Source organism: Diceros bicornis, chromosome 12, assembly GCF_020826845.1.
Source record: "Diceros bicornis minor isolate mBicDic1 chromosome 12, mDicBic1.mat.cur, whole genome shotgun sequence".
Lineage (NCBI taxonomy): Eukaryota > Metazoa > Chordata > Mammalia > Perissodactyla > Rhinocerotidae > Diceros > Diceros bicornis.
In genome coordinates this window covers 61588842-61659470 of record NC_080751.1, presented here as the reverse complement: position 1 = coordinate 61659470, position 70629 = coordinate 61588842, and the positions used below count along the sequence as shown (strand labels likewise).

The 70629-nt window shown below is 53.9% G+C and overlaps 1 protein-coding gene across 1 annotated transcript; it reads right to left on the bottom strand.

Moving 5' to 3' along the window:
• Positions 1 to 46176: 46176 nt before the first annotated feature.
• Positions 46177 to 70192, bottom strand: SDC1 (syndecan 1). Its single transcript, XM_058551741.1, has 5 exons — positions 69884 to 70192; positions 50876 to 50957; positions 49443 to 49924; positions 48519 to 48645; positions 46177 to 48333 (listed from the first exon to the last, which is right to left on the bottom strand). Exons 1-5 carry the CDS (start codon positions 69947 to 69949, stop codon positions 48164 to 48166), a joined length of 927 nt encoding a protein of 308 aa, XP_058407724.1. The 5' UTR covers positions 69950 to 70192; the 3' UTR covers positions 46177 to 48163.
• Positions 70193 to 70629: the final 437 nt, after the last annotated feature.

Below are 70629 nucleotides of genomic sequence, written 5' to 3'. Positions count from 1 at the left end.
GTGCAGGGGCTGGCAGCTGATGCCCACCGTGGACCTGGTCCCTTAACCATCCAGCACAGCTACCAGCTCCTAGGGCCGGATGTCTTATTTTTCACCTCTATTTTGGTGCCGATTGGGGGAGGGAGTATCTTTGAAAACAAGGGAGACTTTTTTTAACCTGTCCTGGTAGGCTGGGCGGGTCCCACTGTACAGCAGGAAGGAAGACTAATAATAAATCCCCTCACTCTGTGCGTGTGAAGGGGTAAAATATACAGAACGTAACATTTACCATTTTAGCCCTTTTTAACTTTACAATTCAGTGGCCTTAAGTATATTCACAAGGTTGTGCAACCATCACCACTCTCCATTTCCAGAACTTTTTCATCATCCCAAACAGAAACCCTGTACCCATTAGATAATAATTCCCCAATCCTCCCTCCCCCTGGCCCCTGGTAACCTCTATTCTACTTTCTGTCTCTATGAGTTTGCTTTTTCTGGGTTCCTCATGTAAGTGGAATCATATATTTGCCCTTTTGTGTCTGGCTTATTTCACTTACCATAATGTTTTCAATGTTCATCCACACTGTAGCATGTATCAGAATTTCATTCCTTTTTAAGGCTGAATAATATTTCATTATATGGATATACCACATTTTGTTTAGCCATTTATCTGTTGGTGAACGTTTGGGTTGTTTCCATCTTCAGGCTATTGTGAATAATGCTGCTGTGAACATGGGTATGTAAATATTCCTTCAAGATCCTACTTTCAATTCCTTTGGGTCTATACTCAGAAGTAGGACTGTGGGATCATATGATAATTCTATTTTTTCTCTTTCTTTTTTTTTTTTCTGAGGAAGACCGGCCCTGAGCTAACATCTGTTGCCAGTCTTCCTCTTGTTTTTTTTGCTTGAGGAAGATTAGCCCTGAACTAACATCCATGCCAATCTTCCTCTATTTTGTATGTGGGTCACCACCACAGCGTGGCTGATGAGCTGTATAGGTCCTTGCCTGGGATCTGAACCCAAGAACCTGGGCCGCCAAAGCGGAGCATGCTGAACCTTAACCACTACGCCACAGGCTGGCCCCAGGTAATTCTATTTTTTTTTTTTTGGTTGAAGTGTTGAGCAAAGTCATCAGCTGGATGTGAAATGGGGAGGGGTTGTGGAAGTTGTGAAGAGAGAGAAGATACAAAATAATCATTTTAGAAAGAGAAAATAAACTTACTAGGGAAACATTTTAGGATTACCAGGTGCTGTTACATGATCATTTGAGGTCTGTGGTCATGAATTTAAAATGACAGTTACCTCCAGGAGTCGTGTGTGTGTGTTTACATGAATGGTATCCCTCGTTCTCTATGTATTATTTGGCAACCTGCTTTCACTACTGCCAATGTGCTGTACTCACAGTATTCTGTAGAACTGAGGCCTTGGAGTTAACGTAACCATTCCCCCGGTGACAGAGAACTAGGTCTTTCCAATTCTTCACTGTGATAAGGGAAGCTGCAGCAAAGACCCTTTACCTGCTGCCTTGGGAACACAGCACAAGACTGTTTCTCCAGGGATATACCAAGAAGCAGATTTACTAGGTCATAAGGTAAGTGCATTTTAAAGTTTCCTAGATTCTTTCAATTGCCCTCCAAAGTGATTCAACCAATTTATATTCTCACCAACAGAATATGAGAATACCCCACATCTTCACCAGCCCTCCATCCATCAAACTTTCTATTTTTCCTGTCTGATAGAGTAAAAAGTGGTCTCTCGTCATTTTAATTTACGTTTCCTTTATTATTGGAGATATTATACTTTTTCATAGATTTCTTGACCATTTGAATTTCTCATTTTGTGAACTGTCCTTTCATATCCTTTGCTGTTTCCTTGTGTATTGCTTACTTTTTCATATTGATTTCTAACAGACGCATATATTTTGAATATTAATTATGTGTATATCGTAACTGTTGCAAATATTTTCCTTAGTTGGTTACTAGTTTTCAGTTTTGTTTATAGCATCTTTTGAGGTGGTTGAATTTATTGATAACTTCCTTAATGGTTTTTGTGTTGAGTGTCTTATTTCACAAGCTTTCCCTGTCACAAATCCATACAAATATCTTATATTTTCTTCTAATTTTTTATAGTTATTTTAATTAAACTTTTCATTTTGAGATAACTGTAGACTCACATGCAGTTGAAAGAAATAGTACAGAAAGATCTCACGTACCCTTTACCCGCTTTCCCCCAACGGTAACATCTTGCAAAACTATAGTACAACACGACAACAACCAGGACATTGACACGGAGGTAGTCAAGAGACAGAACAATTCTCTCACCACGGAGAGCCCCCATGTTGCCCCTTTATAGCCACGTCCACTTCTCTTTCCCCCAGTCCCCACCTCACTGCTACCCTACCCTTAACTCTGGCAACCACTAATCTGTTCTCCATTTCTATAATCTTGACATTTCAAGAATGTTCTAGAAATGGAATCATCTAGTATGTAACCTTTGGGGATTGACTTTCTTAACTCAGCATAATTCCCTGGAGATTCATTCGAGTTGTTTTGTGTATCATTAGTTTGTTCCTTTTTATTGCTGAGAGGTATCATCTGTCAAAGAGTGTCTGGATTATTTCCAGTTTGGGGCTATAATGAACAAAGTTGTTATGAGCATTTGTGTACAGATTGTTCAAAAGTGCAATTGTTAGGTCGAATGATAGTTGGATGTTTCGTTTTTCAAGAGACCGCCAAACTACTTTCCAATGGCTCTTCCATTTTGCATTGCCTCCTGCAAAGTGTAAGTGATCCGGTTTCTTCACGTCCTGGTCAGCATTCGATGTTGTCACTATTTTTCATTTTAGCTGTTTTGATAGATATGTAGTGATATTTCAAGTGGTTTTAGTTGACATTTTCCTAATGGCTAAGGATGTTGAATATCTTTTCATGTGCTTTTTGACCAGGAGTATATTCTCTTCAGTGAAATGTCTATTCATGTTTTTTGTCCATTTTCTAATTCAGTTGTTTGGTTTTTTTACTGTTCAGTTTTGAGAGGTCTTTATATACGCTAAACTCTAGATTTTGGTGAGATAAGTGTTTTACAAATGTTTTCTCCCAGTCTCTAGCTTTTCATCCTCTTCACTAGGTCTTTCACAAAGCAAAAGTTCTTAATTTTGATGAAGTCCAATTTATCAGTTTTTCCTTTTATGGATAGTGCTTTAGGTGTCAAAGCTGAGAACTCTGCTTAGCCCCAGAGCCCAAAGACTCTTCTCCTATTTTTTTCCTCAAAGTTTTCCATTTCACATTTAGTTTTGTGATCCATTTTGAGTTAATTTTTGTATAAAGTGTGTGGTCTAGGCTGAAGTTCTTGCCTACGGATGTCCAATTGTTCCAGCACCATTTGCTTCAAAGACTATCCTCACTCCATTAGGTTGCTTCTGCACCTTTGTCAAAAATCAGTTGGCATATTATGTGGGTCTATTTCTGGGCTCTCTGTTCTGTCCCGTTGATCTATGTATCTATCCCTCCAGCAACATCACACAGCCTTAATTACTATAGCTGTACAATCTCTGGGAGACTGGGTAGACTAATTCTCATGTAATGTTTATTTCACAAAATTGTTTTAACTATTCTGGTTCCGTCATGTTTCCATATAAATTTTAGAATAATTTGTCTACATCTACAAAAAATCTTATTTCACGAACTTTCTCTATCACAAAACCGTAAAAATAATCTCCTATATTTTTTTCTAATTCTTTTGTAGTTTTAAAAAAATTTGCTCTTTAAGTAATATGGAGTTTTTTATTATAAATGGTGCAAAGTAAGTCTCAAACTTGATCTTCATTTTCTGCAGTCTTTCTTTCCTTTTTTTTTTTTTTTGGTGAAGATGACTAGCCCTGAACTAACATCTGTTGCCAATACTCCTCTTTTTTGCTGAGGAAGACTGGCGCTGGGCTAACGTCCGTGCCCATCCTCCTCCACTTTATGGGGGACACTGCCACAGCATGGCCCAGTAAGCAGTGCCTAGGTCTGCGCCCGGGATCTGAACCCGAGAACCCTGGGCTACCAAAGCAGAGTGTGTGAACTCAACCACTACACCACCAGGCCAGCCCTATTCTAACATTTTTAATTGAATGTTTTTTCATTCTTGAAATACCAACTGTATCGTACACTAAATTCCTATATATTCAAGGGTCTGTTTCTGCACTCACTGCTCTATTCTAACAGTCTACTTGTCTACTTATTCCTATATTGTTTTTAATTCTATAACTTCATAATATGTTTTGATATCTGGCAAGGCAGTTTCCCTTCACTGTTCTTCCTTTTCAAAATAGTCTTTTCTTATGCATTTTTTTCTTCCATGTGAATAATAATAATAAGACTGTCGATTTTAATTAGAAACTCCAGTGAGATGGTTATTGAGATTGCACTGAATTTATAGATAATTTCTACAACGGATGTCTTCATAATATTGAGATTTCCCAATATAGTATATACCTCTCTTTATTTGGGTTTTCTTTCATGTCTCTTATTAAGTTTTATGGTTTTCTTCACATAAGTATTTCACACTTCTTTTTAGGACTGGTCCTAAATATTTTGTGAGTCTTAGTTGTGTTGTGAAGGGGATCTTTTTTCACATGTATTTTCAAATCAGTGACTACGATATAGGAACAAAGTCTTTTCACATGGACGTTCCCCCAGGACACTCAAGGGAACCTTTCCATGGGAGCAGAGACTGGACCTCAGAGAGGGAAGCCTGGGGCCACATGCAGGTGTGTACCACCTCCCACCCCGCTGCCAGGCACGGACCGAAGGCTCTGGAGTAGAGGTGGGGAACAGACAGCTGCAGGGGTCTCCTTTACACTTGCTGAGTGGGGACCCAGCAGACAGCTCATGGCTTTGTTTAACATGGCCTCCCTCTCGGTGAGGCTCCAAGAAGACTTAACTACAGCACCCCACCACCGTCACCCACGCCTCCTCATGTTCCCTATTGGCTTGTCTCTCACAGGCCAGGCCTGCCCTTCTACCTGACTCTTTGACCAAGGCCTGCTGTACGTGGGTCCAAGGGTCCAATCTGGTAAGTGGATGCCATGATCATTAACTGGTTAAAGGGTAATTACACCACGGGACTGGTAATGGGGGCCAGGCTGCTGACTGTTCCCTGAGGACAAGGTGAGAGGTGAATATAGAGGAACCTGATGGGCAGAGTCAGAACCAAATTCCTGGCTTGGGCAGCAAAGGGGTCCGGGAATGAAGAAGACCAGGCCTCAAGTACCAGGAGGCAGGATGACACGCTCCATGGGGAGGCAGGCCAGGCAGCAGGAATTGAGGCACCTGGCCAGCGGCTTGTGAAGTAGCCACCATACGAGGTGGGGCATGGAGTGGGATGGTCTGGGAACCTGGGGAGAAGGATGCTGTGGGTCCACTTCAGTGGATCAGAAGCGGGCTGTGGGAGCTTAATTGTGTGCATGACCCTTGGCTTCTCTGTTTCCCTGTTTGACTGACTCAGGATTCATCATGGTGTTGGTAAGAGTCTCAGCCTATTTTGGCCGCGACAGGAGGCCAGGGGAAGGAGTATCAGAGGGGTTACAGGATCAGTATCTCCGGGCCACTGCAGAGGTGTCAGTGGGAAGAAGAAAGAGAGAAGCCCTCAGAGAGAAGGAAGTCTCGGGGATGGAATCCCACCTGCTCATCCTCACCTGAAATACTCATGTCGGCTGCACCATGCAAATTCAGGGTTTCATCAGTAAATGAAGAAGGTTATCCAGCTTCTTAGCTTTGTGATCATAGCTATTTTTGCGTCTGAAAAATAGGGATGATAATTCTACAAATGTTCCCAAATTGTAGACTGCTTATCACTGGAAATTTTGGGTGGTGTAATAGATTATTTTACGTAGTGTGTTCACATACTGTTAAATAATGATGAATCACATGGTGAGAAATGTATTCCTTTTTCCTTTTTTTCCTCAATTTCTTCTGATTATATAAGGAGATAGTCTCTGGGACCTCCATAAGTTGGGATGCTTTTAGTGCAATAACAGAACACTCAAATTAAAAGTGAATAAAACAATGAGGAAAATGTATTACGTCGCACAACTTTTCAGGAGAAGGCAGTTCCAGGGAAGTTCAACAGCTCCATGAAGTCATCAAAGACCCAGGTTCTCTCCACCTTTCCTAGTCATCTTCTTCTTGTTGGCTTGATCCTTAGGCGTATTCCCTAATAGCTACAAAATGGCTGCCCCTGTACCAGGATTCGTATACATCTATGACCTTATTAAAGATATTAAGAGTAGCTTAAATCAGGATTTGTTTGTTTGTTTATTTTAAGACACACACATACAAAATTTTATGGAAATGAAATTCACATAAAATAATCATTCTAAAGTGAACCATTCAGTGGTTCACAATATTGTGGAAGCATCACCACTAATTCCAAAACTTTTTTTCATTGTGGTAAAAAACACATAATGTAAAATTTACCATCTTAACCATTTTTAGGTGTACAGTGCAATAGTAACTGCGCACATTGTTGTGCAACAAATATCTAGAACTTTGTTTTTGCAAAACTGAAACACCATCCCAATGAACAACTCCCCGTTTCCCCCTCCCCAGCCCCTGGCAACTACCACTCTACTTTCTGTTTCTAAGAGTTTGCTTTAGATACTTCATGTAAATATAAGTGGAATCATGCAGTATTTGTCTTTTTGTGACTGGCTTATTTCACTTAGCATAATGTCCTTAAGGTTCACAGGATTTCCTTCTTTTCAAAGGCTGATTAGTGTTCCATTGTATGTATATACCACATATTCTTTACCCATTCATCCTTCGATGGGCATTTAGGTTGCTTCCAGGGTTTATTTTTTAAACAGGGAAGTAAATCTTTCCTAGAAGCTTCCAGTGGACTTCACTCAGATCTCAGTGGCCACAGTTGGGCCGTAGTCCCATGCCCTGGCTGAAGGGAGGCTGGGAAAGGGAGCATAGCATTTCTAGACTCTCTAGGAGAGGGAGGGCTCTTCCAGAAAGGAAGAAGGTGTAAGACGACTGTAGACAACGGTGTCAGCCACAGTGAGAGTTTGGAACCTCTCAAACAGCAGTTAAAATACCTCGGAATACCTTAGCCTCCAACAGGCAGTACAATGATAACATTATTTTTAATTTTGCAGCTATTTTTGACAAGTGATATTGAATATAAGATTTCCTTTAAGAATAAGTGGATTTAAGGTTTTTTTTCTAAAAGGAAATGGATGTAAAGAAAAGAATTAAATAAAAATATAGTATAGGTGGTGTGCAAAAGATATGGCAAACGTCATAAAGATAATAAGTAAATCACCCAAGTTTACGATGCAGGGTAATGGTGAGGTTTAAATGAAATAACACATTCAAAGGCCCAGCCCAGTGCCTGGAACACAGAAAGGGTTCTCTCCATGGCTTGCGACAATAATTGTGGTTCCCTTTAAGTTAAGCTTGCCAGATTCAACAAATAAAATCACAGGATGCCCAGGGAAGTTTGAATTTCAGATAAGCAGTGGATAACTTTTTGTCCCATGCAATATTTGGGACATACTTGTACTAAGAAAATTACTCATTGTTTAACTGAAATTTAGATTTAACTGAGCAACCTGTGTTTTATCTGCCAACCCTACTTCCCATCCTTCCCCTGGAATGAAGAAGAGCCAGGACAGAGCTTGGGGACACTGGGATGTCGCCAGGGCTGCCAGCCCTCCACCAGGGAGTTGTGCAGAAGCTAATCAGGGAAGGTGGAAGCTCCCTGGGAGGCTGGAGAAATTGTGCTTGGGAGCAATCTCCACTGTGCCCCCAACCCTGGGGCAGCCCCCTGGACTCTCCAGCCCCCTGTCTCCCCATCTCCCAGTGGCCGTGACATGGGAGGGAACCACAGTGGCCTGGGAGAGAGTGTTGCTGGGGTAGCATGTTACAGACAGAAAGGATCTTATGAACATACAGGAGTCTGCTGTGTGACTTTAAAGGCTTACCGCAGGGACCTGGGCCCATAAACACTCAGAGGTTTTATGAGTGTTGGGGCTGGACCTGCCCTCCCTCCCCTCCTCCCCTCCTCCCCTCCTCCCCTCTCCCTGTCTGCCGTGAGCCAGGCCAGGGAAGCTCTTCTGTCCATAGAAGGGCACAAGCAGGGCCCATGTGCTCCTGAGGCACAGGGGACTCTGGATGTGACACTTTTCCTTTCAATACCATCTCTGGCCATGCTAAGCAGGATCCCTACACACACACACACACACACACACACACACACACACAGTGTCAACCACAGCAAAGGATGCCTCATCACTTCATTTGCTGACTCAGTAATTTTTTGGAGTGGGGGGGATCTTCAAACCAAGATTTTCAAGCAATGATCCACGTCTCTGAGATGACAGGCTAGCTGATGGGTCATTCCCAGGACTATACCCAGCAGCGCCAGGCAGGACAACGTTGTCCTAACTATATAGGCCTGGAGTCTTGATCCACGCCCTCCTGCAGGGCCCCTGTACTTTACAGCAGACCCCACTTAGACGCTCCAGGTCTCCTGGGGGCTGGTGCTGCCTGCTAGTTACATTTCGGGAGAGCTGGGTTTAAATGGGATTCACTCCAGACAGCAGGAGAATATCACAATCTCTGGGGAGAAAGGCTTCAAAAATCTATGGATGCTCAGGTCTGGGAAATGGTGGCTGTGATTCACACCAAGCCAAGAAGAAAGAGATTCATGAGCCCAGAGTGTCTTCTGTTTGTCCCATGGCACTGTTTAGCCCCATTACTCACACCACAGACCGGGCTGACACAGCCACAGTCTAGTGCTTGCTCATCACTGCTGATCCTCTCTGTGTCTGGTGTGTGGGTGGGGCTGTGGGAGGTGTGTCCTTCCTGGACAGGCTGAAGCCCCTCTATGGCAGAGGGAACCTCTTCTTCCTCTGTGGCTCCGTGCAGACACAGTGAGTGCATAATGGTAACTGCCCACCCTGCTCGGAGCTTCTGTCTCCAGCATATCTCATTCCACTGGGGTGTGGGTGTGGGTGTGTGTGCACCGGCACAGACATGCACACACACCCCTGTTTAGCCCCCATATCTGCTGTTAGTCGTGTCATTATTATTGCACACCTTACGGTCTATCCATCGGACACATACAGAGAGCCCTGAAGCACACCCAAACAGTCCTTATTTCCGGGTAACGGCTACCAGCCTGTGCAGCGGCCTTAGTGGGAAGGGGTTTTGCTGTGACACCTTCACTTCATTCCACTCACCTCCTTGTTCTAGGTGGCTGTCACAGGACCCTACTCTTGCAGGTCACAGGGAGCAAACCCCTCCCGCTGGAGCCTCTCTCTGCTATTTCCTCACGTGGCCACTCAGGACGCTGGCTCTTTGTCCTCCGACCACTGGCTTGTGTTGTCAGCTATTCCACTCCATCTCTTCTCACTCTACATGTGCCTAGAGGAGGAAGGCTGACTTCAGATCCCACAGATATGGATCTCCAAGATAAATGGTTCACTCACATTGTCACGAGGGGCCACCAATCAGCATATAGCCAATGTGGAATTACGCTCAGAGTCTCTCTCTGGGTCTTGAGTTCAATGCCCCATTTATTATCCTAGCATTGGCGTGGGCCAGGGATACAGGTGTTTGCCAGGCCACAGAAAGGAGGATGTGGGCAGCATGGGAAGAAGGAAAAAACCCACCCCACAATAAGGGGACACATGGGCACAGTGAGCACCACCAGCCTGCCCAGCTCATGTTGCCTGGTCTCCCGGGTCTGAGCATGAGTTACCCGTCCCAGCAGAGGAGGTATGCTCGGAGAGCACTTGTCCACGAGCACTGCCAAGGAAGGAGGAAGGCAGGAGCATTGGGGCTTGTGACCAGCCTTGGACTGAGATAAAACCCTCTCCAGCCTATAAAGTACCCCCACACCTTTCTTCTCTCTGAAACCTCTAGGGCAATTCCAGGCAGCAGATAGGCAAGGAGCAGGGGATGGAGAGGAACCAGGAGAGTCCCCTTGGGAGCTGTTCCCCTGAGGCACTCCTCCTTCCCACCTTTGAGTCCATGGCCCAGGGAGAGCCAGAGCCTGGGAGGGTTTTCCGCCCCACAACCAGGGAATGTCATCTTCCTTGCTCCCTTGCTTCCTTTGTGACTAAGATGCCCCAGAGAGAACACCAATTTCTGGCAATCACTATCCACTTCTGCTGCACCAGCTAAGGACCACACCTCATTCCCATGAAGATGAGTCCCTGTCTCAGGAGCATGTGGCTTCAGGGCCCTTCCAGCATGGGAGTGGACATTGAGGCATGGCCGTGACACACAGCACAAGGCTGACCTGTTTTTCCATCAGGGTAGCTCCGTGATATCAGGGCCAAGACATCTTCTTGTGATGAGGGTTGGGGTGTGAGAAAGAGAGATGTGTGGGTGTTAGAGTCATGGCCTCCGTGGCGGGGACTGACCCAGCTGCCCGGCCCTGGCTCTGACAGACTGCTTTTATGTTGATAGTTGGCATTTATAGATATTTCTCCTGCAGCAAGTTAAATGGCATCTGCTCGGGCAGACACCCAGGCCCAGGGCAGGCAGGCGGCTGGAGCGCCAGGTCCGGGGCTCTGGCTGGCTGGCCTTCCCGCAGTAAAGTTCTGGGTCTAATAGGAAACACAGGCTGGGGGTGGGGCATGGGGCAGCCTCTGTTGCTTCCTCTAAGGTCTAAGAGCCTTGGACGACTCAGCCTTTTCTTTCATGGCCTCTACACAGGGATTCTGAATTCTGGGTCTGAGCAAACCATCTTCTGGGAAAAGAGCATTCAGAGCTGGTAACAGACTGGCTTGTAGGACCAGACAGGCAGGAAGACAAGAACCTCACCCGCAAGCTGTGCCGGGCAGGGGATGAAGGAGGCTGACCAAGCAGGCAGTGAAGTTCTCGGCAGTGAGTGGGGAGCTGGCAGGGAGCCCAGCCCTGCGACCCCATCCTACAGGACTAGTGGTGCTGGGCAGGTTACTTCCAGGGGATTTGGTCATGGAATACGGGGCACAAAGCAGGACAGGGACCTCAAAACTAGGCCTGAGGTGAGGGTGCTGCCCCTCTAGGTCTCCTCTTCCCACGGGGAGCGGGGAAAGGGCTCCCACTCTGGCCCTTCTGCCACAAGCACAGTAAGCTTTGTTGGGGCCACTTCACCTCACAGCCACCCCCTGCCTTGGTCCTGGGCTACTGGGGGAGATGCTCTGAGACCTTCAACACATTTATTGGACACCTAACTCTTGCCAGCCTGTGTATTAAGTTCTAGGGTTACAAAGTAAATAAAATTCAGTGCCTTCCCTGAAGGGCTTCCTGGTTGTGAGGGAGCAGAAATAGACAGAGAGATCATGCAAGGATAACGGAATAAACAGCCAGTCTTGGGGGCACAGAGGGGAGGCCCCCAGCCTCCAGGTGAAGGCACAGACCCCCAACAGTGGAAGGGCAGGCTGCAGATCCGGCAGGGACCACCATCACCCAGCCCAGCCTCAGCCCACCACCCCCAGGCCCTCCTCACTTTCCTCACTCCAAGAGCCAACAGGCAAAAGAACACCCTCCTTCTCAGGGCTTCCCTCTCAGGGCCTGTTTCTGGTCTGGGGACACACTCTCTCTCCGAGGAACCGGTCGATTGGCTAGGCTGGGGTGACTAACCCTTTGCATGTCCAGAAAGCCCAGAGGGACTTAGCTTAGCTAAACAGAACTCCCATCAAGTAGTAGCCAGGTTACCCTGTCACGTGACCAGTAATCACTCCCACTGGCCCAATTTTCAGGTCATACGTATTCAGTTTTATTGAGCGCCTACCATGTGGAAGGTATCGTGCTAGGTGACGCGTACAAGTTCCCTTGAAAGTAGCAGGGTGTTGGGTTATGATCTAAAGCTACATAACTAACCACCCCAAAACTTGGCAGCTTAAAACAACAGCAACTTTTATTTTGCTCGTGAACGTGCGAAGTGAGCAGGGCTCAGCAGGGCTCTTGTCTCTGCTCCCCTTGGCATCAGCTGGGACAGCTCGAAGGCTGCGGGCAATTGTCATCTGAAGCCGCTCACTCACGTGCCTGGCTCCCAGCCTGGGAAGACCCAATAGCTGGGGGCAGGAACAGCTGGGGCTCCTCGCGCACCTCTCCGTCCTGTAGTCATACCTCCTGTCTCTCTTGCATGGCGGCTTCTGGGCAGCCAGACTTCTTACATGTGGGCTCAGGGCTGATGGGGTGTGTGTCCTGGGCAAGAGAAAGCTGGGCAGATGCTATATCCCCTTTTCTAATCTAGAATCTGGGGTCACTCAGCATCATTCCTGCCTCTGTTAATTAGAAGCATCTCATCAAAGCCAGCCCCTATTGAAGGGGAGGACAATTAGATTCTGCCTTTTGATGGGAAGCGTGTCGCAGAATGTATGAACATGACCGTGAACATGTTTTTAACTCACCATACAAGGCAAGTCCCATTTTAGAGGGAGGCCTAGGATTAAGTGGCTTGTCCAGTTCACACAGTAATTCAGAATCAGGTGAGAGCTCTAAGCCATGTCTCCTGGCTCCCAGCCCAAGCCCCCCTTCTATCCACCACCTGGTTCAGTGACAAAGGGCCCAGAGGCCTTTGGAGCATCAGGTGAAATCTATAGAAAATTTTCCCAGAAAAAAAATGTACATAAAAACGTGTGTCTATAAATTTGTAGGGGCACTTCGTGTTTCCCCATTCTGCCTGTAAGAAGCTATAAGTCACCACTTCATCCTAACAACAAGTCAAAAGCTGGACAAACTAAAAAATCAACAACTATTCTTGGGTCCTTCAGAGAGGTGAGGTCACCGAGCAAACCACTGCCCCCCTCAACTGGAGAGACTAACAAGTCAATGCAGGGAATTGTGGCTTGCCTGAGCAGAAACCTCCATGGGGACCAGTGCTGGGTTGACGAATTGGTGGAGGCACAATGAGAGCAAGGCGGAGAGAGAAAAACTGTAGGAGGACCCAGTCCTCAGGAAAGCCCTACACTGTTATTGAGTGTTATCTCCCAGAGCTCCCAGGTTCCCACAGTAAATAGCAGAGAAAAATCCGCTTGTGCTTCCGGCAGGGAGAGGGGAAAGGAACCATTTTGAAAGTTCTTCTTAACAAGCCCTGCCCTCAAGGGGAACTAGTTAACCAGAGCCTAACTGGGGTTTTATCAGAGCCAAACTGCCCCGGGGAAAGGGAAATACCCATCTCCAGCCAGCGCTAGCCACCCTGTCCCACCTAACAGAGGAGAAAAACACTGAGAAACACTTGTGAAGTTCACAGTCCAGAGGCCTGTGCTCTAAAGACTGAGACTACCTCAGGGGTCTATCGACCACTTCCCTCCTCAACACCTCACCATTACATCACTAAAGACCTATTTACAGCAATGCCTTCTACCAGAACATCATGTCCAGCTATCAAGAAAAAATTGCAAGACATAGCAAAAGGCATAAAACACAGTTTGAAGAGACAGAGCAGGCATCAGAACCAGACATGGCTGGGATGTTGGACTTATCAGATCAGGAATTTAAAACAACTGTGATTAAGATGCTAAGAACTCTAAGGGATACAGTAGACAGCATGCAAGAACAGATGGGCAATGTAAGCAGAGAGATGAAAATTCTAAGAAGGAACCAAAAGAAATGCTAGAGATCAAAAACTAACAGAAGTGAAGAATGCCCTTGATGGGCTTATTAGGAGACTGGACGTGGCTGAGGAAAGAATCTCTGAGCTTGAGGACATCTCAGTGAATTTGTGGGGTGCAGAACAGTATAAGCAAAAACATAAGGCTGGACTAACCATTTCTGACCTCCACCTACCCCCAGCACAGCCACCACACCCAGGGCAGCCAGCATGCCGCCAGGAGCAGTTCCTGTCCCCACACCTGAATGGCACCCTGGGGCCTCTCCTGGGGCCCAGCCTCAGTGTCTGGAAAAGGCCTTGTGGTGGTGCCCTGGGTCTTGCTGTGCGTGTGGCACTATGGTGCTGTGTCAGCCAGGATGTCCTCCCCATACACACCACGTGGAGGAAAATGAGAAGTCCTCTCCTGCTCCTGACGTGGGTGGACTCCAGGGGCCTGGATGGAGATAACCAGTATCCAGACTCCCCTCGTATCAGCCACCAAGCCTCTCACACCTGAAGCAGCCCCAGGGCAGCCACACAGCAGAACCAATGGCCTCTAGGGGGAGGTTTCATGTCCTGCATTTGACACAGTGTGGGGGAGCGTGGTGGGTCCCGGAGCTCCTTTCCTTCTGCCCCACCTGAGGGAGGAATGCATGCATCAGACACTGCAGGAAGAAAGGGTTTGAAAAAGTCCTTTAGGTGATCGTAATAAATAACCCCCACCCATCCTTGCCATGGAGAATCACATGTGTAGTAGAAGACATAGAGGCTTTGTACATGGAAAATGGGGTACAATCCTGGCACTGCCCACGTGACCTTCAACGAGCCCCGCTCTGGCATTGTTCCCTGATTGGCACTTTAGAGCCAGAGTGAAATGGGGCCTGCCATGTGTATGGTGGGGACGGGAAGGGCCCACTTAAATAGGCCTATTGGGTGGGACTGACAAGGGGTTTCTTCAGCAGTCAGTCTTGTGGCTATCCGTTTAGGTGAGTAGATTCGCCCGTGGGTTTTCTTTTCCCTGTTAATTTATTTTTTGGGGAGTGGGGGTGGCGCTAAAAAAGAAGGGAAGCCTCAAGTGCAAGAGGCATTTGGCTAAGGGGTAGAGGGAGCATAGGACCATGGAGGGATGTGACCGCCTCCGGTCCCCTCCTATCCCCTGGGCTAGTTTTTGAGGCTGTATGGAGAGACAAAAGAGGCTGTATGGTTGTAGACAAAAACTGAAAATATTTATGTTTCATTTTATTTTCTTGAAATAAAGAGCTTTATGAGAGCCCAGACATCAGCAGCTTACTACCTTAAGGCCCTGGTGACAAAATGTGATGCAGATTGGAAGGAGAGCGGACCTCGATGTGTGGCCCTACCCAGTGGGGCCTGAGAGAAGGCTGCCCTGGGCTGGTGCCTCAAGTGTTTCACACTTTGGAATGCAAGACAGCAGACGTGGAAGGAGTGGGTGACAAGGGTGCTGGCGGGCGGGCCAAATTCCCACTGCGCCTGCTGGGAGAGAAAGCAGCAGCACCCAGCAGGTGTGGCTCGCTCTTGAAGACACCTGAGACACAGTCGGGGTAGGGGTGACTCTGCAGTGCGCTGAAGTCCCATAGTGCTGGGGAACGTGGAGCGTGGGTGGGCATGTGCACCTGGCCTCATTTGTGCCCATGGGGTGGTAGAAGCCGAGAAGCTTCATCTCCCTGGGGACACTGACAAAAGTTGTAATAGAGGAACATGCAAAGGACAAGAGAAGTGGGAAAGAGCGAGAGAGTAAAACCTCACATTCTGCTGGAAAAGTAACATTGAACTGGGCCTTGAGGGACCAGAAGGGCTGAGACACACAGAGAAAGACAGAAGTCAGGTCGTTCCAGGAGGAGGAAACACCTGATCTGGGGACGGGAACATGCTCCATGCTGAGTATAGTCATTGTAAAGTTCCCACAGGAATATTACACGTCTCTCAAAGCACATTTTCTAGGGCTTCTCTGGGGTTACTGTGGCTTCACTGTCGGGTTGAGGATTACTGCTGGCCTTCTTCTGAGGGTAGGAAATGTCCCTAAAGACTGACGAGGACATCCTCCTCCAAAGTGTGACTTTATTCCTGGTGTCAGAGATGGGGAAGTTTGTCCTAAGACCCAACAGTAGACCAGAGAGGTTCGGGTAGGCAGAATGGGAGTCAGCCTTGGTCTGGGCTGAGGGGCTATCAAAGGCCCATGGGAGATAGGCCAGGGGCCTGGGAGGGCATTGCAGCCCTCTGAGGGAGGGAGTGGGCTCTGTGTCAGACTGGGTATGTCTGGGCTGACCCGGGAGCCCTGGGAGCAGGGGTCCACCTGTGTGTACCTGTGCACCTGCCTTCAATGTGCTTGTGTCCCTGGGGTTCTCCCTTGGGGCTCAGTGAGGGCCCAGGAATCTCAGCCTGACACGGCTGCTAAGAAGAGCCAGAAAAAAGCTGACCACAACGTCCTCATGACACTGAAGAATTTGGGGGGCACTGAGGCACTGCTGCCAGACACCCCATGTCTACACAGCCTTGCCCAAAGTATCAGGACCATGGCTCTGCCTCACTTCTGCTTTCCAGATCTCTTGTGAGCTCATCTATTTGGTGGAACCAAATTTACCCCCAGAACCCTAGCTGCAAGGGAGTCTACAAACGTAGTTTTTATCTTTCTCACCTCTAGTGAATGGGAAGGCACAACAGGAGGTGGAAATGTGTGCTGACAGTCTACCAAACTGTCAGCAAACCAGACATGTTAAATCTCCATTTTACAGTTGGCGACATGGGGCTTAGAGAGGAGAATCATCTGAAACAGAGTCACCTGCCAGCGACCGGTAAAGCCAGGACTTAAACCAGTAGGGTGCTGGCAGGTGTTTAAAAACTGGTTCTCCACGTGTAGTTCCAAGATGAATGTTGGTAGATATTTTTCTTTATGTTGATAAATAAAACAAAAGTGAAATAACAGGCATACGTTGGAACTTCACTCTTTCATCAGTGACACCAGTGACTTCTTTGCTGAATCAGATAAGAGTTTTCAAATATGTAAAGAATATTTCCTTAGTTTTTTCTGCTATTCACAAAGTAATAACTTTGCACTGCAAAGCACTTAAGTTTTACCTGCATTATTAACATTTTCTCCATTGCTTCCTTACATCTAGACTATCAACAAAACAATAAATCAAGCTCATGATTTATAGTTTTTGCCACTTTCCATGGTGTAAATATTCCTGCTGTGATTTCCAGCCACCAAAGTGACGTTACCGAAAAGGAGTTGGGAAGAGCTGTGCGTTAGCGCACCACCGTATGGTATTTCCATGTACAGACACAGTGGTTGTAAATTACCTCAGAGTATAAATAATAGTCAAATAGTTAGGGAGTGGGGAGTTTTGAGTATTTATTACCTTCGTTTTTAATATGATTTATTAAATTATAAGTTTGCTTAAGTTAATTATTTAAAATGGCTGTGTTTATCAACTGGCTGGCAAAATACCTGAAAATTTGACAGTCAGTTCTTGTGAGGTATACGAGCCGGGTACAGTGCATCTCTGATTTAAACCCAGGACCTCCGACTCGGAAGCCCATGCTCTTAACCCCACTCAACACAGCCAAGTGCACCAGAGGGCCACAGGGAGCAAGTAGTGGAGTCGAGATTTGAAACTAGCCTGACTCCCAAGTCAAGTTCTTAACCACCATCATCGGGATAACAAATTGTCTCACATACTTTTCTTTGGCTCTAGAAAGCTGTTCCATTAGCCATTGGTGGGCTTGATGGAGAAGAGGAAGAGAAGCAAGGAAGACTGGCTGAGCTATACTTTCCAGACCCCAGGCCACAGGAGAGTCATGGAACTTCGAGCACCATCAAGCATTGTTCTCCTCACTGCAGAGTGGCAGATCTGCCCAGAGATATACGCAAAGTCCTGGGTTGAGTTGGGACTAGAGCCCAGTCCTCAATCTAGTCCTCAATCATCCCCTGGTCAAGGCACGTCCACAGCCCCTGTGTCCTGCGCCCGGTAGGGACTGACCAAAAGCAACCACCACTGCAGACAGATGAGAACTGGGAAGAAGTTCCATAGGATACACAGCTGCCAGAAACAGCCTGAGGCCTGCCATGCGCCCGGGCCTGCACAGGGCCCTCCGTGAACGCTGCCGTCATAAGGAGGAGCAGTGATGCACCAAACAAGGCCCCACTCACCAGCTGCACTGTCCAATTCAGTTGCAGCTAGCCACATTTGACAGTTTACATTTAAATTAATTAAAATTACATAAAACTTAAAATTCACTTCCTTAGGTGCAATAGCCACATTGCAAGTGCTCAACAGTCACATCTGGTTAGGGGTTATCATACTGGATAGTGCAGATATAGGACATTTCCATCATCACAGAAAATTCTACTGACAGCACTGGCCCTAGAAGGAAGTCAGATGAAAGGAGAAACAAGGCTTCCGCCCGCTGGAACTGAGCCAGATGCGGAGGAGTGGATCTGGGAGGGCGAAGGCCTTGAAGGACCAACCGCCTGCAGCAGGGCCCCACCCCAGGCCCAGGCCCTTCCTCCCCCCCGCTCCCAGCCCCAGCCCCGGCCCGAGCATGCTCTTCTTTCTCTCAGGCTGCCTGCCCTGACCGAGGCCTGTCTGTGGCTGTCCTCCACCCACGGGTGGAGGATGGGGCTTGTGGGGACCTGCAAGGAGCTGACCAGGAGCCAGAGTCGTGGAAGTAGCTGAGCCTCTTCAGGCCGCCAGTGACTGCGGCCCAGGCGGATGGGGCCTGCAGGAGGGGCTGCCCACCTGCCCGCCTCCCAAAGAGCTTTGACAGACAGAAACCTAACTTTCTGGGGCCGCCCCGTGGCTTAGCGGTTAAGTGCGCGGGCTCCGCTACTGGCGGCCCGGGTTCGGATCCCGGGCGCGCACCGACGCACGGCTTCTCCGGCCATGCTGAGGCCGCGTCCCACATACAGCAACTAGAAGGATGTGCAACCATGACATACAACTATCTACTGGGGCTTTGGTGGGGGCGGGGGGGAGGAAGGAGGAGGACTGGCAATAGATGTTAGCTCAGAGCCGGTCTTCCTCAGCAAGAAGAGGAGGATTAGCACGGATGTTAGCTCAGGGCTGATCTTCCTCACAAAAAAAAAAAAAAGAAAGAAACCTAACTTTCTGGAAGGAGCTGGCTGGGGGCTGGAAGTGATTATGTGTGCCTTTCGGAAGCCACTCACCTTGGTCTTAATAATGGCCCCAGGAGGGAGCATTCGACTCGAGGCATCTTTGATGCGCCTCGGAGCCTTTGATATTCCCAGCCAAGCTCCCTCGCTCTGTCGCTCGTAGCTCGTGGGCTCTTTGCTCTGGGGTTTTCCTTTTATTTATTTTCAAATTCATCTCATTAAATTGGTTCTATGCATGGCAGCAGAAGGAACTCAGCAGAAAAGAAATGCTATACAGTTATAGGGGAAGGGGAGGTGGGGGCGTTTGTGGCAGGCAGGGAGCAGCTGAAAGGCCTGCTCAGCCACCTCCCACTTCAAGGCTTCGGCGCTTGACACATTAAAATCTTAGAATCTTTATAGAGTCCCTGTATACTTCTTATGGATGGACATAAAATCATTAGGAGATCTTAAAGGAATCCATGAAGAAGCTTCAGAGAATCTTTTTAGAAGCAACATAAGATCCTCATAAAATTCACCAGACTGCTCCTAGATGCCTAAATCCCCACGGCCACACACACACACGCACGCACGCACGCAAGCACGCACGTGCATGCACACACACACACACACTGGTGTCCCCTCCAGTGGGAAGAGCAAGTCACCTTGAACTCGGCCTCTTTTCCTCAGAGAAAGGCCCCTTGACAGATCCCTGTCTTACATAAATATAGGGGCTGGAGATACCCACTTCTCAGGATAAGGGGGTAATGCAGCCTTCTGTGGCCTGACCAGGGCAAGCCTCTCTTCAGTCCCCTTGGTCTGCAAACCTGGTCCCTTGGGAAGAAGAGAAGAGAATCATTTACATAAGGATCTCAGGGCTTCCGAGGAGGGAAGGGACCCCAATCCGTTATGAAAACTCGTCGTGGTGGCCTGGGTACACCGCCCATTTGAATGTGCACCCCACGAGGCAGGGGGTTTTCTTGGCGTTGCTTATGTGTGTCCTGTGTGGGCACACAGTAGGTTCAATAAATATTTGTTTTGTGAATAAATGAATGAAAGTGTGTGAGCAGGAAAGGACTCCAAGGGCCCAGAAGGGTACCCGCCAAGAGGATAGGACAAACATGAGGCCTACACGAGGCCTGGGCCAGGCACTAGGCACTACAGTGCACTGGGTGGGGATCTGGACAATGAGGTAGACAGAGGGAGGAGAAGCCAAGGAACAGGGTTCTGGAAGCACCAGGGAAAGAGGTGTCTTGAAGGCATCCTGGTGGTGGGGGGCCGGGAACTGCGGGGGCCAGTCTCCAGCCTGTCCTGAGCATGTGGGAGAGACACAGCTGATGAAGACATTCTTGCAGGATCGGGAAGAATTTTCTGGTTATTTTCCAGTTTCATCTCAAGCAGTATGGCTTTCTTTCATTCTTCAGAGCTGTGCTCTGCCAGAGGCCACCACACTCAACCTTCAGGAGCTTTGAGGAGATGTGCAGAGATGGGGTCTCACCCAGCAGGCCTGGCCATGCAGCTCAGGTTGCCAGAGAAGAAAGAGATTCCACTTCTCCCAGGCAGAGCGCGCAAGTCTCCTTTACTGGGAGCCCTGGGCTCTGAGCAGCCCCTCCAGGGAAGCAGCTGAACTCTGTGTCTGTCTGTCCATCTGTGTGGGGGTGATGTTGTCTCCACTCTTAGCAAGTCCCTCCACACACCTCAGCAGAGCCCCAGCTCTGCCCCTGGGCATGGCTGAGAGTGGAAAGGAGCCCCTCGCATTGGGGAGTAAGTTATTTTAGCCCCACAAGAGCAAAGTAGGCCCTGGATATATGTTTGACAAAATAAAGGAGGTTGGAAAGAAACAACAACAACAAAATTGAGGGCAGGCTGAGCCACCTCTAGCCCAGAACTTCTTCGCAGCAAACACCAAACATCCCACTTCTGCCAACATTCAAATTCGGGTGCCTGGAGGGGACAGCTAGAACTTGAGTAAACAAAGAACCCACATCCAGGCAGCCCCCAGTGCCTCCCTGCATGCTTGGCCCCCTGCCCCACGTGCCAGCATGGCCTCTGGACAGCAGGGAGCAGGGGGTTGGCCTTCTTGGGAGATTACACCAGATGTACCCTCAGCAGCAGCAGAAGAGGAGTCATTAGAGGATAAGGCAGAAACAATGGGGCCTTGGGGGTCAGCTTGAGTCAGGACTGTGTGTGTTTCGGCACTGGGGAGCCTTCAGAGGTTTTTGAGCAGGGGAGTGACTTTCCAGACACATGTACTAGAAGAGTTCTGTTTAAGGAAACCAAATGCTCCTGTGCGCATGGCTCAGTCCTGGTTTTCCTGGACAGCCCTGATTTATACTGCTATCCCCGTTTACTCCCCGTTACAATCTCAAAAGTATCCTGGTTTTACTTACTGGATATTTTATGATATCAAGGAATTATTTTTAATTTTTTAAGATATGATAAAAGCATAGAGTGGTTATGTTAAAAAAAAAGAATTCTTATCTTTTAGAGATATATACTTCAGTATTTACAGATGAATGTTGTCTGAGATTTGTTTCCAAATAATCCCAGGGGCAGGACAGCAGCAGGGAGTGGGAGGGAGTAGAGGTGTAATAAGATTGGCTGAGTTCATAACTGCTGTGCTTTGGTGTGGATACACGGGTGTTCGTTATACTGGTCTCTCTATTTTTATATTTGTTGGAAATTTTCTGACACAAAAAGTTTAAAAAGAAAATGTTCCATATTGGACAATAAGTATGGTCACTCTAGTTCAATCCCCAGGAGAGATTTTGCCCCCAGGGGACAGTTGGCAGTGTCTGGAGACGTTTGGGGTTGTCACAACTGGAGGTAGGGGTGTGTGCTACTGTCATCTCGTGGATACAGGCCAAGGATGCTGCTAAATGCCAAAATACACATGGCAGCCCCCACAACAAAGCAGTATCTGGCTCGAAGTGTCAGTAGTGCTGAGGTTGAGGAACCTGGGGTAGTGGAATTGTCTGCAATTTACTTTAAAGCACCGCTGTATGAACAGGAGCGATGGTGTGTCTGTGTGTGAGTTCACAGTAATTTATGCTCTAAAGGTGATTAGTTAACACTTAAAGGAATTCACACTCTAGGAGAGGCTAGCAAGGGTTTCAAATACAGTTATCTAAATCTGCTCCCCAAAATTAAGTAGTTACCATAAAATGTGTTCTGGATAATTTGTCATTGGTGAAGTAAGTCATGTTCAAGAAATGTGTTTGGCTGGAAAGACGGTACAGGCATCTATATCTTTGCTTGAACAAGACAGAAGACTCCAGCAAACCTGGATGCCTACCACCCATGGACTAGTGCTCTGGGTCTATTCCCATTTGGTTCTGCGTCCCACCCCCCCCGGGCCCTAACCACCCCCCAACTCTAATAGAAACCTCTGTCTCCTGGTCCAAAGTAGGCTTATCTTTGGGGCACTGTACCTTTCATACAAGTGCTGGTTGGCAAACCTAGGGACAAAGAAAGAGGATACCCCCAAGCTTAGTGGAGGGGGTCAAATGACTGTTTTTCTGCCTACTCGATATTAAAAATATGTCTTTGTGGCAGAATCTGGTCTGAAATTTGCTTTCATTGTAACATACCTCCTTGTAACAAGGGCGTCACCTGAAGACTCATAGCCCCCACCTAATCCTTGGGGACACCAGTGTTTATCTAAGATCCTGATAATCATTGAACGGCCACGTTGGCTGAGATCAGGAGGATAATGCTGGTGGTGTGTGTGGAGGATAGATTAGAGAGGAGATTAGACCTTCCCACTTCCTTCAGGATCTTTCTAACATCTTCCACGTACCTCCCTGGCACCAACACCGTATATCACGCCTCTTCCCACCCAGCCCCGGTCTCACACGTGTCTCCCAACACCTACATCTGTGGCTTCAACTAGGCCAAGAACGGTCTCTTTGTGCCCAGGGCCTCCAAGGCATAACAGTAAACATGCAGGAGAGCTCCGTGGCCTGAGTCTGGCCTCTGGGGCTGGAATTCGTCATGGTGGCCAAGATAGATTGGTTTTCAGCTTCCTTTCATCTGCCTCCAGCTGCAGCCAGGCAGGAACAGGCTGCCTCAGTGTCCTAGAAAGCAGGGGGCCTGGCTGCTCAGTGCCACGCTTCCTGCCCAGAGGTGGGCTCCCTGGTTGCAGGCAGTGGCCATGTATTCAGGGGCGTGGGGACAGTCCGTGAATGACGAGATTGGCCGGGGGGGGCCACTCAGGAAGCCTTATTTTTAGTTGTCAACAACTCAGGGGAAATGAGCTTATCAGAGCATATTCTGAGAGCTCATTTGTCTGCAGGAGGCGGAGAGGGCAGGCGCCCTGAGCATTTGAGTGGGAAAGGGGTGGGCATCGCAGGAGAGGAATGCCAGCACACCGAGGGAGGCAGGAGGATCCAGACAGAGCTTTCTAGAGCTGTCATGAGATGAACTCAATTCACTTCACCATTCTGAGGAGGAACATTGCTGCCCTAGCCATCTCTCAACACATATGCAACATGGGCCTGCGCGCACACGTACACACGTGCACACACACACACACACACACACACACCCACCCAGAGGTCCCTGGGCTGCATTAGTTGGCCTCATGGCCCTTTCCTTCCCAAGGTCTCAGATTACATGTCTGACATGGATTTTTCCTAGCTGCTAATGCCATGGCGTGCTGGCTCCCAAGGGGCCCCAAAAACGCTTCCACTCGCCCGGGGGCAAGCTACGTGACTCCCAGGACTCTCCCTCAAGGCGGGTCTCTGCAATAGACAGAAGAGCCCCTGCAGGGCTCCACAGAGCCCTGTGCTCCTCTGCCAGGGTTACTTAGCTGTCCCGCACAATCCGTTGCAGCTGTCTTTGCCTCCATCACAGCCAGCAGCTGCGCCGTGGGGGAGGCTTGGGGTGGGAGGGAGAAGGGGTCTAGGCCCCCACGACTTTGACGGTTACCCTTCCCCAAACCATCACAAATAAACATACACTGCAAAAAACCCCCCAAAGCCAATATGCTGCTTCAAGGCCCTTCTCCCACCAACTACTACCCAGGCCCTGCCTGTCTAGGGGTCCTGGGGCCCCCTGGATCCCAGCCCACAGTGGTGCTGGGGTTCTGCAGGGCTTGTGCATGGCTCTTCCTGTCTCCTCATCTGTGTGGGGTTCTCTGAGCACATGGACTGGGCTGGGTATTCTTGATCTTTGTCTTTCTCAGAGCAGAGCTCAGCCCAGAATCCCCTCGACCCGTCCCTACGCCCGGCCCATGCTCAGAGGATGTCAATGCATGTGGGCAGAATTTAATTGCCTGACAAGTTCAGATTCGCATCTTTGATCTGCAAACGGGGCAGTGATGGGTAATGGAGACAACCAGGCATTAGGGCTGGAATCCCGGCTTTGTCACTTACACTGTGTGACCTTGGGCAGTCTGTCTACTCCCCTGAGCCTGGGCGTCCTCGTCTGGGAATTGGGGACAGTTGTACCCAACTCACAAGGGACCACATGAAGGATGATTACACAACATGCACAAACAGCCCAGCCCAGGGCCTGGTGGCCACTCAGCTTCCTCTCGGGGATTAGCTGAGCCCAGTGATAGCGTTTTAGTCTTGGTTCCGGGCACTGGGGTTTCTGTGTTCTTGGCATAGTAAGCACTTTATATATTCTAATCCTCACGACAGTCCTTTGAGGAAAGCATCATCATCAACAACGACAATCCCTTTTTATAGCCCAGTAAACTGAGCACAGAGAGATTATGATGCTTGGCCAAGGTCATACAGCTGGTAAGTGGCAGAGCTGTGGTTTGAACCAAGGCATCTGGGCGTTGGTGCCCTCCCTCCTAGCTCTGCCGCTGAACTGCTCTGAGTTCACCCTGTCTAAGAGTGAACAAAAGAAATCAACAAAAGAATGTTCTTTGATGTGATCAAAATGTTTTCTGAGCTCCTACTAAAGAATGGAGAGAGGTGGTCTCAGCAGCACTGCAGGATGCTCACTGTGGGGTCCTGGGGAACAGCTCTGGCCCCAGGCCTGCTTGGGGAGATTTGCTGAAACCTGGCAGAAGAGGCTCTGCCTGTCACGCCTTCCTCCACAGCCCACTCGCCTGCCAGGGCGTTTGAACAATGATTAACTACAGCAGGCAGGCCGGTGCAGGCCAGAACGGGCACAGCAGGTGAGCTCACCCCTTGCACAATGGCTGCTGCTGCCTGCCCGGCTCAGGGGCAACCCAGTGGGGCAGGGCCAGGCAGGCTCCCAGAAGCTGGGGAAACAGCCCTGGGAAGGATGTGGCACAGACTGGCTGGACGTGAAGACATGATCACCACCACATTCTGCCCTCCTTCAGTCCCCCAGCTCATAGAGCCTCTTCTAGGGGCTCCTGTGCACCCCAGGAGCAGACTCCAGCCCCAGTGCTCGGTGGGATCAGCCTTGCTGGAGATGTTCCTCAAACAGTGTCACCCGAGCCTGCCCCCTCTGCTCCAGCCACAGAACACCACACCCCAGATTGGACTAGAGGAGACAGGTGCTCTCCCTGGGGCCCCCATCCCTGCTCCAGGCCTGTGGCAGACAGGGAGCCACACAGCTCACTCCTCTGCACCTCCCTCCCCTGGTTCTGGCTACTCCAGGAAGCACAGGCACATGCATGTTCCAGGCTCAGGTGCCCCCCCACAAACACCAGCCCCCAGGCCCCTTCCCCGGGAGTACCCTGGTTCCCAGAGGGGTGGTGGTAGAGAATTCACATTCAGACTGAGCCAAATCTGCCTCTAGATTCACCGCCATCCCCACACCCTCGCACTCCAGCCTGGCCAGAGGCTGGGCCTCTCTTTGTTGAATGGAGCATTGAAGTCCTTTTCCTAAATAAACTCATTTCAGGTCTGGCTTCACTGTTCCATAAGTCTGGAGAAGGCTGGGATGAGGGGGTAGGAGGTGAGATAGGGGAGTGAAAGATAAATTTTCTTTGAAGGTGGGAGTGGGTGAAGGGTGCCACAGACAGGGTTGACCCTCTCCCTTCCCCCACTACTGTTCCTCAATATTCCAGAAAGGCCAGGCCCTGCTGGTCTGACAAGGGGTCTTAGCTGACCTGAGGGGTCTATCAGCCTTGCTGGGAACCACCTCAGAGAACCGCTCCCCGCCTGCCTACAGTCCCCAGGAGTCTGGGCTCTAAGGAAGGCCTGGGCCTGGGCCTCCTCCCAACCTGGGGACATTGTGACTCCGAGGCTTTCCAAAGACTTTCAGCAATAAACAAAGGGTGGGATCCTCCTGACTGGGCCCTGTTTTTGTCCCAGATTCGCCAGCCCCAACCTCAAGGACCCCAAGTTCTGGGCCATGTACTATTTATTCACTCATAGGACCCCCCACCTCAACCTGAACTGAGAAGCTGGGTCTCACCCTCTCAGGGCCACGTGAGACGCCTGCCCAGACCCTCCCACCTGCCCTCTGACAGCAAATTCATTTGTTTACTGACCATGAAGAGGATAGAATGTGCTCGCTGCCCTCAGAGCATGCGACCTCGTGGGGAAACAAATGGCAGAGAAAGGGTGAGAAGTTCCATGACGGACGCCTGTGCCAGCTGCTGTGATGATGAGCTCTGACACTTAAACAGCACCTTCTGTATACCAGGTCCTGTTCTAAGCAGGCACATGAATTTACTCATTTTTATCACATGGGCTTCGCAACAAGTTGTGAAGTAGATAATTTCATGACCCCCATTGTGACCGATGAGGGAAACACCAAGGTACAGAGAAGTGGAGTAACTAGCCCAAGGATATGAGTCCAGTAGCAGGACCGGGATTTGAACCTGCTGCTTTTAGCCACCATGCTATGCTGCCCTTGAAGCAACTGAGATGAGAAAGAGAGGGCCAAGGGCAACTTCCTAGACCAGAGGGCAGCAGAGCTGGGCCTCAGGTGTGAATGGAAGTTGGTCAGAGAAGCAGCAGGGACAACCCAGACAGAGGAATCAATGTCTGCAAGGCTGGGAGATGTTGACAGTGAGCACCCCAGGGAGGAGATGAGGACAGGGGTTCACATACCCCCTGCCCCTGTGTAGTTTGAATCTGCCATAATGAGCACATATTCCTGTATTACAGGGGAAGTTTAAATGCACACACAAACACGATAAAGACTGAGTAGCATGTCAAAAAGCAAGACCCTCAAGCAGGAGTTGGCAAATTTCTCCTATAAAATGCCAGATGGTAAATATTTGAGGCTTTGCAGGCCATACGTTTTCTATCACAACTATTCAACTCTGCCATTGGGGCCCCAAAGCAGCCGCAGACAGGATGTGAACAAATGGGCGTGGCCGTGTGCCAATAAAACTTTATTTACTGACACTGAAGGGGGCTGGGCCCGGTCGAGGGCCCTGAGAGGATGTGTTGTCACAGCAGGTCAGCCCCAGGCTCGGGCTCCAGTGTCACCAGGCCCTGGGTGTGAGACCCAGGCGTTTGCTTCTCTGAGCTTCAGTGGCTTCAGCTGTAAGATGGGACACTGGCACCGACCTTGCAAGTCCTGTGACTTGCAAGGGGCCAGCTGGGGCCAGGGCATGTGGCCCTTATTAATTCTTACAATTGTTTTGGTTATTCTCAGGATTTTAGGCAAGATGCTGTTCAGATGGGGGTTTTGGAAACATCTCCCTGGTGGCCATGTGGAGAAGAGACCGGCAAATGTGTGAACACCTTCCTTTCGCCCTCCAGATTCACCCTCCACCCATCTCCCTGCTGGCCTGTGCTGGGAAGACCAACCTGTGTGGATAGCATCAATGGGCTCCTCCATCCTCCCACTGCTAGACGGACTCAGCCAACGGGGAGCCCCAGCAGGAGGTGGGGGGAGAGACCAGAGTGAGGGTCAGGGCCTTAACTCCCCGCTCCCTTCCTGAAGCTGGCTGCATCCCTTAGGAAAAGCCACAGCACTAGGCCCAGCTGACCTCACTAGTTCCAGAGGTCTTCCTACCCCTTGCTCACATCTTTACAAAGTCTTCTCAACTTATCCCAACTTGAGTGCAACCTGGCTGATTGATTCAAAGGGAATGAGACTGGAGACCATTTCTGTAATCTTGATGAAGGACGATGAAGCAGTAAACCAGGACAGTGGTAGTGAGCTAGAAGGAAGAGCTGGAACTGAGTCATATTTAGAAGCTATACAGGTCAAATGAGGAGCAGGAGGGAGAAGGAGGAATCTCCAGGATGAGTTGAATTTCTGGCTTGGGGAGCTAGAAGGATGGAGATGCTGAGAGAGGACACCAGGGGGAGAGGCAAGTATTTGGAATGGAAATGATGAGGTGGTATCTGCAAGACAGCCAGAGGACTCAATGCACAGGTGTACCCCAGCCTTCCTGTAGCTCTGATTTTCTCCCCAACCTTTAGCCATGACCCACACCATTCTCCCTTGTTAGGAATGGCCTGGGAGCCGTGGAGAGCAGTCAATGCATAAACGGTTGCTGGCCTTTTCCTTCCCCTTCAGATGCAGGAAGAAGGCTCTCAGATGCATGAACTTAGCTGGGAGGAGTGACCGGGGCATGCTGGGGCCCCCTGGAGAGGTCCGGGAGGACTCCATCCCCAGCGGAGCCATGGGTTAAATAAAGCCAGAGCAGCCAGCCAATGACATTGACAAGGGATGCTTTTGCCCATCAGCCAGGGATGCTGAGCATGATGAGGCACCTCCATTTGGGGGATATTTGGTTTAAATCTTCCTTTTAACCACCTATCTCTTGTGGCTTGCAGGAGGCAGGAGGTCATGTCCAGGCTTTCCTCCAGGGGGGTCCTGATGTTGGGGTAAAACCACATGTGGGGGGTGGGGGGAGGGAACACTCCTTCAGACCTCTCCAGGGCTTCATCTCCTTCATAACTGGACTGTCTTCTGATTACAGTGTCCTCCCAAAAACAAACACTTGATTGAATATTTCTCAATTGAGTCACTGTTCAGTTTGCCTTCTCCCAGGAAATCAAACACTTTCTGGCTTTGCCTCTTCATCATTCTGACCACAGTCATGCTCTACCCTCTCCTGGGACAGGCATTCAGGCTTCTCTGCTCTCTCTCACCCACGGAACACTCGGAACACTCGGCAATTAGAGTCTTATCTTATATTCACTGCCATTGAGGGGGCAGGAGTTCGCATAACTGCTTCTCTCCATTTGCCCACAATGAATTGCCACATCTCCTTCTCCTGAGAGGCTGGCCTGCCTTTAAGCTCCTCCCACTACCATCTCTAGCCCCAGTCCACAGGTCTGGTATTCATTAATGTCTAGTCAAGGCCTGATTCAGCCACATTGCTTCACAGGCAGCTCAACAGGCAGACAGCTACCACTTTTGGCAACTCAGGTCTGACCGACTGGTTGGTCAAGTAAGATGGTCACACAGCCGACAGGAACAGCTGGGTGGGCTTCAGCATTAGCAGGCTGAGAGAGGGCCCGTGGCACAACCCCTTACTCTGACTCACCAGGTGATGCTGAAACCTTGCAAAACTCAGGAAGACATTTTTCCCAGAGAGCCTTCCCGGCTTTGCCATCAAGCCTGAGACCTCTCCTTAGTGCTGCTCAGAAACTGCTCTTGCACTGGTCTGTGCAAAGCATAGGGTGCGTTAGTCAGCTGGGCACTGCCATCTGGATCTTTCTTCTCTGAGATACTGGAGACCGCTGAGGATTCGGGCCTTCCAGAAGACCCGTTAGGCGATCAGCTATTGAACCCACACCTTATTGGACATGAAGCAATTAAACTGTAATTCTAGGGTTCCAGTTGTGGGGGTCAGAGTGGAAGGATGGAAGGTCATGATGCTATACAAGAAGTTAGGTCATCCACGTTTCTGCCAATCCATTTTTAGCTCAGACTCCATGGAAGAAGCAGGCCTTCTGCACAAAACTCCTCATTAACACTGGGGTGCTCCCCGCAGACTGCAGCCCCTGGGCTCAGATTAGGGCTGGGGGCCCCACACTGTATAGCAGAACAGCTACGGTATTGCACAATTAGAAGGATGCAAAGTCTCCATAGAAATCGGTCGATAGAGATTTTTTTCTTAATGCAAGGCATGGACATCCCAGCTCAGACAAGATGGTGTTGAACGAGAGTATCGAGAATGAGAACCAGCCACGCTGATTAAGGCTTCTCGAAGGCTCCTTGGTGTTGAGAGGGTAGAAACTGAAATGACCTCACTGCCCATCCCTCATGGTCCAGGTCATATAAGGAAGGGTGACACAAGGGTCCCTATAGAGTGTGTGCTTGCTCAGCAATTCTCAGGGAACCCTCTGAGGCCTCCAACAAGCTCTGAGTGGGAGCCCTGGGCAGTTTCACACATGAGAGACTTTAGGGCCTGGGAGTTTAGTACTGAGGTTAGGAATCCATTCTCCTAAGTGCCCTTGGGTGGGGGTGGGGGGGCGTCAGAAACGCCATCTGATGTGAAGATCTGCTTCCTGTTGGGATTCCCCTGTTGACTCCCTGAACCTCAAGGCCACGAAGCAGCCTCTGCAGCAGCAAGTCAGACGAGCCCGTGGGAATAGAGAAGCCTGGATGCTGGTGCCCAGGGTTGGCACAGCCCGTAGGCAGCCCTTCTTAGAGGAGTGTGACTCCCAGGGCTCATTCTGACTGTGCACAGGACACTTTCGGAGGTCAGGAGCCCCAGGGGTCATTTGAACAGGAAGTTGTCAGGTCACATCAAATGTTCCATGTCACAAAGCCCCCATTTAACCCCTTTTCAGGAAGTCATCTGTCTCGCAGGCAGGGTGGGGGAGGGGCCTGGTATTGTAACTGTCACGAGCCAGTGGCATCCAGCCAGCCCTCTGGTCAGTGTACCTGGCTGACGCACAAGCTCTCTGCACTGGGGTCCCAGGGCTGGCATCCCGCAGCAGCCACCGAACAGCACAGTGCAGGGAGAAGGCCTCTTTGGGGGTGGGCACCAACGAACCATCCGAAAATCACCAGGGGCTTCAGGGAAAAGCCGAGGAGCAGGCACCTGGCGACAGAGACCCCCAAGACGCTAGGTGAGAGCCAGGAGTGCTCCTGTGTTCTGGATGGCGGAGGCAATGAGGAAAGATGGCCTCGCCCCCTTCTCTCTCTGTGCCGGTTCCTTTCTCTCTCTCTGGGTTCTAAATCCTCCTGCTGTGTCCCTAGGCAGCTGCCTGAACTGTCCCCAAGCTGTCCCTGTCTCCCTAGTGGAGATCCCACCAGGCAGACAAAATTCTTTGTCCCACAGACTGAGAACTCCTCAGTCTAGTCCTGCCTTCTTCCCACTGCTCAAACTCCTACCCCACTTCCACTTGTGCCTGAAGAGAATGTGTGGGTCAGAGTGAGGGTGGGGAATGAGGGGCCGAGCTGCTTCCACTCACATCCTCCACCCTCTTCTAACACCTAGCACTCCAGGATCCAGCTCAGTGACCACCTCCTCCTGGAAGCCTGCCCTGTGAGTTCTGAAGATCTTGGAATCAAAGGTCAGCTGCTGAGAAGATAATTAAGAAAAGCAGAGGCCAGAATAGCATGTGGGATGAGGAGAAGGGGGAGGGAGGAGAAGCCACGCAGCCCATCCGGGGTCTCTGGCTCCCCAGGAGGCTGGCACTGCTGGTGTGTGGTCCCTGCTCCTGAGGATCTCTCTTCCAGGTGGCCACCCATGGCACACAAGGAGCTATGGGGAGAGGCAGCAGTAAGAGGGAAGGCTCTCCTGGACAGGACGAAGGAAACATCTAGAAGGTCCAAGAGAAGCTGCCCCCCTGCCCGCAGCCCAGTGGGGGCACTGGGTGGATGGCGGACACACTAACTGCTGTCTGAGCTGCCTGCCTGTGGGCACCCGCAGAGCTGGCTGACTCTCACAGGAAGTCATCCTTGAGCAAGGAGGCAGTGCTGGGAATCAGGGGTCAGGGGGTGGCCCCTGACTCACTGGAGCCCACGTCATCACAGTCCCCAGAGCCATCATGTCCCTCGGGGGTGGGCTGCTCTGGCCGCTGCAGGGAACTTGCTCCTGGAGAGCCACACCCACATCAGCACTGCCCAGAGGGGCCGGGGTCCAGGCCCTGGAGCCCACCAGCCGCCAACTCACTTCCCTCACTGGACCTCCGTTTCCTGGTTTCTTATTTTTTCATATCTCTAGACTTTTCCCATGGGGATATCCTACCCATCCTTACAGGCCAGCCTGAGGGCCCCTCCCTGATGCCCTCAGCCCTCAGCAGGCTTTTCCCTCCTTCCCTCTCTCCTGCAGGCCTTAGGGTCCAGCTCGCAGTGCTGATTCCCCAGATACTGTCTTCCCAGCAGGATCATGGGGTCCCTAAGGGCAGGGTACCTATCCCAGAGGGGGACCCGGGCCCGGCATTCTGTAGGGACTCAGTGGGGCCTCAGTGGTGGACTGATTCCTCAGCCCCAGCCCCTCTGCTCCTCAGCCCTCTCTCTACTCCTCAGGCCCGCTGGCCTCAGGAAGCTGGCCCTGTAAAAGGCCCAAGAATTCCTGCCTGTGGACTCAGCCCTGACCTGGTTTCACAGGCAACAGCCCAGCTTCTTCCAGTCCTGCACAACCCTGGGGCCTGGTCTTAGCAGCTGACCCGCCCAGGAGCTCTCAACAACTTCTTTCTGCAGGCCACTGGCCGCTGCTCCTTTCCCTTCGAGGAACTAACTGCTGTTCTGTGAGTCAGTGACTGGGGACAAAGGGAGAGGGTGGCCTCATGTGATAGCTGCAGTCATGGAGGGAGGCACATCTGCTTCTGCTTCTCCAGGGGACATTCTCCCCCCATGGGCGGGAGGCCCTCAGTCACAATACGGGCTTGGAGATCGACTGTGCTGTCTAACTGGTATCTAGACAGCCGCCCTGAGCAGTAGAAAGAGCCCTGGGCTGGGAGCAAGAAGACCAGGGTGTCTTGGTTCCTCCTCTGACTGGCAAATCACTCCTCTTCTCTGAACCTCAATTTCGAGGGTGTGGCCTCAAGAACCCTAAGAATCCTGCCAGTTTTGCGACTTCCAGAAATCCATGTATGTGGAGAAGCGCTGAGGGGCCGACCATGTCCTAAAGGATCCCATGAGGGGCACGTCCCAGTCAGCACTGCCTGCCCCGACTGGCAGAGGGACCCTGTGGTGCTTCGAGAAAGCTTTGCAGCTGGGCGGTCCTGAGTTCCGATCCCAGCTCTGCCTCTCACATGCACATTATGTAACTTTCTGACCTTGTTTTACAGATGAGGAGACCTGAGGCCCAGGAGGGAAAGGATGTGCCCAAGATCTAGGGTGTGTCCCCCTGCCAGCTGGCTTGCAGCTCTGGGCTCCTCTCCCTCCTTTCCAGAGGATCCGCCCTAAAGGGTGGATGGTCGGAAGAGGGCCGGGGTGCTGGGAGGGTGTTGGACATTCAAGAGCTGAGATGAAGGCGGCCATCTCTCACAGCCCAGATGGCAAGGCCAGCTCCTCTACCCAGGAGGGTCGTGTATCTGGGGGTGAGGTGGGGGCCGGATGGGACCACATGGCACAAGAAGGAAGCCCTGGGGGGACAGCTGGGCTGCCTCCTGGGTGGTGGCTGGGGCCGCAGCAGGTCCTGTGCCTTTCATCTCCAGATGCCTGGGCCTCCTTCCCCACATGGTGCCCAGAATGAGGGTGGGCTTCCGCTCCTGGAAGTGCCTGAAGCAGAACTGTCAGCTGGGGTGGGGTGGGGGTGCGGTTAGAGTGGGGTTCAGAGTGGGCGAGGCCTCCCACAGCCCTCGAAGTGCGTGAGGATTTCTGCGTTCATAGCACCCCTCCCCATCCTCCAGGTCCCTCCTGTCCTTTTCAGGGCTGATTATTAACAAGGGCTGCAGTGGCTGGTGGACGGGGAAGGGCACAGAGAGCAGAGTCGTGCGTGCAAGTGGGGCCTTCTCCTCCAGCTGCTGGAGGCCATGCTTGGGGCCGCCGGGTGTGTCTGTGCACACTGGTCACTGCACAAGGGCTGTGTCTGCTTGAAGGAGCGTCCTCCTTTCTAATTGCAATCAAAGCCATGGCCACGCACCACGCCGTGCACCCTCAGGGTTGGATCTGCCGGGAGGACATGCTGCTTCTAATGTGCACAAATACTCTGTGTGTGCCCCTGATGCCCTGAGGCTGTGCCTAGGGGTCACCTGTACCTGGGCAGAATTTGGGTGCAGAGAAGGGCTCAGAAGGTGCACAACAGGTGGGAACTCAGTTCACAGAGCAGCATTCCCCCCAGTGCCAGAACATCCTTTTCCCAATTTCCGACACACCTGGTTGGTGACCAGGCACTACCGGCTAGGAGCCCGAGTGCTCTGCCCGTCAACAGAGGGCCTGGGAGCTCCATGGCTGCTGCTGGCCCAGCCCTGAACTGTCTTGAGAAGCCAAAGAGAAATGCTGCCTGGTTGGAAGTGCCCTCCTGTTCTGTCAGTGCCTTCCTCAAGAGAAGGGTGGGCAGAGGGCCTGGAGCCCAGCCCCCTCCCAGGGCCACCTAAAGCCCATGGGTCGGTTCTGATCTGAAGGCCAGGCTGGGCCAGGCCAAGCCCCAGTGGGCTTTGGGATCAGCCAAGTCTCCCCTCTGGGGTCTCAGACACTCCCTCCCCCTGCATCCTGGAGGGATTGGTGGGGACTCAGCCTTCATCTCTCCTGCACTGTCACCAATCAACCCCCTACTCCACACAGGATTCCATGGGGACAACGTGGGAGACCCAGGACCCAGCCTAGCTATGGATCTGACACACTGCGTTTGACCGGAAGCTTCTGTAGAATAAGCACCCACACAGTCAGCGCTTTGGCTCAGGTGATAAACAGGGGCCCGTGCTCAGAGATCCCGTGACTGTCTTGGCCTCCTTCCTCAGAGCCTCCTTCTCCTCACCCAGGCCCAGGCGCTGGGAGCGGATGAATGAACAAGTGAACAGATGGAGCGCGAGGTCCTTCTCCACCCTCACTTCCCACCCGCTCCCTCCCACCCCCAGCTCACAGCCTGGCGGGGGCAGAGCCCCAGGTGTTTTCCATTAAGAGTTTTATTGCGGATTCTCAGGCTCGGGCTGAGGGAGGCTGAGGGAGCTACGTAGTCCTCCACCCCAACCCCAGGCTGAGCGACACAAGCCAGGTCAGGTGATGGCCAGGCCTGTCCTCTCCCACCACCTAGGCCTCCTTGGGCAGCCTCTCACCCTGGCCAGGAGGTCACCCAAGGCCCAGCTCCAGGCTCCACACCTGTTCCCTTCCACCCATCCTTCACACTGCAACAGCCAGAGCGTCCTTCTGAGGAACAGACATAATTATCCCATGCCTTTATTTTAAAATCCACCAAAGGTTGCCTCTTTTTGTTTTTTAAAAAACTGGCTCTGATTTGTAACACTTGCCAATTCCCCTGGTGTAAATATTCCCGCCATGGCCAATTTCAGACTACCCACGTGAGGTCACTGACTCATGCATGATCAGCTCTCACAAGCCAGGAGGAACGGTTTCCAGCACACCACCGCCTGTACCCTTCACCCTTGACCTGGGGTACAAGCCCTCCTTTACTGACCCCGGCTGTCCCTCCAGCCTCCTCTCTCACTGCTTTCCCACATCCAGCACACTGGATGGCACCTGTGGGTTCCGGAGCGCACCTGGCGCTTACCAAAAACACTAGTCTCCCGTTTGGCCCGGCCAGCTCCTTTGATGATACCTTATTCTGATGTTTCCTCCTCCATGCCGCCTTCTCTAACTCCTCAAGCTGGATTAGGTGCCCCTCATCAGTGTCCCTAGAATACTGCCCTTGGACATCTACATTATTTAATAATGTGTGTCTGTCTCTGCCATGAAACTGTGGGCTCTGCAGAGGCCAGGGCCACGTTCGGGGCTGGGTCTCTGGGTCCCGGCCCCTGACCCAGAAGAGGCCTCAGTGATTGTGCTGAGGGAGTGAGATGCATGCAGTGGTGTGCTCGGGGCCCAGGGCTCCAGGGGAAGAGGTGCCCCCCGGGTCCCCAGTCGCTCTCTTGGACCTGTGCCCACAGAGCCTGGTGCCACTTCCTTGGCCAGCTTACTAGGAGAGCTGCAGGACAGGAACGGGAGCACGGCCATACTTGCCCTCTATTGGGGTAGGGTGCGTCCCCCAGCTCCTGGATCTGAGATATGCCTGTGTCACCCCCAGGCTGCCCTCTGGCACGAGGGGCACAGAGCCGGCTGGGGTTAGGGCAGAAGTGAGCTGCCACCCCGCTGCCAGCTGTTTGTGTCTTTGTGACCATGGTTTCCTGCAAGGCAGGTTATCATTGTTGACTTTGGCACCTCACCCAGGCCTTTCGGGGAAGCCACCCTTTCCCATGCCTGGGAATGGCCTCCGGGCTGGCTGGGGCAGCCCCCGCCTGGAAGATCCTTCCCCACGTCCTGCCGAGGTGGTCCTTTCTCACCAAAATGGCTGAAACAGGAAGCAGCAGGGACACAGGGAGTGCCGCAGGCTTCCGAGGGAAAAATACCTGGGTCTGTGTGTCAGCTCAGCCACTCAGTAGCCATATGAAGTGATGGCTCAGGGCCTCCATTTCCCCCTCTGTAAAATGGGGATAGTAAACCTGCTCCTCAGGGCTTTTGTGAACATAAGAGTAATAGCCGCTATTTACAGAGGGCGTGCAAAGTGCCCACGGCAAAATGCAGTTTTTGGGGGTGCTCTTTACTCACATTATCTTATTTCACCCCCCACAGCCCTACAAGATCAGAGCTGTCAGCCTCATTTCACAGAAGAAAAAGCAGAGGTTCTGTGTTTATAGTCACAGAGCAAGTGAAGTGGGGTCTGATTCCAAAGCTCGTGCTCCTACTGCTGTACTGTTGTGTCCCAGAAATCCGAGGGCAGGCGTGTACAGGGCCTGGCGCATTCTAGGCAGGTGGTGGATGGCAGCTATTATTAGTAATTGTCCAAAACCCTGCTGCCTGGCATGCATCAGGAGATAGAACTTTTAAAAATCTCTTGCAAAGTCTCATCTGAACCTGAAGGTAGGCACAGGCATTCCTGGTTTTCATGAGGAAACTGAGGCCTCGGGTGTTATGGGCTTCTGCGCCGTCCGGAAGCTTGTCTCAGCAGAACCTGGCTGAGCGCTGGGTCTGGGCTCCAGGCCTGCCCTCTGCAGGGTGAGGGGCTGCTCCTGGCTCCTAGGAGAAACTTGCTCTGTCTGTGGGTGCAGGCGAGGAAGGGGTTGGAAAGGCAGGGCTGAGAAGAAGGGCTGACTGTCGGGCGTGGACTGAAAGTGTCCAGGCAGAGAAGCCAGCCCTTCCCCACCAGTCCCCTCTTCTGCGCCCACCACGGGCCGTATAACTGAGTGGGGGGAGGGAGTGCCTGAAGGCCCAGCCCTGTAACCTTGAGCAAGTCTTTCTCCTCTCCAGGCCTCTGTTTCCTCATCTGTAAAATGGGAATGATGACAATACTGGCACTGCTAAGCAGCCCCAGGGGTGTGTGAGAAGGTGATGGCTGATGACTGTGACAGCCCCTTGAACACTGTAGGTGGAAGCCCTAGTTGGGGAGAGGCATTCTATGAGCCTTAGGTTGCCAGCCTCGTGCTGCTATAGCTGAAAGGCACATCTCAGGGACAGCTAAGCCCACCTTGAGAAACAGTGGTGATGTGGCCCTTTGTGTGAAGAGCATGGTCAAGTTTCCTATGCAGGAAGGAAGGAAGCCCTGCTTTGTGTCTGCATTCTCAGGCCTGAAAGCTACCTGTCTGTCACACTGGGAAACAGGACTTCTCTAATAGGTTCTAGTGGTAGCACATCTGATACTAAAAAAAGAGAAAGATATAGAAATATTTTGTATGGCTTTGAGGACCTTGTGGTAGAGAGAAAAGCAGTTGATAAAAGTCTTCCTTCTTCTGTGGACTATGGCCAGGCATCGATAAGCTGGAACTTGGACAAGCCCATGTACCACAGTTTCTGTCACGGCTCAAGAGTAGCCAGGCTGGACCCACGGGGAGGCTCAGGGAGTGCTGGGGACCCTTGGGACCTGTTGCGGACCCTCAGTCTGCAGGGACTACCTCCCAGGAGTCTGCAGCATGGAAGGCCCAGGGCCTGGTTCTCACTGGGTCTGGTCACCCTTCTCTGGCAGAATCCTGCAAGATGTGAGAGGTGATCTCAACTACGGCCACATCCTACAGATGGGGAAACCGAGATCCAGAGGGAGAGGGTCCAGCAGGTCAACGTCCACCCTAGGGCTCCTAACACCTTCGCAGCCCTTGGTACTGTCCCTGGTTTTTTTGTTTTTTTTGTGTGTGAGGAAGATCAGCCCTGAGCTAATATCCATGGCAATCCTCCTCTTTTTGCTGAGGAAGACCTGCCCTGAGCTAACACCTGTTGCCAATCCTCCTCCTTTTTTTCCCTTTTTCTCCCCAAAGCCCCAGTAGATAGTTGTATGTCATAGTTGCACATCCTTCTAGTTGCTGTGTGTGGGACGCCGTCACAGCACGGCCGGAGAAGCAGTGCGCTGGTGCACGCCTGGTATCCAAACCCGGGCCACCAGGAGCAGAGCGCGCACACTTAACCGCTAAGCAACGGGGCCGGCCTCGTGTCCCTGGTCTAACCACAGCATCTGATGCTGTCTGCATAACACTCTCTTAGTCCTCAGGACTCCCTGTGAGGGAGATCACACCGCTGGTAGATGGAACGACCAGGATTTTGAGCCCAGGCACCTGGCTCCAGTCTCTCTCTTAACTGCCATGCTGTCCTGCCTTCTCTATGAGCTCTGAAGGAGTAACCCCATCTCCTGCTCCCCCCACACCACTTGCACTTTGGAGGTTAACATGGGGACTAAGAGCCCCCATTGGGGGAAGCCCTTAGGCCTGGGGCTGCTGGAGCAGGGGTGCCGGCCAGAGGCCCGTGTGGGTCCTGGCCAGTCAGGGCTCCCGGCATAGGAAGGGCTCTGCAGATTCGGGATTGAAGATGCTCCCCCAGCAAGGTCTCTGGGGGCCAGACTGCCCATAGGGGCTCTGAGGCAGCCCAGGGCACACCACACGGGCCAGCTCTGTGGCTCACACGGCCTCACGCTTGCTCGCTCCCAGGTCTGCAGCTCTTAGCACTCTGCCGTATTTGAAGGTGGGAGACCCCAATCTGGGCTGCCCTATGTGGTTGTGCAGGCTTTGCCTGGGTCAAGGAGCAAGTGGGAACCAAAATCCTGTTGTCCCAGTGCGAGGCTCGTGAGCCTAGAGAGAAGGGTGCCTTTCCCTTACAGGGTAACGGGCCATCCACTAACTTGAGCTGGGTGCCAAACGAGGAACCCTTTTCCAGGTCACCAGAGGCACTGCGGGGGCGGGGGGTGAGTCTGCCCCAAAGGAGATGGGACAGTCATCCTGCCCTCTGGCCCCTGCCCCTCTCCTGACCAGGGACCTCTCAGCCTAGAAGGTTCTTGCAGGTAACATCTCACCTTCAGACAATAGGGACCATGCTTTCTGGATCTAAATGCAGGATTAGTACTCGGGCAAGGGAAGAGTTTTGACTTATGAATCTAGAAACAAGGAAATCTTTATAGTTGAAGAGCATTTTCTAGTTTTAGGCGATTACGAATAGCCGCCATATCCGTACCACGGAATACTCCTCAACGATGGAAAGGAGAAAACTCCTGATGCACGCAACTGCTCTGATGAAGCTCAGATGTAATCTCCTACACGAAAGCAGCCAGACTCAGAAGGCTTCCTGCTACATGATTCCATATATCGGATATCTGGAAAAGGCAAAACTTCCAGGACAGAAGGCCGAGCAGTAGTCGCCAGGGGCTGGGTGTGGGCAGCGGGGTTTCCATAGGGGAGCTTTTGGGTGCTGAAACTGCTCTATATCATAATTGTGGTGGTGGTTACACAACAGTACACATTTGTAAAAGAATTGTACAACAATAAAAATGCATTTTACTGTATGTAAAATGGATCTTAATTTTTTTAAAAATAGAAAAAAATTACATTTTCTTCTCTGCCTCTTTTTCCACTCATTTTGACCTTAACGTAAATTTGAATATTCACAAAGTTCACTTAGTGGATATTTCCAAAGCACCTCCTGTGTGCCAGGCCCTCTGCTCTACACACAGAAGGGAGTGGGACCCAGAAGCCTGTGCTCACTTAGGGATCCCCGGGCCTTCCCCCAACACGTGCTCAGGCCCAGTGCACCCCTATTTCCCTTTTGGGGGGCTCTGGATCACTTCAGCCTGACGCTGATGGATGTGGGTCAATCAGTAGCTATGTGCTGAAACACTGGAATTTCTGAGACGTTTCCATGGTTTATGGGACCATAATATTTGAAGTGGGAACCTGGGAACCATTCTTGACACCTCCCTCCTCCTTGTCACCTCCCCCCTCTCATGCCCCACATAGTCAGGGATGCAGGTGCAAAAAATACCAGGCAGGTGGCCCAAGGAGGCTCAGGCCCAACTATGCGGTTTATCGATATGAATCCTATGTCACAACTTTTGGGGAGGGCAGTTGGCAATGTTTTTTTTCACTGACTCAAAAGTGCCCTGGACTATTGCACAAAAAATCAGTCCACTGGCCAGTCGGGTTGGTCTTCCTTCCTGAATGTCATCACGGCTCCCTTCCCCAAGGCCAGGCACTTCTCGGAGGGACCCCCACACGGGCCTCCCAGTTGACCAGCCCCCTACTCCCCTCACACCGCAGCCAGAGGGATATTTTGGAGACCAAAACCACTCCCTCAAAATCATTAGCACACAAGGAACCCACGCCAATCCATGAGGAAAAGACAAAGACCATTAGAAAAATGAGCCAAAAAATGTGAAAAGCCAGTTCCCCTATGAAAAAAGAAATACAAGAGGCAAAAACATTTGAAAAGATTCTTAACCTCATTTACAATTAAATAAATGAAAATCAAAACCACCCTGTGATACTGTCTCCATCCCCCACCCCAGTGGAAAAAAGAAAGAGGTTCCTTGATGATATGTGTGGTGACAGGTGAGGGGGTGGCCTTTGGGACTCCCACACACAGTCTGGGTGTGGTGACAGGTGTGGCAAATTGGTGAAATTTTTGGAGGGTGATCCTAAATAACATCCCTTTCGATCCAGAACCCACTGCTAGAAAGGTGTCCCGGGTGTATGCAGATAACTGTCCACTGTGTCTGTCATACGATACTGTAGGATGGCTGTGTGGAGAGGTTTATTCCAGCAATGGTTCTAACAGCAAAAGCCTGGAAGTAAGATGCCCATCAAGGGGAAGAGTCGAGTCAGTAACACCTCATTGGTATATGCCTCACAGACCTGAAGAAGAATGGGGTGAGACTGACTACACGTTCTGAAACCAAACCGTCAGGAAAGGACGCTGCAGACCTCTGCGTATAGACCCATCCCTTTGTTCTAACTCTCTAAAAGCGTAGACTTATCCTCACCAATACATGCATGGAAAAAATTTCTGGAAGCACACACCGAAAACCTGTTCAATGAGATTGCCTTTGGCGAGAGAGACAGGTGGGGAGAAGGGGGCTTTCCCTTCTGTTGTGGACTTTTCTGTTCTGCCTGGATGTCTAATCCTGTGCAGAGAGTATTGTAATTTTTCAAACATCCCCGGGAAATATCTGGGTGGTGGGATTTGAGGCCAATTTCGTTTTGTTACTTATACTTTTATATGTCAACAAGAATCAAAATCAATGTGTTTAAATGTTGCAAAACAAACAAAAACTTTCGCTGCTCTGGGATAAAGTCCACGCTCCTGAACTCGCGCTGGGAGGTCTGGCTGCTTCCCTTCCGGTCTCCTGACTCCTGGGCCCCAGCTGCAGCCGACCTCACCCACCTTCATGCCCCAAAGCCTCTTGCTCTCTTTTACCTCTGGGCCTGTGGCCATGCTCTTCGGTTTACCTGGAATACTCTACCCCTCAGGTTGCCCTTAACTTTGCCTTACTCATCCTTCAGCCTGATGCCAGGTGCCTGCCCATCCTCCCCTGAGTGGCAGTCTTGCCCTGCCTGGCTGGCTCCCCAGCGCCCGGGCCAATGCTCCTGCTGGACCGTAATGGCCTTTCCACTGGTCAGCCTCCCTCACTACCTCCCAACAGCCTGGAAGGTAAGGACAGGGCCTGGTTCACCAATGGCATCCAGGGCCCAGCACCATGCCTGGCACACGGTAGTCTTCATCAACGTTTGCTGACTGAGCTGACAGATGACTCCTGAACTGTGCGAACGAACAGCTGGCACCCCGGCTCATCCCTAAAGCAGGCCTGTCTGTGGGGTGGGATTCCTGGGACCCAGACGGCAGGCCCGAGGGCCTGCTGAGGCAATCTGGACCGGCAGACAAAGCAACCCGCAGCAGCGCCGCCTGCTCGACTCCAAGGTGGCTTTTATTTCCTCTTCTGCGGGTGCCAAGTCCCTGAACAAATATTTTCCTGGAGTGGAGGAGCGGCTCAGCTCCCAGCCTTAAGTGCTGGAAACACTGCCGGGTCGGGCAGGTTCCAGGAACAGAGGAAGAGAGGGGTCTGGCTGCAGCTGGGGGAGGAGGGGTCACCAGGCTGCCCACCCTCCCGGCCGGCTTGAGGGGGCCTGCTCTCCTCGCCTGTTAGCCCCGGGAAACAGCCGGCTTGCTCCGTTCAGCACGCAGCCGTGAACAGCTTTTGCCCTGGGCCTCTCTGCCCATAAATTAGAATCCTCTGGGATCCTGAAGACAGCATAGGCCAAGCAAGCCTCCTTCATTTTTGCTGGAAAAGCTACAGTGGGGTTTAAAGAAACTAATTAGAATCTCAGAAGCCCTTTTGTAAGCTTTTTTCCACCTTTAACTTTCTTATTGCAGAATAACATACACAGCGTACACTCATCTTAAGTGTATAACTTGATGATTTATTTACATATACATACACTCTTGTAATCACCACCTACATCAAGCCAGAGAACACTCCAGAGAACCTTTCCGAGAAGGTTCCTTCATGCCCCTGCCTAGTCAATACCACACCCACAGCAGAGGCACCACTGGCTCCTATTACCATCCATTAGCTTTGTCTGTTCCTGAACTTTATATAAATGGAGTCGTGCACTATGGGTGCTTTTGTGTCTGGCTTCTTGTGTTTAATATTTTGCCTGTGATGTTCATCTGAGTTGTACGTGTAGCTATAGTTCGTCTGTGTTGTACGTGTACCAATAGTTGGTCCTTTTTTATTGCTGAGTAGTATTCCATTGTATGAATATACCACCGTTTATCCATTCTCCTCTTGATGGACATTTGGGTTGTTCTACATTTGGGCTATGACGAATGAAGCTGCTGTGAACTTTCTCACACTTGCCCTTCAGCAGACACAGGCTCTCATTCTGCCCGGGTCATGGGGCAGTCCGATGTTTAGCATTAGTAGATACCTCCATACGGTGCTCATATCAATTGGCACGCTTTCCAACAGTGCAGGAGAGTTCTGGTGGTTCCACATGCCCAGTGATTGTCTGTCTCTAATGTCAGCCTTTCTGGTGGGTGCGTGGTGGCATCTTGCACGTTAATAAGCTTCTAAAGACTGCTTGACTTTCAGTGCAGGACGGCAGCACAGGTGGCCACAGTGAGCTCCCAAAGGCAGAGACTTCCATATTGGCAGCGAGCCCCACGTGACATCGCTCATGCTGGGTCATAAGAAAGTGTCAGCCCTCAAAAGGCCCCCAGAGTAGGAGGAAGCCAGTGTGGAAACAGGCACCGGTTGGCGGTGACATAGCGAGATGTGCCGAGACGAGTGACCCAGAAGTTATGGGGGTGCAGAGGACACAGTGCCTCTCCCGAGGAGCTTTGAGCCCCGCCTTGAAGTTGAGCAGGCATGGGGTAACACTGCTGAGGGCTTGATTTGGGGGCACACCCACACACCATGAGTGGCTGCAAAGCTGGGTGGCTCAAGTATAGGCACTGGGGTGCAGTGGCGCTGGGGAGCAGGAGGAAGGGAGAAAGCCAGGTGAGGGCTGTGTCCCCGGCAGGCAGAACTGGCAGGATCCCAAGCCCCTCTAGGTTCCCAGCCTGGGGCGCTCCCCCAGCTCTGCTCCTGCAGCTCCAGTAACCTGGAGCTCACCCCTCCCGGGACTGCCTTTCTCTTCTCACCTTTCTCTTCTGCCAGGCTGGACAGAAAGGGGACGGGGTGGCCTAGCGGGGAGAGAGATGGACAGAGCACCTGAGAGGTGAGAGCATGGACCTGGAGCTCCTCTCTGCAGAGTAGATCCCTGCAGACCCATTTAAAAGAAGCCTTCTCTCCCCAATGCTGTTTTAGGGTCCACCTACCATCAGTGCCTAACCTGGGAGGGGACATGAGACCACTGCCCTCGAGGCCCAGCTCTGGGACAACTGTCTCTTCTGCTCCATTAGTTCCCACCTTTGATCCCCAGCTCAGAAGACAACTTCCTGACAGGCACCTTTCCCCTCAGGCTCCTCCTGAGAATGTGCACCAGTTTCACTTCTTAACAAGTTCTCGAATCCAGCCCCTCCTCCCCCTCCCTCAGCAAGCCAGCGTCTTTCCTCTCACTGAACCTCTGTCTCCACATCCCTCTGCAATTCCCAATCTTCCCTGCACCTGCTCCCAGGCTCCAGGCTTCCGTCGCCTCAGAGAGGTTACAAGGCAGAGCGACCACCACCTGCTCCCCACATTCCAGCCTCGTGTCTTCCCACACTTGTTTTCATTTCACATCCAGCCTGAAGCTTCTTTTTTTTGTGAGGAAGATCAGCCCTGAGCTAACATCCGTGCCAATCCTCCTCTTTTTGCTGAGGAAGGCTGGCCCTGAGCTAACATCCATGCTAATCCTCCTCTTTTTGCTGAGGAAGACCGGCCCTGAGCTAACATCCATCGCCAATCCTCCTCCTTTTTTTTTTCCCAAAGCCCCAGTAGATAGTTGTATGTCACAGCTGCACATCCTTCTAGTTGCTGTATGTGGGACGCGGCCTCAGCATGGCCGGAGAAGCGGTGTGTCAGTGCGCGCCCGGGGTCCGAACCCAGGTGGCCAGCAGCTGAGCACCCGCACTTAACCGCTAAGCCACGGGGCCAGCCCCAGCCTGAAACTTCTTGAGTCCCTATTTTTGCTGAGGCTGTGCCTTCTGCCTGGAATGCCTTCTCCCCCTTGTTTGAGAGGCCAATTTGAATTTGTCCTTCAAGACCCAGTTCAAGTGCCACCTCTTGGCACCTCCCACCACCCAGACGCCAGGTTAGGCGGCCCTTGTCTCTCCATAGCCCACACAGAGCACTCTGTCATTGGGCGGCTCTCACTGCTCTGTCTTCCCCTGGACTGCAACCTCCCTGAGAGCAGGGCTGCGCTACTGTGTTCCGATGTGAAGACAGCTGTCCAGAACAAAACCCAAGAGACAAGCAAGGCAGGAAGTGCAATTTAAAGCAGAAACCGGCTGTAAATTAAAAAGGCGACACAGTCAATCTAAGAGAAGATGGCTCACTCGTTTAGAAAGTCACTCGAAAGAAATCTTAAGCGGAAAATTCAGTGAGTCCTCCATCCCCACACAACATAGGGACACAGCCAGGCCACGTGGGCATGACCTAAAGGTGAGGGAAAAGGAAATAGTGCTCAATTGCTCTGTTCCCAGACATGGGGGGCGAGGAGGCTTGGGAAAGCCGGAAAGAGGGAGGAAGGGGGTCAGGTCGTGGGACAAGGGCAGCAAGCTGAGGCCCGAGGAGAGATGGGAAGAGATGGTGCCTGAGGAGACGATGTTTAAACCCTTTCACGTTTTAGCTCCTTCACTGTGAGTCTCAAACACTCAGTATAGCCTGTTTTACTGCCCCACCCTGTCCTGGCAGCGCCCTGGGGTGGGAGCAGAGAGCAGGAAGCAGAGTTAGCCGAGCGAGAAGAGAGAGCAGTGGGACGGGCGTGTCGAGCACTGTCTGGCCCAGAGTAAGCTCAGTAAAAGTCTTAATATCCAGGTAGCCAATTCCACAACTGTGCCCTCACTCTCCAGCCAGGGACTGGCAGAAAACAGGCACTCGGTATTTTCAGTTTGTTGAACAAATGAATGATCTGAAGATTGTCTCAGCCTCCAGACCCTTCGAGGACGTGTCTGGGAGAGTAGAATTCACTCGGCAAAGCCACTAGATCCTGCAGTCCCTGCCCCACCAGCAGGTGCAGGGCCCAGGAGGGACACACCTGGGTCTGGCGTCAGGGGCTGGCCTGCACCTAGGGCCAGAGAGTGGCTCAGGTGCCAAGGGCCCCAGGCGGGGAGACCCGCCACGAAGGGGCAGCTGAGGGGCTGGGTGGGAGTCAGCAGACTGGACAAGCAGCCTGAGTAAGAAGAGGGCAGCTAGATGCTCTTAGGACACGGGGACTCCTGCAAAGCACTGCACTTAACCCCCAAAAAGTTTCACTTTGGCTCTTCCCCAACGTATAGACTTTAGACCTTTGGCCCTTGAGACGATTTGCTAGCGAGTTTTCAGGAGTTGCATGACAATGAGCAAACAGAACAGCTAGCTCTAAGCTAGAACTTAGAGACAATAGTAGGGGGCCTCGTGTCCTTGAGGAAGGGAATGAGCGAGAAGGAGGGCCTGGGCAGGAGAAAGGCCCACCTGGGAGGAGGTGAGATGCTGAAGGCCTGACATGGGCTGCAGGAGGAGGGCAGAGGGGGCACAGCCTTCCCTTACAGCCGAGGGACCAGTGCTGACCAGGCTGTTCTTCACCAAGCCACAGCACAGCCCAGAGCCAGGATCCCCACAAGGAGGTGACAGAAAAGGACATCACCAGGCCAAGAAGAGACTCAACCACCACCACAGCCTGAAATGACAAGTACCATTTATTACAGTTACAAGAATAGGCCCAGCCACAGGCTCGGTTCCCTCCCACGGACCAGCAGACACGGGCACGGTCACGGACCCCTTCCCCACCCGCGAGTCGTGTCCAGTCATACACTCCGGGAGAAAGTCCCAGAGTCGAACACAGGGCACAGGTTCCCCTCATTTGGCGGTGCGTCTCTCTGAGTCACAGACAGCCACCCTCTCAGACGGCCCACAGAGCAGCCGGAACGTTGTCAAATTAAATAAGCAAGCGCAGGAGTTCCCAGGAATCCTGGGTGGGGCCTCTGGGCTAGCAAAGGTGCGAAAGGAGGACTGTCCAGGGGTCTGCGAGGCAGGCCTGGGCTCCAGGCCTCTGTGGGCAGGGCCCTCAGGTCAAGCTGTGCCGGGGCCCTCACAGCTTCTTTAGGCCACTTAGGAGACGGGGCTGCAAGCTTGGCAACGTGGAAACTAACATCAGGCTTTATATAACCTTGGCTGAACCTACCGACCTCCAGAAGAATTTTAGCAACGACGACAAAAAACAAACCAGGACTCTGGCCCCAGAATCCCTCCCCACGGGAAAGATGAAGGCACAGAGCTTTTAGCCAAGTTTCCCAATATCACCGGTGTTTCGAGAAAAGGCTGGTCACGTCCAAACGACCAGCAGAGAGAGAAGCAAAGGCAGTGGAGTGCACATGACTACTTTATATTAAAGTTTATTACATTTGGAAAATCTACTGTACAGGGAAAAACCCATTGGATTAAGTAGAGTTTTGCCAAAAGCAAAAGACTATCACTCTTTGGAACATTCCTGATTCGGGCCCAGGGCAGGGCCACAGGAGCTAATCACAGGTGAACCTGGTCCTTCGTGGAGCAGCTCAGTGCCAGGTGTGCCCAAAACCCCTCTCCTCACCTTCCAGGAGAAAGAGTCCACCAGCCCAGAGATGGCGCGAGCCCAAAGGAAGGGCTCGATCTGCAGGAGATTCTCTGGGCCCTGTCACCTCTCCTACCCCAGAGTCCCCTCCCCTCGACCCCCAGCCTGAGGCACCAGGACTCAGTTCTCACATGGGCTCCTCAACATTGCAGCAGCCCAGGCCATGGCCGGGGCCCCGAGTTCATGGACACGGGAATGACCGCTCCAAGAGGTGACTGCCCGTGGCAGCCGGGATTGGCCAGCCCACCAACGGGGCCACCCCACAGACATCCCATACCCTGTTGCACACGTGAGCGTCAAACTCAGAGACAACACACAAACTAAGCCTCTATGTTGGCTTCCGGATTTGGTTCTCCTAGTTAAGGAAAAAAAAAAAAAGAAAGTCTTCTTAACCCTGATGCTGTCTCCTGACTAGAGATGAGGGAAGCAGGATTGGGGATAACCAAACCAACCTCCTTAACTTACCTCAGAAGTAACAAAGTCTACTGGGCTATGAACAAAGAAACTATAGAGGAAACATGTGCAAAAACAAGTTGATATCTAAACTAGACCTCCCCACAAAACAAAGTGAATTCCGATGGAGCCCTGAACTCCTCTCCCTGCCACTCAGCGGTGGACGCCCCCAAGACTGCTGGTCTCTCCCAGTAAGTGCTACAGAGGTGTCAGCCCTCAGCCCTCAGCCCCAGCATCTCCCAGCCCCAGTGGGCCATCCAGGTCCAAAGCAGCGGGGTCCCCTTTCTCTCCAGAGCTGGGCCTGGGGAGGGGCTGCTCCAGTTTGGAGACACTGAGTCAGAATGGTGAGATGCGAGGTGCTGGCTGTGGTGGAAAGCTCATACGCGAGAAAGCCCTTGCGCCCAAGTCTCCAGGCAGAAGTCAGAGAAGCAGAGGAGAGCCCCAGCGTGCCCCAGAACTCCACGGGCAGGGAGCCGGCCAGGGGCGCAGGGAGTGCTGGGGACGTTGCATGGTGGCAGGGGAGGCAGGGCCTGCAGTTCTTCAACGAAGAGGCAAGTGGGGGCCTAGCTGAGTGGCAGGGGGAGGGGAGAACTGCTCCCCTATCAGGCATAGAACTCCTCTTGCTTGGTGGGCTTCTGGTAGGCCCCGCCGTTGGCTTGTTTCGGCTCCTCCAAGGAGTAGCTGCCCTCGTCCTTCTTCTTCATCCGGTACAGCATGAAACCCACCAGGCACACGGCGAAGATGAGCCCCACGAGGCCTCCGGCAATGACCCCTAAAACGGGCAGACAGAGACCAGCTCAGCTCGGCTGCTCCTGGGGCTGAGCAGCAGTCCCTCCCACAGTTGGCAGCCCCAGAGGTGGCCTTGGCTGTGGTCAGCCCCACACCAGGGCTAAAGACAGCGCCCCACCCGCAGAGCAGCAGTCGCCCCCCTCCCCACCCACCTGAGAGAAAACTCACCTCCCAGCACTTCCTTCCTGTCCAGGAGGCCCTGCGAGGTCCCAGTGGCCTTGTGATCCACTGGGGGCTGATTCCGCTGGTCAGCATCCCGGGCCGTGCTCTCCTCAGACACATCAAAGGTGAAGTCCTACGGGAGGGCAGAGCCAGGATGAGGCTGGGCGGGCCACTGCTGGCAGCAGCATCCAGTTCCATTTCCAAACCAGGAGCCATCCCTGTCACCACTGCCACCAGCTCAGACACACCCAAGCCCGGACCTGCTGGACCCCAGAGCCAGGCCCCTCTCACCACATCACACTGGACCCTGGCTGCACTGTGGCAGAGATAGCCCATCAAGTGATATAAATCATATGTTTTTATATGAAAATAAATAGATTAAAATGACACTATAAGATAAAAAATAAGACCTGGTAGAACTTTTACACTTGCAGGAGGAGCCTTGCTTAAGTCTCAGTTTGGCAAGCCTTCTTTTTGGTGATTTTTTTTTTTTTTGCTGAGGAAGATTCACCCTGAGCTAACGTCTACTGCCAATCTTCCTCTTTTTGTATGTGAGCTGCTGCCACGCCATGGCCACTGACAGACGAGTGGCATAGGTCTGCCCCTGGGAACTGAACCCGGGCCACTGAAGCCGAGTGCGCCAAACTTATCCACTAGGCCACCGGGGCTGGCCCTTCAGTGATCTTGAAGGACTCTTGCTCTGGTCTCATATTTAGTCTGTCCTGCCCTGGGCCAGGTCCCAGAGGCAGGGGGAAGGTGAGACCTCGTGACCCTGTCTTGACAGGGTCACAGGGGGTTGGGTGTGCCAGACGACCAGGCCAGTGCCCCCACCCTGATGCACTATGCTCTGCCAGGCACTAGGAGCCGCCCCGCCCACTGGCGCCCCAACGGCCCAGGACACGCGGGGGACTGCAGTGGGCAGACACTCACCTGCTCCCCAGAGCCCTCTCCTGCTGGGAGCTGCGTGGAGGCTCCATCCTTAGCAGCACTTTCAGTGGCAGAAGGACCTCCGTCCTCCAGTATGGGGCTGTGAGGGTCGAGCTGGTCGGGTCCTGCAGGAGCTGAGGTCCCATGGTGGTCAGGCTGTGTGGCCCTGTGGGGACGGGAGGTGGCAGGCCCCTGGGCCGTGGCAGTTCTTGCTGTTGCTCTTGATGCCCGGTGGGTGGTTGGGTGCAGGGTGGTCTCACTGGGTGGATGGGTGGTCTCCTCCTGGGCAGTAAAGCCAGGCTCCACCTTTGCCAGGAGCACTGCCTCTCCCTCCTCGGGCCCCTCTGCGGGCGGCATAATGGAGGTGGAGGCGGCAGTGGTATCCGTGCTGGCGGGCTCTGGAGCCGTGGGCATGGCTGTCAGGAGCCCCACATCCTTCCGGGTGGAGTGGGTCTGCTTTGACAAGGCGATATCTTGCAGAGCACCTACAGGGCCAGAAGCAGAGGCTGCTGGGGTGGGAGAGGCCCCAGAACATCCAGACCAGCCAAGCTCACGCTGTGAGGAAGGCCAGGGTGAGGACCTGCAGCTCTGACTCCCAGGCCCGCAGAGCAAACCCTTCCTTTCGCGAGAAGCTGTGTCCCCCGGGTAGAACTAGCTGAGGCTAAACTTGACTTTGGAAAATGGACCAGGAGAGCTGCCCTTTTCTGCTGCACGTACCTGGGGACAGCCTGGTCTCTGGAGCCATGAGACACCAAGTTTATCTGGGAAGGAACCCTTCCCGTGACTTCTGAAGCCCCCTCCCTAGGTGGGGGCGTCCTCAGTGGCCTTATACCCAGTACACACACCTCTCTGGCCCCCTCTCTGCTCCATCTGCCCTCCCCCCAGAAAAGCCTAGGTTCCCAAGAACAGAGGCCTGTGTTCTACCTCCCAGCTCCCAGGCCCCAGCCTAGGCCACTTTCCCCACGATGGCCTCGGCCCTCTTCTAAGGTCCAGCTCAAGAGCACCTCCTCTGGGAGGCCTCCCTGACCAACTCCAGCTCAGGGACTCCACTCCCCGGGGAAAGGGGACATAGGGGAGACAAAGGAACATTTATCACAGATCTATACCCCACCAGGCTCTGTGCTGCCTTACAGCTCCCAACAGCCTGATGAAGTCAAGATATTATTCCCATTTTACAGATGAGGAAATAGAGGCTTGGAGAAGTCAACCCCACTTCCAAAGGTTGCCCAGGGAGTTAAAGAGGAGAATATGAGCCCAAGTCTGTCTGCAGCAGGTGGCCCTTGGGGCCTCCTGGGACCCACAACACCCACTCCCACACCCATACACGTTTTCTCCTTGCAGAGCGGACCCCATTCTCTTCCCCAGCATTGCCCTTCAGGCCCAGCGGGGGAGCTGCCTGACTGCCGCCCCCAGCCCACGGCCTGTTGCCAGCTCACCTGCGCCAGAGCCAGAGAAGTTGTCAGAGTCATCCCCAGAGCCATCTTGATCTTCAGGGGGCACATTTGTGGCCACAATTTGCTGAAAAATGATCAGAAAAGGGTATGAGTGGAGGCTTGGGTGGGGCCCTGCTATTCCAGGGTCCCCATCCTAGACAGCTGAGTCAACTCCCCACACACACACTCAGCACAGGAAGGAAGCCCTCGTATGTGGCTCCAGAACCCTCAGCTCTGGGCAGCCCTTCGGTCTCCACACCCACTAATGCTGTGACGACACAGCCCAGTGCTAGGTGCTTGGGGTGTAGAAACACACAAGAGGGGGAGGTGCCCTCACCCCAAGAAGCTCAGATGGGTGAGGGTGCCCCAGAGCTCTCAGGAGAACAGAGAGAAGACAGAAGACAGAAGCCTGGGAACACATGCTGTGGCCCCCATGGGACCCCATCAGTCTACCCTACATTGAGAATTAGGTCTTGAGGGCCACTGGCCAGGGAGCTTCGGGATCCAAGATTGCCAACCCTGCCCCACTGAGGGGCTTTCAAGAGCCCCCAGGAACAATCCCACAATGACCTGGCTCCAGACAGGCAGCCTCCAGGCATGCTGGGTACCAGGGTGTGGACAGAAAGGGCCCCATGTGGAGGGGTCAGTGACAGGTAGGGGTGAGTTGTCTGTGCTGAGGCAGGTCTGCCCACACAGGACAGCCCCTGGCCTGGCCATGATGCTCCTTCCCACACCTGGCCTGTTTTCTCATCCACAGGAAGGACTGGGTCCAGGCCCACTTGGGGAAGGAAGAAGGGGACACCCATCAGGCTAGGGGTGGATGAGGCTGATCTAGAAGGGGCTCTGCACTAAGGAGGCATCAACAAATGGGCTGTAGGTTTGGAACAGGTCCTGTTTGCAAACAGCCACTCCAGGAATGCTGCCTGCCTGGCCCAGCTCCGAGAGGCTGCGAGTGCCACAGTGCAAAGATATTCCCGAGGCAGGGCTGCGCCAGCAGAACCGGGGAGTAGGGACAGGAGGAAGTGGGACACACCGCACACAGCTGAGCAAGCCTGAGCAGAAACCCCGGGGCAGGGGAACCACCCCTGACTCCTACACTGGCTCCAGGACAGCAGGTGAGGAAGGGAGGACCCAGCAGCCAGGTGGCAGGACGGGTAGCTGCCAGTGTCCTGTCCAGCAAGGAGACTAACCCTAACAGCCCCACGTCCCAGTCCATCTCAAGAGGGCCCCAATGTTAGGGGCCAGAACAAAGAATGAACAAAGAAGCAGAACAGCATAGTTCAGAGCACAAGGGCTTTAGAGACCTCCTGACCTCTGCCACTTACTAGTTGAATGGCCCTGGGGACATCAATAAACCTCTCAGGGCCTCAGTCTCCCCCTCTGTAAAATGGGGCAATAATAACATCTACATTCCAGGATTGTTGCAAAAACTCATTGAGGTTATGCCCATAAAGAACCTAACAGCGCCTGCCACGCAGTGAGCACCCCACCTACAGCGGCAGCTGCTCGAACTCGGGGAGTGAGAGCCGCTTAGCATGGGGAAGAGGATTCTGGGACTCGTCTGGGAAGAAGAGGGACAGAGGTGTGTAGGGTTTCAGGAGAAGAGGGGGCAGGAGGGAGCCAGTTCATGGGAGGCTCTGTGCAGACTCCTCAGAAGGCAGACCCCGCCCGAGGCTGAGCTCCAGGGAATGGGGCCTCCTCAGCTGGGCTCCAGGGAATGGGGCCTCCTCAGCCCCAGAGGCCTCGCCAGGTCCTGGCCACAGGCCACAGGGCCTCACTCATGAGTGGAAAAGAGAAGGGAGGGACATACAAGACCTTTGGCTCCTGGCAGAGCTGGACCAGGTGGGGGCTCCACATCCAGGGGTCCAGCTCAGAGGGAAGCTTCAGACACGTGTAGAAACCGTGAGGCCAGAAATACCACTGAGCTTCCTTTGAAAGTACAAAACCCAAACTGGACTTCCCTCACCCCCCAGGAAAAGGGTTTTGGCCCCAAAAGGGCCTTTCTGAGCTGTCCTGGCCCATCTACAACGAGCAGTCACAGTCCCTGACCTCCACCCGCACCCAAGCCACATCCTGTCTACACTGTCCCAGGTGGTGTTTCAAGTCCCTGGCCTGACTCCATAGAGCTCCGAAGCTGTCCCTCACCTCCCCAAGCCAGTCCCCTTTAGTTACAAAGACTACCACCCACCAGGCAGGAGTAGAGTGGGTACCCGCACCCCAACATACTCTCGTCCCAGGCCCACGGCAGAATGCTCCTGACAGGGCAGCAGGCTTGGTGGAGGACAAGCATCCCAGGGACCCCGAACCCACCCACACGGAGACCCTGCTTCACCCTCACCCAACGCCTCCGCCCGTCCTGTCCTCACCGCTCCCAAAGAGGCCCTAGGGGACGAGCATCTTTCCCGGTGCATCAACTCCCTCCCTTGGAGAGAAAGCTCATCCTGGAGCAGGGGTCAGGGCTTCAGCCAGACCAGCCTCGGCTGGCAGAATCCAGTCATCGGGGTCCAGTCCTGTTTCACTGACCGGGTAGCTGAGGCCTGCAGAGAACTCAGTGCACTGGGGACCCTGTCAACCTTGGAGGCACGGCCCAAGACCCAGGGAGGCTCAGCCTCTCACCTATACAGCAGGTTAGCAGTTTCCCAAGAGCAGGGCCTCTCTCACAACTAGATCAGACTTTGGATCTGCCCAGTCCCTAAAAACAATTTGTTCCCTGACTCTGGTCAGCTTATCCTTCTGTGATCTTGTTTATACAACAAGCTCTTAAGCAAACGCTTTCCCCACTGAAACCAGCTCAAGGGCCTCAGGGCAGCCTCTCCCCACTCAGGGCTGGGTCTCCACTGAGGGGAGGGGCTGTAGTGACCTCCTGAATCTCCTCCAGCGTGAACCTTCTGTGACAGCCTCAGCTCCCTGGGGAGGAAACTGGCAGAAACTGCTGAGTGAACTTGGATCACCAGGCACCCACTGACTCTGGGGTTTTGGGTGAGAATTCCAGTTTCAATTAGCAGGCCTGCTGTGCTCAAGGCCTGTGGCCAGCTGCCTCCAAGGCCTCACACGGGACTTTCCTCAGCATTGCCTCCGGACCTGGGTCCTCCCAAGAGGGCTTAGCCATAGCTCAGGGCTGCTTGGGGACACCACCACCTCAAGCTGCCTGGGAAGGCCAAGAGAAGCCAGCCCACACCTTTAGTGGGGGCCCTTAACCTCTGCAAGACCTAGAAAAATCAGCTTTTCATACAACAAATCAAAACACTCGCAGTTAGTCAGGTCTAAACTTTCACAGTCAGTTTGCTCAAAGCAAGGGCCAATTTGCTCCTTCCCCAACTGCAGCTCAGAGCCTTGGAAGCCCACCGGCCTGAAAGGCCCAAGCCTGGTTTGGCTATGGTGGGGGCTGGGGAACAGGGACGAGGAAGAGTCAGCCCATCTCCATCTCCACCACACTGGTCTCCTGGTCACAGCGGGGGCTGCGTGGGAAGGATGGAGAGAGGGGACCTGAGTCAGGACTCTGGCACGGAAGGAAAGAGGGAGTGAAGGGGGGAGACTTTAGAAACACTTTCCACCCCTTCTCACCCGTTAGCCTTTGATTTGACAAGGCAGGGCTGAGACAGTATCTCCCCCAGATGAGGAACCCAGCCACGGACAGGGTGAGGGGCTTCCTAAGGCCACCGGGCAGTGGCGGTGTCTGCAGACTTCCAGGCAGTGCTTGCACTCCTCACCTGCCATCTCTCCCTCCCCAGCCCCGAAGGACCACCTTCCCTGGCTGGCCCTTCTGTTTTAAGGGAAACTTGCCTAAAGCCCCTCAACATGGCTGCAGGCTCCGGGAGCCCGAGGACGAGAGCATCATCAAGTAAGAATTCCTGACCCCTGCACCAGGGGCCAAAGGGACCAAGGTGCTGGCCCACACTCAGAGGTGGAGAGGGGATGACATTGGACAAGCACAGGGTCAGGGCTCCCAGGGGCCGAAGTCTTCATCATGCTGGTGCCAGCCACTCCCAAGAGTCGGGCTGGAGTCTGTGGGCAGAGGGCTGGCAGAGAAGTTTCAAGAAGGCAGCCTCAAGCCAAGTCCTGCCAGCTCTCACCCCACACTACCCGTAAGGAGGGCCACCCTCCTTGGCAACCTCCATTCAAACAGAGCCCTTGCCCTGGCCGGCCGAGCAGGCCTGGGGCTGTGCTGAGCATTCCTCCAAGACATCTTGGGCCTGAAAGCTCCTTGGCAGGGTCAGAAGTCAGGATACCAAGTGGGCATCTCAGAGAGGTTCAAGTGAGGATGGTGGACCCAGGGGCTTCTAACCCCGGGCTGACCAGAGAGGTTGCCCGCCTGTACCCCCCCAACCCCATCAACCCACAACCACCAGGTCTGAAGCCCAGGTTCCAACCCCCCACACCCCGAATCACTAACACGTGTCACTGCTGCTTGACTTGCGTAATGGATAAAACACAGATCCTTTAAAAAGCATTACTGAGTTCAAAGGATCGTGTTGCTTTTTCAACCAACACACGCAAAAAGTACAATACTGTGTAAGGAGGTCACAGCCTTTGATATTTAACAGGGTCCTCAACTTCAAAACTTGGGGGACTATCATTCAGGGGCTTTGAGGAGAAAAGAGGGTAAGAAATGGTCTGTCCTGGCCCCGGTGAGGTCCCAGGGCACACAGCCAGGTGGCCCACTCCAGGAGGCTTCTGGAAGGAAGAGCTGCAGAGGCTGGGCCACAGAGGGTCACACTACAGGGGAACACTAGGGTCGAGCCTTGAGGCCCCCATGCAGACCCTGGAGAGGAAAAGACCATGCTCAGCCCCGAGTCACTAACTTCAGCAGCACTGAGGGCGTCAGTGGTGGGGCAGCCTTTGCAGCATCAAGGTATCGGTTGGTCGTAACCTCCCCAGTTGGTCACAGAAGCCCCAGCAGCTCAGCTGAGGCCGAGTCACAGACTCCACAACCCCACTGGTCACGCAGGAAGCCAAGGATTATCAAAGGCTGGGTCACAGCCTTTCCCAAACAGCCAGTCTTGGTGCTGGCTCTGGGGCTGATGAGGAGGGGCCTCCATTTTGTTGCAGGACCCCAGGGTATGGGGTCAAATGGCAGGTGTTCCCCACAGTCACGCCAGGACAAACACCCATTGAGAAACCACGGGACAGCAGGTGTCCTCTAGAGGCTTAAAAGAGATTCATGGTTTTTTAGAAATGTTTACCCCCCTCAGTTCCTTGGTCAGATCTGTGGATCTAAGGGCCACAGGCTGATTCCCCCACCCCCAGTCTTCACAACTCTTGGAGGTGGAGGTGTCTGAGCTACAGAACTCCAGCCTTGGCCCCCCACCCTGAGTATCAAGATGCCAAACTGGTCGAAGGTGACATCCAAACCACCCCCCGTGTCCAGGTCACGGGCTCTCTTCTTGGGGGTCCCTAAGAATCCCAGGAGCCTGAGAGAAATCAAGTCTTCTGAGCTCCATCCCCAAGGCTGATTCAGGGGGTTTGAGGCAAAGGCCCAGAACCCTGCATATCGAACAATCTCCCAGCTCCTGTAGGTGGTCCGCAGACTGCACTTGAAGAACAATAGTCTGGACAGGAAAAGGCCTCCCCAGGAGTGGCCTGGGGGCTGGAGACTGGGGGAGGGCTGGAGAGTGGAGACCCCCACTCAAGTGTTGAGTCCAGTATTCAAAGAGGCACCAAACAGCAACAGAACCCCACAAACAAACTCTAGGGGCAAAGTGATACGAGAAGGCTCTGGAACATTCTCTCTACACTTCTGATGTGTCCCCTCTCTGCCGACAGTACACCACAGTGCCTGCCCGGTCTGCGGAACAGGCCCCACCGTGGAGCTGGGGTAACCCCTGAACTTCCAGAGGCACCCGATTCCTCGATTGCCAGCAGCGCAAGAAGCGGGAAGCAAAGAAAAGCAAGAGTCGTGTTTCCCTGAAACCAGGCTGAGCCTCCGTCCTGCCTGCCCGGGGCTGAGCAGGACCTCCTGGGCGCTCCAGGCAGCGGTCTTCCCGTCCATCAGCTGGCCTGATGCAGTGACCTGCTTGAAACCAACAGAAGTGAGCAGGAGAGAGCTGCTGATGCTAAGAGGCCCGGGTGGATCCCGCTGGTGAGGCCAAGAGGCCAGGGAGGGCAGCAGAGACTGTAGAGCCTCTGTGCCATCTTCCAGGGATACCTGCCAGCCCAGGGGGCGGCAGGGGAAGAGAATGTTGCAGCTCCACTCCCGCGGCCTACCTAATGCCCGGGTGCCCTGCAGCAGCGGGGTTTATGACTCTGCCTTCCCTTGTGTGTGTGTCGGGGGGTCATCTGCCTTTAGCCCTGGCTCACATGGCCTAAGCACGGACCCGAGGGGCCAGGTGGGTCAAACTTAAAGCATCTTGGATCAAGGATCTCAAGGAAAGGACCAGAACCAGAGATGTCAGGGGAGAAAGAGCCCTGATCAGGATGGCTGCCCCAGGGTGAGGTCCAGTTCTACTGCTCCCTAGCGCGGTGACCTGGGTAGCTGTCTGCCTCTCTGCACCTGTTCCCACCTGGACAACAGAAGGGGCTTGGCTAGAAAACCCTAAACTCCCTTAGGCCTCTGACAGGCCAGACTGGGACCTGGGAGCAGTGGCACCAATTCCTTATCAGTGAGGCACGGTGGTGTGGGGGTGATGGGTTGGCCACAGACAGCCATGCCGGGGTGGGTGGGAGGAGCAGGACCAGGGCCTAGGATGTCGCGGTGGTGGCAGATAAATCACTTCCTCTCCGAAGGCTGCCTTCCTAACTTGGGAGCTGCCAGGGAGGCTTGCTTAGGCCTCTGAGGAGGCAGATCTCCTAGCTTCGGCCTCAAGACCTTGAAATCTCTCCCTCATTGCAGACACTCCCGGGAGGGAGGGGCTCCACCGGTGCCTCCGGGCATCATCAGCATTTCCGGCCTGACAGGCACAGTGATTTATCTGCTCAGTGTCTCCACCGACCAAGTCAAGCTGGGACCTGCAGAGAGGGTGATGGGATGGCTCAGGGCGGGAGGGGCCCGGAAACGGGCAGGTAGGTGAAGGGGGGCTTTTTCCTCCTCCATCCTGAACGTGCATCTCTGAGGGCCCTAACAAGGCCCCACTGCCGTCAGCACTTCCGCTGGGAGGAGCGCTATCAGGGGACCTCCTGGGCACGCACCCCTACCCCCACGTACACACACAGCCCTCCATTCAGCTGCCCCACACTGCCACCAGGAGTCAGACCTCACCACTCTGGAGGATTCCAAAGCAGATCGCACTTGGCTTTGGAGACCCCTGTGTAGTAGCCTTTCCCATGGCCCTAAATGACGGGGCTTTACAGCTAGGAAACCTGAGGTCAAGATGGCAGAGCCCTTCCCCTGCGCCAAGCTTCCCCTTGGAATACCCCAAGAGCCAGGGTGTACTGAGGGAGGAGGGAGAATCCTGGTAGCCAGCGCCAGCCCCAATCATTCCCAAGCCAGGTTAGAGCTGCCCCCAGCACCCCCAGACCCACCCTCCACAGAGCTGGCGCCCGCCTCGCAGCCCGCCTGCTGGGACTTGTCTCAGAACAGGCCCAGCTGAGAGCTGGGCGTGGGGCCGCGGGGCTGGAAGACCAGTTCCTCTGCTTTCCCCACTTGCCAGAACCCCGGCGGGGCAGGGCAGGAATCCACGGGGCGGTAAGCAAGGCCGCCCAGCCTCGCCTGGTGCTGCCCTGGGAGCCAGACAAGGGGTGGCTGGGAGAAAGTGACCAGAGCCGCTCCTGGGAAAACCAGGTTGCAGCCTGGGCTCTGTCCCCAACTTACTAGGCGATCTTGGAAAAGACTGCCGCAGGCTGCCCATCTGTATAACGGGCCTGGCCGAGTGGTGGCAAGGGGGCTCCCTGTTCCAAGTCTGTGCCTGGGGACTTGAGGCCTGCCCTCGAGGGGCAGCCAGAGGCAGCGGCCACAGCAGGCTGCCCAGCTGAGGGGTGACACACCACAAACCTGGTACTCAGCAGGGGGAGGCAAGTGGGGGGAGGGGCACCAATCACAGTGACTCCGTGTCATCGTTCTCAGCTTCCCAAGGGGGGTTATGGCCCAGTCAGGGTGTTGGAGATGTCCCAAATCCAGGTGACTCTGGGGATGGCAATTGGCAACCCACAGAGGGGGACAAATGGGGCAGCCAAGGCCTCCAGAGCCTTGTCCCTCCCAGCCCTGGCTGTCCTGAGGAGACAGCTAAGGCCAGAAGCTCAGTGCAGGATCCCCCCTCAGCCCCCAACGAGGGCTCCTTGAACTGCTCTCTAGGTGATTAATCCCCAACTCCACTGGCTTAGGGGCCTGATGCCTCTGGCATATGGGCTTCTAGAGACATCCTCCCTCTGCTCGGGCTAAATAAAGTGTCCTCAAGTTTCACAGAGGCAGAAACTTACAGCTTTTAAGACACCTGCAGCCAGCCACGGCACCAGCTGTGTGCACATGGAGGGAGTGGGGAGCACTTTATCACCCGAATCTCTCCTATCAGTGTCCCTGCAGCTGCAGAGTATCCCCTTTAAAATGAAAACACCTCTGGGAGACTAGTCACTCACACTAGAGCAAAAATCAGCTCCATATGGGGGAGGGGCTAATTCTGGAGCTGGGGCACTGGGGATGGGTAGCAGCTATGGAAGATGGGAAAGGATTACAAAAGGGAGGCTACAAGACGCCAAGAGCAGACTTTTTAACCTGTTTCAAAATGTGGTCACCAGCCCACCCTATACCCAGGAAAGAAAGACTAACTTCCCTTTGCTCCAGCTTTGAGCCACAGATGTACATGACTTCTCCTCCCACGTACAGGAGAATAAGGGGCTTGCCTGGGAACCTGCCTCTGGGATGAAGTACAATTCAGATCGACTAGGCACTGAAGCTGCTAGAAGCCCAGACAGACAGAGGAAGGGCAGAATGTCCTTGAAAGGGTCCCATGGGGGTGGGTCCCCTGGCAGAGTGGAGCTGGTACTTTCTGGCCTGAGTGACGGAGGGCAGAATTTTCTGTGAAGGCTGGGTCTGAGGAGGCTGGGCTCACTTCCTAGATTGCTGGTGGGGCCCCAGCCTAAATGGGACCAAAGTAGCCAGGCCCTTCACTGTCAGCCTGTCCTCCTCCAAGGGACCACTTGATGGCTGGGAGGTCCACACAGCCTCAAGTGCCCAGCACTGACCTCCCAGGCCTGAGCAGCATCTGCACACAGGAGGTGCCAAGATGGCTGAAAGGGGGCATGGATGCAGCCCCAGTCTTAGGAGCTCAGAGTTACCCCAGCAAGGGGAAGTAGCCACAACACCTCGCCCAGGGCTCAGGGACAGCCATGGGGTGGAAGGAAGAACCTAAGGATCCGATCTGGGCTGGGAATTACCCGAAAAATAGAAATACCTGAATTAGGCTTGGCAAAAAAATCACAGCTAATTTATGGAGTCCTAAGTGCCAGGTACTAGTCTAAGCCCTTTATCTGAATTAATTAATGTAATCTTCACAATAGTCAATGAGGAAATTGAGGCAAAGGGGACAAGCCAGTTGTCCCAGGGACACAGGCACTGAAGGGCTAGAGAGGGTTTGAGGCCAGGCAGTCGTGCTCCAGTAGGCACGACGTTAACAACTCGCCACAGCGAAGACTCGCAGTGCAGACCACGGGGCTGGCTCTTACGCCCAGGAAGAAAACAGCCATCACTTCCACTGGAGGCTGCACAGGGAAAGTGCAGAAGGAAGGAGGAACAAGGGGCAGGGTGGCCTGGCCCAGCTCCCTCTCTGGGGCAACCTGCACTCTGCAGTTCTGGGCACAGGCCACTCTCCCCCACAGCTGGGGACCTTGCTCAGCTGGCCTGAGCCCCTACATAGGTGCCCTGGTGTCTGGGTTCACTGGGCCTCCTTCCACCACCTGCCAGCCCAGCCCACACCTCCTCGGATCAGGAGCCAGCCCCTGGCAGAGGCTCAGGTGGAGGCGAGCAAAGTCTGGCCTGCCAGTGAAGGCTCATTTATTCCTAAGAACGGGCAAAAGCCATGTTTGCAGACCCCATTATGTCAGCACACTGGGGTAAGACCAGCCGGCCATTCACACAGAGTGACTACACGCCTGGGCAGGGGCAGGCTGCACCCTTCCCCCAGCCGCGGCCTCCAGGGGTCTCCCCAAGCACAGTCAGCCCCAAAGCTCCCTCAGACTTGCTACTCTGAGCTCCAGGCAAAGAGGGGGCTCCCAATCATGCCACATATGTTATTTCATTGGATCTTTTCAAAAGCCCTCTGAGGCAGGATATGAATAACCCCACTTTGCAGATGAGGAAACTGAGGCTCAGAAGTAGGTGAAGGAATGTGCCTGAGATTACAGAGGGAGGAAGTAACAGAAACTGGACTTCCTGTCCTGTGCTCTTTCTAGCCTCCTCACAATGCCTCTCTGCTCCAGCCTAAGGGGAGACTAACCAAGGCAGACTAGCCAGCCAGTTCTGGGTCCCACCTTGCCTGCCCAGCCCCAAGGCTTCAGGACCCCAGACTGGGCCCTGGAACCCACCTCAAAGGTAGGCAGACCCGGGCACTCAGGCTCGGGCTGCTGCCATTACACTGGGAGGAGAGGGGGACGGGGCACTCACCAGATGCCCAGCCCACAGATGGGCTTCTAGAAGAATGATCCTGTTCCACAAGGGGGTGGAGTGGAGGGGTGAGGTCAGGGGCTCTCTGCTCTTCCCACAATTCCCAGAGCCCAGGACGTCTCAGGGCCTGGCTTGAGCCTGCCCCAGGGAAACTTCTGCCCCTCCCCCGGCCCCATGCTGAGGAGAGGCAGTCTCCACGGACAGCAACACCACACCCCAGCGGTTCCCTCTGGGAGACGCTGAAGTGACGTCAGCCTCGACGACAGTCTCGGAGGCTCCTGAAACACCCCGCAGCCTGGGGCCCTGCGAGCCCAAACCTGACCAAATATCCACCTGGGACACTCCCCGGAGATGGGACGCCAGGGCCCCGGAGTCTCCTGGGCAGCAGGGATGCTGAGAAGCTACTGGAGAGAAGAGCCAGTGCTATGCTCCTGCCATGGGGCTGACACAGGCAAGTCCCCAGCCAGGTCGGGCTCCGGGCATCAGTGGGCACCTCGGGGCCGGAGGCATGGAAAGGGCGGTGTAAGTCCTCAAGTCCTCCTGGTGCCCAGCACGTGCTGGGTGCCGGGGGCGGACGAGCACACCTCAGCCTTCCAGAAGTTCCCTCCCACCTCCCCGTGTCCCACCCACCCCAGGTGGCCCCAGAATCCCGTCTCCTCAGCCTGCTGAGGGGGCAGAAGGCACCCAGCGAGGGCCATTGTGGCCACAGGACATGCCAGTAGCCCCAAGTGGGAGGTTAGAATCGAGCCGACGTCATTGTGGTGGGACAGTTCTCTTGACACCTTTGGAGATCAGTGGCATCCGAGAGCGGTCCCAGAGCAGGACTGGCAACCTCTGCCGCTCCTGCTGCCCCCTTCACGGAGACCCCCTTCCCTTACACTTCCCATGGCCAGAAAACATCCTGCCTTACGGCCTGAGCTCCCGACTTGAAACTGCTGTATGGTGGGACCCTGAGACAAACCTGCTCAGTCTGCACGACCTTCAGTTATCTCTCCCTCTGCCTGTCTGCGCAGACCAACCTTCCTGTGGGATGCTAGGAATGGCCACCCACCCTCTCCTCCATGTGCCCCTGGAGCAGGCGAGGACCCCTCCCCACCTGCACAGAGCTGTCACACGGCAAGCGCCCAGGCTCTGGGCTTTAGATCTGGTTGAGCTAGGGAGGGCTCATGACCCTCCCAGTGCTTGAGGCAGAACTCTCCTGGGGCAGCAGGAGCAGGGCAGGCCCTGCTCAGATGCCCAGCAGTCCTGTGACACAGCCACCAGAGGTCACAGACACCCAAATGCATGACCTCCCCTTGGCCTCTCAGCCTCCTCCCCCATTTCACAGATGGGCTCACTGAGGCCAAGAGAGGCCCATGCACAAAGTCACTCAGCAGTAAAGAGGAGGGCCAGGGCTGGAAGCCAGGCCCCTGAGCCCTAGTCTGCCTTGCTGTATTCCCCTACCCCATGCCCAGCACAAGGTGGGCTCACAGTCAAGGCTGGTTGGGTGAGTCTCAGGGGAGGATCCGTGGGCCTGGCACCATGACTCAGCTGAAGAGTGGAGTGATATACACGCCTGCCTTCCCTACTGCCCCAACCTGCCCGACATGGCTTCCGTTCCTGCGATGAGCGGACCTGGGGCAGGTGGCCAGGATGCCTGGGTGTGTGCAGAGAACATCACCAGGCCCCCACCGCAGCCTGACCTTCTTGCCCAGGGGCCTCCATCCACCTCTGTTTCCCACACTGAGCTCTATAGTCCTCCTCCTCCAGGCAGCCTGCCCTGCCCTTTACCTCCACAGATGACCCCCCAGGCAGCTGGTGCTCCCTGGAGTCCCCAGAGGAATAATGGTGGGGGACCCTGAGCCCCTGCCAAGTCCCCAGTGCCACCTTCACCCTTCCCAGGACAAGATCTCTGCCACCATGTGGCTGAGAGCTGAAGAAGGAAAGGGAGGCCCCTTGAGCAGACAGGGGAACTGAGGCACAGAGCAGCAACGACCTGCCCAACCACACAGCCGGGGGTTACACTGGGACTAGGGAGGACAGGTGTTCTGGCTGCCCTTCTCCGTAGGAATAACTTTGCCAGACTTCTAAAGCCAGGGACGGAGGAGCGTCAGAGCTGCAGTTCAAAGAGGAAGAGACGGCCAGAAAGGGAGGGAGCGAGGAAGACAGCTTCCTGGTTTCTGAGGAGGAAGCTGCAGGCAGGTGGTGACCAGGTTTCCAAAAAACTTGGACTGCAGTCTAACCAGCAGGAAAGCCCAATGGGGAAATCAAGTCAGGACCGCCCAGGCAAAGCCATAGCTGCAAGCTATGCTGTGGCCCACCACCCCACATCGGTGTGTGTGTGTACACACACACACACACGTACACACACACGCATGCACATGGCTACTCGTGGGCCTGCAACTCTCAGGTGAGTCCCTGGGCGAGGAGCTTTTCCCAGGGCTGAAGGCCGGAAGAGCACCCTCTACATATAATTAGGCCGCCCACGGAGCCGTAACCGCCAGGAGGAGCGACCCTCAAGGGGCTCCAGAGGCAGGAGGGGGCGCATCTGGAATCCTCTGAGTTCAAGTCAACAGGAAACATCACTGGGCAGATGAGTGAGTGAAGGAGCAGGTCCAGCCACCAGCCTCCCCCTCTCCTGACCAACGGCTCCAAGCCCTGAGACTGCCCACTGCACTCCCCTCCCCGGTAAGCTTGCCTCCACGCACTTGCGGGCCCCTCCCTGGCTCCCCAAACCTGCACGCGTGAGAGGCAGCAGGACACTATCCAGAGGAAGCTAGACCACCCTCCCCCGCCAGCCCGTGCCTCTCCCTCCTCTGGGCCCCCCAGCACCGAGCACAGAAGAGCTGACTAGGGGCCCCTGTCCAGGGCCTGGGAAGGCAGGGGACCTTCCAGTGCCAACTCTCCACGCAGTGGAAGCCTCCTGAGGACAGGCAGAAGCGGACAGATAAAGCCAGCCCTTCCTGGGGGCTGTGGAGGGGGCTCCCCATGTCCACCTGGAGCTGGAAGTTGCACAGTTGCTAAAGTGACCCCGAGCTCAGGGTCTTGCCTCTGTGGCCTCACCTCCATGGCCTGCACCCCCAAAATACCTCCTTGCATTGAGGGAGATATGCATGCCCTCATGGCCCACTCGGAGGGAGGTTCCAGAATGCAGCTCCCATCGAAAGCCCAACCTCTGCTGGAACAGCTGAGAGGGAAATGACACCATGCTGAACCTGTTCCAGGGTGTGGGAGCCTGGCGCCGAAAGCCCTCTTTCCACAGACTCCGTTAATCCCATTCCTCCTCTCTAGACACACTCAGGCAGGCCCTTATGGGGGGGCTTTCAACCCAGGACTCCAAAATTGGTTGTTGAAAAGGAGGAAATCAGGAAGTAGTTTGTCCTGTAAAACGACCAGGGTTCTGCAACTAGAAATCATTTAATCACCAATTCCTCATGTGGCTGCTGCTGCAGCAGGACCTGGCGTTGGAGCGGCCAGGAGGTGGGACCCAGCACTGGAGCCAGGAGTCCCGGGTTCTGGTAAACTCACCTGTGCCATGGTGCTCGCCTCCCAGGCTTAAAAAAGGATTTCCAAATCCACAAATGTTTCCCCAGTGCCCAAGATGAAAGTCAGTGCAGGCTGGCTGCTGCCCTGGGGGACCAACATGGGAACAGTATGCTCCCACCACCCCCGGGGGGGGTGGGTCAGGCCACTGTTCAGGCCAGCTCAGCCCAGCCCAACGCCCCCTCCGTCCAAAATACACACACCATGGTTCTCCTGAATGGAACAGCAAATACCTACTGGGGCCTTGCAGAGTTCAGCCAGCCCCATATGCCAGGCTTCATAGGGGAGACTGGACAGTCCATCGATTTATTCATGCCATACACATGTGCACACACATACAAAGGAATCCTGGTTCTGCCACGTCGGTCCCTTGGAGGGGCTCACTTCTACAGGCTTCATCCACAGAATGGGAACAATGATATACACTGTAAAGATTTGGGGTAAAGAGTAAATAAGAATGTAGGGAAAGCACCGACCACTCAATGTAAGTGACCCTAATTATATCGACAGCTAACTTTCCTCCGGCGCTTTCATTACCAAATACTTTCACGCATTCATTATGAAATGAACACGCAAATGACAGAAGGAGGACAGGGAGAACAGGTATGATGCCCGCTTTACACAGGACATCAAGACTCGGAAGTGCAGTGACTCACTCGAGATGACGTGGTAAATTAGTGGCAGAGTTGAGCCTCAATCCTGGGGTTCCACTTAATCCAAAGCTGTTTCTGGCCTGCCAGGCACTATGGGTGCGCTAAGACGGTGCACTGAATCCAAATACAACATGGGGAAGAGATGGAGACGGGACCCAAGCTAAGAACGAGGGCCCTTGCCAGTCAGGATTTATCGTGAGTTAGCCTCACTAGGTCCAGGCTACCCGTGACTGGCAAGTCACTTACAACTCAAGTCAGGTGGAGGAACTCGGGGTCTTCAGGAGCTTCCTCCCAGAGGTCATTCACATCTGTTTACCGAGGGAGCTCGTAAGCACCTCCCTCGACAGGCTCTCTGTTATTCTAGCAGGGGTACTGCAGGGGTCCCAGCTGCTCCGTGATGGCACGAGATCCACATACCACAGATCATGAACACGACTCACAGGCGAGACCCTAACTCAGAACTGAAAACTCTTGTCTTAGAAATAATTCTAACAAATCTGATTCGTTTCTTAGTACTGCTGGAGAGAAGTGCAAATCAGAACTGAACCGAAAAGCTGCTTGCCACCCTTAGGCACACACATGCCACTTTTGGCTGCTATTGGACAGGGATGGAAGAGGGAAAAGAGCAAATGAGATTTCAAAATGTAGCAACCTGGGGCACCAGGTACTGGGGCAAAGTGCTCTTTGGAGCTCAATAAAGCCAGCAGACATGCTGTAACCTAACACAGGGACAAAAGTGAGGACCCCAGCATCCAGAGATCATGCTTTGTATTCTCTCTTTTTTTTTTTTTGTGAGGAATATCAGCCCTGAGCTAACATCCTTTGCCAATCCTCTTTTTGCTGAGGAAGACTGGCCCTGGGCTAACATCCGTGCCCATCTTCCTCCACTTTATATGGGACACTGCCACAGCATGGCTTGACAAGCGGTGCCTCAGTGCGCGCCAGGGATGGAACCCGGGCCACCAGCAGTGTACTTAACGGCAACGCCACGGGACCGGCCCCCATATTCTTTTGTTAATAACGGAAGGGAAATAAACATTTCAGAGAATCCTGCCCAAAATAAGAATACTTTTGAGAGTAATATTGATTCATAAGTCACCAAAAAACCTGGATACCAAGGATACCTCATTCCCAAGAGAATTCAGAATTCAAAATTCTGCTGCAATAAAAAACATTCCTCTGTAAAATACTCCAAAATTCAAGCTTTTCATTAATTCTTTCTAGGCTCCTCTCCCTTCTTATCCCTCTCCCCACCAATCTGGGTTAATGAGGTTTTATTGGACTCCCCATGAGCCACAGGTAGAGACTTAAACTGGCTCCACCCTCCCACTGGAGCTGAAGCCAGGAGTGACGTCACCTCTGGGAGGCTCAGAGCCCAGGCCAGGCAGTTAGTGCCCCCCTACTCCCCCTACTCCGCCAGGCCGGCGGGAAATGTCTCTACTAGCCCCCATAATTAAGGCAAAAAGGGATTTTATGCCTTTCAAGAAAGAGAAGAGAGAAAGAGAAGAAAACAGGAAATAAATTCCCAGAACAAGCAATTTTTCTTGCATGGCAGAAACAAAAGACCACGGGAAACACACACACACACACACACACACACACACACGCACAGAAACCTCTTTAGACAAACTTGTTCTCGTCTCTTGGGAGTGGTTTTGAGCAGCCTCCTGCCCTAGCAGCCTTCCCTCACCCATTCAAAGTCAGGTGCCCAGGATCATGCCCTACCTCGCGGTCCCCAGGGGGTTCTGACCTGCTTCCCACTGGGGCCAAAGAGAACCGTGGGAGAGGGCCAGCTCTCTGCAACCTGTGGACACCCTCTTCCATTTAGGCAAATCCCACTGCCTTCTTTCTTTTAGGAAGAGGGTAGAGGAGGACTCTGGGAAGGTACTTTATGCCCCCACTTTTAATCAAACATGGACACACACTGTAAGAAAGAAAGGACAGAGCTCGGAAAGGGAAATGAAACTAAACTTTATAAAAGAAAAAAGAAAACCTAAGCTCCAAGCCAGAGTCTGATTCCAAAGCTTAGTGCTTCCAGGCTCAGCTCAACCACCCACTCCAGGAAGCCCTCCCACCACCCAGCTTTAATGAGCCACTCTCCTTCTCTCCTTTCCCCTTGAGACTCAACTGTCTCCTGGGCCCTATGTCTCCATAATGTGTCAAAGTTTCTAGGCGAGAAAAAATGCCTCATATTGCAGCATCTGCCCCTACCCAGCACACAGAAAACTCTGGGAGACGTGGTCCACAGAGAATCTCAGATCCTCTGCCTCCCCAGTATTAACGGTACTCTGGGATCCCAGCTCACAGGAATGCCAGCCTCACCCACGGCGGGGAAGGCAACCACCACCACTCCTCCCGATTCTAGCTGGAAATAGGTGGAATACTGCTGCGGCCCACCTTGGGCCTGGAGAGAGGGGAGTACCAGGTAAGGCCAGGTGGGCCAGGGAGGTAAGCCAAGCAGCTCCACTGCCTTCTCCAGAGTGTTAACTATGGTTCAAGGCACAGTCTGAGTCCCACAGAAGCCATCGCCTGAAAGGGCAAAGGAGGAGCCAGACCTGAAAGCCAGGAGTGCACCGGAGACCCAGCTCAGAAATCTCATTTTTCCCCATGGCTCCCCCAGATACGCACCCCCACACACTCCAACTCCTCTGCAGTTCAAGAGGCCTCAGGGACCCTCTCCTGGACTTCAAAACGCTTCCAAGCTCAACAGTCACCTGGGAAGCAGGGCTCTTCACAGATCAGCCTGGAAGACACCTCACCTGACGCTGACCCTGTAAAACACCCCCAAGGTCTCAATAACCGATACCTACTATCATTCTAGAGGGACCCCCTTAAAGAAGGTTGGCATTGCTGAGAGACTTGTCCAAATGCCACATTACAAGTGGAGGACGGGGGTACCCCCCCACACACAGACACCGCCGGCGCTCCTTCCCTGCCCACGTGCCTCCCTTGCCAGAGCTAGGGAAGTGGAGCCGTCCAGATGTGGTGGCGAGAGACCGCCACTTCCGGAAGGGGACTAGCCCCTCGCTTCGCACCTCCCCTCTGCATCCCAGGGGATGGCCGACCCGGCCCGCGGAGAGGACCCCGGGACTCTAGCACCGGTATGGGGGCTGGCGGGGTGGACGTGGGCAGCCGGTGGCCAGCGCTGACACCTGGCGGCCGCCCAGGTCCCAGCCCACGTCAGGGCCAGCGCTGCGGGGCGGTTCCCAGGAAAAGGTTACAGGGGCCGAGAACAAAGCGCCCCCATTGGGGAAGGCGGGCTAGGGGACAGCGGCTGGGGCAGGAGATCACTTTCTGGGGACCCTCGGGATGCTCTTGCAGGCCAGGTCCCTCGTTAGAGGGGTCCCACCCCTGGCCAAATGTGGATGCTGAAGTCCTACCCAAAGGCCTCCCCCCAGCCTCGGGCTCCACATTTGTCCTTCTTTTCCCCCAGCTCCACTGGGCGGGCCAAGGGTCCCGCCTTCCCTCCTCGCGGCTCCAGCACAAAGCCGGGTCGGAGGAGGGGAAGAGCCATTCCCGGGTCCACTCGAGTGGATGGCGCCCGCCCGCCCCGGCGGTGCCCAGCACGGGCACACGCCCCTCCGCGGGCCGCACAACTTCAGCAGCCCACAAGTTGGGTTCCTGCAGGTCTCTAGCGTTCTGGGGCCAACTTCCCGGAACCTCTTGCTGCCAGCTCGGCCCAGCTCCCCTAGGGCAGCCAACGGAAGGCCGAGGACCCCACCTCCGCCCGCCGCCCGCGTCCCCCGCGCAGCCCTGGCCCGGGCTCCTTGGCAAACGCGCCTGCCCGCTCCCGCGCCGGCTCCGCTGCGCCCAAACTTGCCTCCGCCGAAGGGGCCGGGCGCCCGGGCTCGGCAGGTCTGGTTTGAATTAGAGTCTGCGGGCGGAGCGTTGTGGCCGCGGTCACTGCATCCTCCCGGGTCACCGGCGCGGGGCGCGGCCGCCACGGTGCCTGGGGTGACTGGGTGGGAGCCGGCGACCCCCGGCGCCGCCGCAGGCTGGCGGGCTCCGACGCAGGTAGAGCCGTTTTTCAGAATTGAGCGCGGGGCCCCGGCGCAGGCTCCGCTCTCAGGGGCGCCCTGGCCCCCGGCCCGGAGCGGCGGAACCCGCGCGGCGCCCACCGACGGCGGAGGCAATAGGGGTGGGAGCCTCGATTTCGGGGCTCACGGTCTCCAGGCCCGCTGGGCTAGCGCGGGAAGAGGGGAAGTCCCCCTTTCCCCTCCCCCTCCACGTGCCGCCGCCGGCATCGGCGGGTCTGCAAGCCCGGGCTTCCCGCCGCCTCCCAGCCCGGCCCCGGGCCGCACTCACCGGGAGGGCCGGCTGCAGGCGCAGCGCCAGTGCGCAGAGCCAGAGCCAGAGCGCCGCGCGCCTCATGCTGCCCGGACCGGCGGCGGGCTGCGCGGGTCGGGGCTGCGCGGACTACGCGGGGCTCCGGGCCGGCTCAGCCGGTTGCGCTGCGCGCGGACCCTTCCGGCGATGCCCAGCGCGCGGCTGTCCTAGGCGAGGGCGGCAGGGTCCGCCGGCTGCAGTCCGCTCTCTACTGCTGGATTCCTCTCCGCTCGGCTCGGCTCCCACCCGCACCTCTCCGGCGGAGCTCCGCCTTATAATAAACCCACAGGCCCTTAGCCGTTGCAAAAACTGGCCCCCCACCCCCAGCTCGCCAGGTCTCTGGGCCAGCCCCAGTCCCCACCCCCTAGGACCCCGCCCCCCTGAGCCACCCAGCCCGGCCCCTCGAAACGCCCCACCCCCTGCGCCCTAGCCCTGCCCCCGCCCCGCCCCCTCCGCACGGTGTGGGCAGAGCCTCGCCCGGCTCCGGAGCTGTGGTTGGTCCGCAGGCGGCGGTTCCCGGTGTTTCAGCTCCGCTGCTCCCAGGTGGTGGGGGCCGGGGCACACCCCCTTCCGCCCTGGCCCAGGGTATCGAGGCTCCGTACGGGAGAGGGGCGGGAGGGGCGGTAACTGGTCCTCGACTGTGGGCGCCAGTCTGCAGCGCCCTCTGGGCGTGGACACGGAGCGCTCTCCAGGTGCGTTGCACTCCCAGATCCCGGCGGGAGGGA

Coding starts and splice junctions, on each gene's coding strand:
- SDC1 (XM_058551741.1), bottom strand. CDS start 69,949: ATGAGGCGCGCGGCGCTCTGGCTCTGGCTCTGCGCACTGGCGCTGCGC. Junction 48,646..49,442: donor GAGAGGGCTCTGGGGAGCAG/GTGAGTGTCTGC, acceptor GCCCTCCCGTAG/GACTTCACCTTTGATGTGTC. Junction 48,334..48,518: donor CAGGAAGGAAGTGCTGGGAG/GTGAGTTTTCTC, acceptor TGCCCGTTTTAG/GGGTCATTGCCGGAGGCCTC.